The 72089-nt window shown below is 39.9% G+C and overlaps 2 protein-coding genes across 2 annotated transcripts; one reads left to right on the forward strand and one right to left on the reverse strand.

Annotated features, from left to right (window-relative positions):
• Nucleotides 1-22295: 22295 nt before the first annotated feature.
• On the reverse strand, nucleotides 22296-29516 carry LOC306998335 (uncharacterized protein). The gene is made up of 6 exons (XM_079612300.1): nucleotides 29320-29516; nucleotides 28129-28223; nucleotides 27549-27948; nucleotides 25813-26795; nucleotides 23890-24201; nucleotides 22296-22962 (listed from the first exon to the last, which is right to left on the reverse strand). Exons 2-6 carry the CDS (start codon nucleotides 28220-28222, stop codon nucleotides 22856-22858), a joined length of 1896 nt encoding a protein of 631 aa, XP_079468426.1. The 5' UTR covers nucleotide 28223; nucleotides 29320-29516; the 3' UTR covers nucleotides 22296-22855.
• Nucleotides 29517-30191: 675 nt separating this feature from the next.
• LOC306998570 (uncharacterized protein) lies at nucleotides 30192-39802 on the forward strand. The gene is made up of 4 exons (XM_079612759.1): nucleotides 30192-30662; nucleotides 30738-30792; nucleotides 31128-31277; nucleotides 36579-39802. The coding sequence occupies exons 1-4, from the start codon at nucleotides 30576-30578 to the stop codon at nucleotides 39092-39094; spliced, it is 2808 nt and encodes a 935-aa protein (XP_079468885.1). The 5' UTR covers nucleotides 30192-30575; the 3' UTR covers nucleotides 39095-39802.
• Nucleotides 39803-72089: the final 32287 nt, after the last annotated feature.

The raw sequence follows: 72089 nt of genomic DNA on the forward strand, positions 1-72089 counted from the left end.
GGTCTAGATCTCTACATATGTTAGTATTCTTTTAAGTGAAGTAACAGAACATCATTTGAATTTACCAAAGAACGTTGTGTGTCTCTGTTTGACAGCCTATCCTCCAGGGCCCGGTTCCCCAAAACGTTCTTATCGCTTAGTTCTTAACCTATTCCTTAACCTCTCTCTTAACGTTATGGCATGATTCCCGACACGTTCGTACGCTAAGTATATCTTCTGTATAGCTTCCTAAGGGACACTTCGGGGAACACACTTAGAAACATAAACCACTTGGTAAGATACTGTATATCTTTCGAGTCTTCTTAGCGCGCTAAGAGTGAGCGTTATCGGGGAACCGGGCCCAGATCTTTTATGCCTGTCATGCTCCTTAATGGAAACTGAAACTCCTCATTTACAACTTCAGCTGCATTCTCTCTTCGCATAATGGCCAGAAGGAGGAGCGTATTCTGCCTGACTTGACCCTTTATCTCTTCCAGCATCTGGTAGAGCCGGCGTTCTCTTTCTGAATCAGACAAACATACGATGCAACATTATAACTACACAGAATTGAACGTATAAAGAGAGAGCCTGCATCTCTTCTTTTGTTGTCTTTATCATAACATAACTTTTCCAGCCTTTTGTTGAATCCATCCCAGCTTTTTTTTTAGACGTGTTGCTGGCATTAAATTCAAGATGTGCTTACATTTCCCATATAATAGTAAAATTTGACATTTTCAACATTTGATATGTTGTTTATGTCCTTTTTTCAGCAAAATATGGAATTTTTGTGAATTTTTTGGAATTTGAATTTATTTATTTTTTTGTGGTTGTAAATCAAAGCACATTGATATTAAGGTTAATTGTTAAAAGCAGGGCTTAAAAGGTTTATCATTTGAAAATAGTACAACTTAGCCAGGCGAAGTTGGTTTTATTCTCCTTTTTGGTTACATACATTTTATTTTGTTCCTTGAACAGTTTCTAATCCATGTTAGAGACTAAAAACTAAAAAGGTAATTACTAAAAACTCCTGTAAAAAAAAATATATATATTGTAAAAGGTTTGGAATAATTCTACGTACCATCTTGTCTTGGTTCAGGGACTGTCACAGCAGGTGCTGATGGTGCAAATGGTGGTATGGCTGGCAAGTTCAGGCTTTTGGCTCCATTACTGCAGAATGTTTTTTTGGGGGGGTCTTTACATTTCTCTGCATAAGGAACAGTAAGAAACAGAATCAGTACAATGTACAATACATTGCCAAACATCTCAACATTTACTTCCATCCAGAGTTTCGCTGCGATCTTGTTATACAACAGGTGTCACGACTGGTAGCAAGGATGATGGAGACGAACGTGGAATTAATCCTTTCTTTAATAAAGTTGAGTCAGGATACAACGGAACAGGTGAGACAGCATGTGAAACACAAACAATACCGGACACTGAACAGATAACAGACAGGAACTCAAATACACAGTGATGATGACTACAAATGACAGGCAGCTGTGAGGAAGTGATCAGTGTCCATGGAAACAGATTGGTGGCGGGAAACAGACAAGGAACCACAGGTGAAGACAGGTGACACAGATGATGAGGACGAAGACTGTGACATAACGCCCCCCTTCAATTAGGCGCGACCTCGCGCCGTAGAACTACAAAGGGGTGGGGGGGTGGGCGCCCTGGAGGCTGATGAAGGGGTGGCCGATCTGGAGCAGGAAGCCTCCAGGGCGGAGCAGGACGTGCAGGTGGCCAGGGCGGAGCAGGATGTGGGCGTGGCCATGGCGGAGCAGTCGGACCCTCAGGCGTCCAGGGCGGAGCTGGCTGTGGGCGTGACCACGGCGGAGCAGTAGGACCTTCAGGCGGCCATGGTGGTGAGGACCCTTCGAGTGGCCACGGCGGAGACGACCCTTCGGGCGGCCACGGTGGTGAGGACCCTTCGAGTGGCCACGGCGGAGACGACCCTTCGGGCGGCCACGGTGGTGAGGACCCTTCGGGCGGCCACGGCGGTGAGGACCCTTCGGGCGGCCATGGCGGTGAGGACCCTTCGGGCGGCCATGGCGGTGAGGACCCTTCGGGCGGCCATGGCGGTGAGGACCCTTCGGGCGGCCATGGCGGTGAGGACCCTTCGGGCGGCCATGGCGGTGAGGACCCTTCGGGCGGCCATGGCGGTGAGGACCCTTCGGGCGGCCATGGCGGTGAGGACCCTTCGGGCGGCCATGGCGACCGTGTCGGAAGGGCCTCCACGATCCCCTCAGAGGACTTATTGCCCCCCCCCAAAATTTTCTTGGGGAGGTCAGCACTGGACTGGACCCGCGGCGAAGAGGACTCTGAGCTGACCGGGGCCAGCGGCGAAGGCGGTCCTGGGCTGGACGGGACCAGCGGCGAAGGCTCTGGGCTGGACGGGACCAGCGGCGAAGGCCCTGGGCTGGACGGGACCAGCGGTGCAGGAAGCTCTGGGCTGGACGGGACCAGCGGTGCAGGAAGCTCTGGGCTGGACGGGACCAGCGGTGCAGGAAGCTCAGGGCTGGACGGAACCAGCGGTGCAGGAAGCTCTGGGCTGGACGGGACCAGCGGTGCAGGAAGCTCAGGGCTGGACGGAACCAGCGGTGCAGGAAGCTCTGGGCTGGACGGGACCAGCGGTGCAGGAAGCTCAGGGCTGGACGGGACCAGCGGTGCAGGAAGCTCTGGGCTGGACGGGACCAGCGGTGCAGGAAGCTCTGGGCTGGACGGGACCAGCGGTGCAGGAAGCTCTGGGCTGGACGGGACCAGCGGTGCAGGAAGCTCAGGGCTGGACGGGACCAGCGGTGCAGGAAGCTCTGTGCTGGGCAGCGATGAGGGCTCTGTGCTGGGCAGCGACGAGGGCTCTGTGCTGGGCAGCGACGAGGGCTCTGTGCTGGGCAGCGACGAGGGCTCTGTGCTGGGCAGCGACGAGGGCTCTGTGCTGGGCAGCGACGAGGGCTCTGTGCTGGGCAGCGACGAGGGCTCTGTGCTGGGCAGCGACGAGGGCTCTGTGCTGGGCAGCGACGAGGGCTCTGGCGCAGGGTCAGCGGGCTCAAGATCTGGCTGGACGCGAAGATCTGGCTGGACGCGAAGATCTGGCTGGATGTCTCCCACAGTGAGTGAGGAACCACACACCCACAACGTACGGTCAATGAATTTGACGAGAGGTAGGTCGAGATCCTCCTGCAGCAGTATCTGGGCGAGTGGATCGTCTAACCCGCTCCAGAACTGCTGTTGAAGGAAGTCCTCATCCCATCTCCCATCCTGGTGAAGGTGCAGGAAAACTGCAGCAAATTCCTCCAGACTACTACCATTCTGGTCGAACATAAAAGCCTCCATAGCGTCCTCCTCCATTACCTTTTTTGGGTCCGGTATTCTGTCACGACTGGTAGCAAGGATGATGGAGACGAACGTGGAATTAATCCTTTCTTTAATAAAGTTGAGTCAGGATACAACGGAACAGGTGAGACAGCATGTGAAACACAAACAATACCGGACACTGAACAGATAACAGACAGGAACTCAAATACACAGTGATGATGACTACAAATGACAGGCAGCTGTGAGGAAGTGATCAGTGTCCATGGAAACAGATTGGTGGCGGGAAACAGACAAGGAACCACAGGTGAAGACAGGTGACACAGATGATGAGGACGAAGACTGTGACAACAGGAAAGTGACCAATGTTCAAAAGTTCCTTTTAACATATCGTCCCCTTGGAATTAAATGTTGTTTACTACATCTCAATTTTGACAGAAATGTCAGATATAACCTTGTACTGTAATTTCCCCCAACTATTAGCCGCAGTTTATACATTTATTGTGCTAAATTTCTTCAGGTTAATACACGAGAGCAGGTAATATGGTATTAATGTTTTTTTTTACTTGCATAAAACACTCTCCTGTGGCTTATACACAGAAAATTACTTTAATTAATTCTAGGGGGACCATATTCCCAAGTCTTGGATTTAAGGAATCTGTGGTGACCAGATAGGTTGGGAAATGCTGCAATGACCACTCTATGTTTTCGTCTGTACCTGTGTGGAGCCAGCTTGTTGAGGCCTGCACTGGAGGTCTTCCTGAGGCTGTATCAGATGTAAATCTATTTACATATTTTGATGATGGTCTGTTGGACACATTAAGTGTAATAATTTTTTTTAAAGCGCAGTGCAAATAAGTAGTAGGCTATAAAAGGAGAACAGAGGAAACATACATTCTTTTCCGTACACTTTCCTCATCTGTAGACTCCAAACTGTTGCCATTACAAAACTTCACCAGCTTTCTTCTGGCTTTTTCATAGGAATCTAAACATAGAAACAAACAACATCACTAAGCCTATTATCTGAACATTTGAAAAGAACTGCTTGGCATAACTCACAAGGAGCATCTTTTAATTTTTTAATAGTTATTTCTCTATATTTCTCAATAATTATTATTAATTAATTAATTCCTCAAAGACTTACCATACTCAGCCACCCATTCAGTCATATATTCGTCCCATTCTTCATCAGGAGTTTCATTTTTTTCAACCGCTTTTCTACATTTTGTACCGTTATATGGAGGCCAAAAGGCAATTTTTTTGTCGATGCTCAGCCAGTCACTTGGTATCACCTCTGTCTCATTCTTTTCAGTAAAAACAACTATAGAATACATCTATAAAAAACAAAAAAACAATATATCTAGTGTTACAAACTATATACATTTTTTAAAGCTCTATTAATTACCCAGTGGAAATCTATCTAAACTAAAATATTGAGAATGCAGTATGCAGTAAAGGATATGCCACAAACCCATCCTTACACTGTAAAAGAAGGACTTTTGAAACAGTCCGTGTAAGAACAATAGTCAATGACTGCCCGGGTTATTTCATAAAGGATATATCAAGACTTGATGAATCAATGGGATAGGTGAAAAAAGATGACTTGTTTTGGAATTTAAGACAGACTAGACGCGATGCTTCCTTGTCTTTTAAATTGTTTTTCACTATATAAATATCTCCATTAAACAGAATATAGTTGTATCCCTCTGATAAACTAATTAAAGTTCCACCATTTACATATTTCTTATACTGTGTAAACTGCTGAGATTTCACATTGTATGTGTTACGTTTTGGGTGAGTAGTAAGCACGACACCGTATCTTCAATGACTCGTATTTATTTCCATCTTAATTTCACATGTGTTTGACCGTAACTTGACATGTCTAACTCTAAACATACTTCTTCTTCTTTCACCCACTCCTCCATCCTCTTATAACACAGCGTCTCTAGAGGTAGCATTAGGAATTACAGTATAGGACACAACAGTATGGAAAAGGCCCATTCTTATGTTCCTGGTAAAAACCATCCTTGCACACCCTTATTTTAGTTCTGACACTTGCTTTTCTGACAATCTCCTGATGATCTGTTGAAGGGGCTGGGTAGGGGTCCTTTAAATGTTTTTAATGTGTAGAGGAAGTTCTCAAATGGGAAAGCTGCAAAATTTTGCAGCACACCAAACTGCCTTGCATCATTGGCAAGATGTGTCAGCCCGTGTATGTTATACACAACGTAATTACCATAAACAGATTGAAAATGCTCGACAAATGTGATCAGTAACTTTTCAGCTATATCATAATTGTGGTTTAGAACACTCGGCAGATGGTCTTTCAGTGCTACTGGACCAGTGTACAGGAGAAAAGTTCTGAACTCTGTTGCTTTCCACCTATCTACCTCAAGGGATCTCCCTTTCCATGCAAACTCGCTGGGGAGTCTCATGGCAAAGGACATAAGCACTGCAGAAATTAGGCCTATCTGATGAGCACCTAAACGAGTTGGAAGTGGTCCCCTCATCCAAAACCCTATCAACTTTCTCACAACACCAAGAAAAACCTTGCAAACTAAATTTTCAATTGTTATATCTACACATTTGCCAATTACATCCACACCCTCTAATTTAAGCTTTCCATATTCATTCACAAATGATTCTAGGAACAGATTGACATTCTCTGTTTTTTTAGATCCAAGATATAAAGCGATGACGAATGGTCTTCCTCTACCAAGCCTAGAATGGGCCAGAACTGCTTATTGCTGCTTTTGAACAAAGGTAGTCCATCAATATCCACTTGTAAATTAATGGCCTTTGGGAGATGGTCTATCTGGTTTAACACATCCCTAATGCCTTTCTCAACTCCAAAATAATGCATGGTGCCACCAGCAATCTGCTGGACCTCATAATTACTTGGAGTGCCTAAAAGAGTGCGGGCATCTTTTGGGAGATATGGATGATATTTTCTCAGGATGCCCAACAGCCCATTTACCGGTAGACGGCATTGTGGTATTTGACTGTCTATTGCCCAACCTCTGAGCTCTTCCCCAAGACACTCTGCAGACTGCAACAAATTTGTCATCACTTGAGTCAGTTTCTGTCAGAGCATTTGACCAAAATCCATCAATCACGTTATCGTCAACATTAATAATAATTTTGTCCCTGATATTATCGATCTTATAAGTGAAGAAGTTCATAAAGTCATTACTGCTGTGTTGCTTGGAAACTTCTGGGCTTGAAGCTTTCTTTTTCGTTAGTTTAGCCACTGTTTCAAATAAATACCTAGGATTATGTTTATTTTCTTCTAATAGGGTTGAAAAATAAGCAGATCTAGCAGCTTTTAAAGCCTCTCTGTAAGCAATCGAGCTCTCCTTCCATGAAATCCGAAATACCTCTAGTTTTGTTTTCTTCCAGTTGCGCTCCATTTTTCTGGCTGCTCTCTTAAGGGCCTGAGTGTGCTCGTTGTGCCACGGCGCTGGACTATGTTCTTTAATCTTCTTTAAGCGCAGCGGAGCAACTGTGTCTAAAGTGCTGGAAAAGAGAGAGTTAAAAGTTTCTGTTGCAATATCAAGTTCTTCTAAGCTATCCGGGATGCTGAGATGATGAAACTGATCAGGAAGATTATTGATAAAGCAATCTTTAGTGGCAGAAGTGATCGGTCTAACATATTTATAACACGGAGTCGGCTTTGCAGCCTTGGCTAAATGTAATTTACATGAGACTAGATGATGATCTGAGATGTCATCGCTCTGCTGCAGTATTTCAACGGCATCAACATCTATTCCATGTGATAGTGATAGATCTAGAGCAGGGATGTAGTGGAGGCTAAGCGCACGTAAACGCCGTTTGCGCACCTCCCAAAATTCGGAAATAGCGTTTACCCACCTCTAAAATGCGTTTATCCACCTCTAAATAGCCTATAGTTCCTAAGCCATTTTAAATTAAGCTTGTCGTTTTAGTTTCATAGGTTGTTCAACCTAAGACAAAGTCTTTCATATTACGCTGCATTACTGTCAGTAGCCGCGTTTCCATTACCCTTCAAATTGCGCAAATTGAGAATTGAAAATACGCACAATGGAAACACGTCAATTTCGCAAAAACTCTCGTTTATCGCAAAAAAAGTTTTTTCCAGGCAATTCGAAAAAGGAATATTTCGCAAAACTGCAATGGAAACAGTTTATGCACATTTACAGTCACCTGACTTGGAAGACGCGGTGTGTTTGGGGACCGTGTACGCAAACATAAATAGAAATAATTATCATCATTATTATAACATTTACTAGGCTACATAATTAGAAGACGCTTTTATCCAAAAAAGGAACAAAGCAATTCGTCAAATGTCATTCATAATACGGGTTAGACAATAATAATACAGGGCTAAGATCACAAACACAAGATTTTGACGCATATCCAAGGGTTTGTGGAGCGGAGTGTGGAACGCGCATTGCATGGCACAGAGGCAGGGGCGCGAACACTTCCTATCCACAGTGAAACAATTTAAAATATCAAAACAATCAGACGCGCATGATCTTCGTGAACTGGAGCGCGAGAACTGAAACAAAATATAGCCTAGCTTGAAATGTCCACTTTAAAACGAACAAATTCGAATCGAAAGCTAATACATTCTGATTATGTAATTCTCAATTCAATTCTCTCTAAAGGCGCATCCGCTTAACAGCGGAGATGGAGATGTGTTTTTAGCCGAGACTGATTTAGATAATTAATAAACAATTAAAATACCTCGTTATTTTTTCAGACACATTTATTATCATTAAGCCTATCACCTTTCTGTAGGCTGTGGTTCCAGAGACATAGGCCTATATATGGCTCTTCTCATTCAGCACTGCGGGAAAAAAATAATTTCCAGGTTCTAATTTTGTCTTAGAAAAATAGTAAAATCAACAAAAAAAAATCCATATTAATTTGTGAATATTTTAAATGTTTAATAATGTTACGATGCAGCAAGGACGAAGCTGAGAGAGAATCCACATGCACGCACTACTTTATTTAACAAACAACAGAACACTCAGGAAAGGAACAAGAAACAGCTACAAGCTACAGCAAACAACGACCAAGATAAACAAGATAACAAGGGGGCGTGGCTAATCAGAAACACATGGGAACAATGATCAGACAATTAACAAGACACATGGCAAACAGGGAATCACATGACAGACAACAAGGAACAAAACCCACACCGTGACATAGCCCCTCCCATATGGGCAGCTCCTGACGCCCATAAGGGACAAAAAACAAAACATGAAAGTTCAGGTGGGCGGTGAAGCGGAGGCGGACTCGGGGGAGGGATGGAGGGCCAGGCCCGTGGAGCGGAAGAGGGCCTGGAGATTGAGGCTGGACAGACGGCCAGGGCGGAGCAGGACCCTCGGGCGGCCACGGCGGCGAAGACCCCTCGGGCGGCCACGGCGGCGAAGACCCCTCGGGCGGCCACGGCGGCGAAGACCCCTCGGGCGGCCACGGCGGCGAAGACCCCTCGGGCGGCCACGGCGGCGAAGACCCCTCGGGCGGCCACGGCGGCGAAGACCCCTCGGGCGGCCACGGCGGCGAAGACCCCTCGGGCGGCCACGGCGGCGAAGACCCCTCGGGCGGCCACGGCGGCGAAGACCCCTCGGGCGGCCACGGCGGCGAAGACCCCTCGGGCGGCCACGGCGGCGAAGACCCCTCGGGCGGCCACGGCGGCGAAGACCCCTCGGGCGGCCACGGCGGCGAAGACCCCTCGGGCGGCCACGGCGGCGAAGACCCCTCGGGCGGCCACGGCGGCGAAGACCCCTCGGGCGGCCACGGCGGCGAAGACCCCTCGGGCGGCCACGGCGGCGAAGACCCCTCGGGCGGCCACGGCGGCGAAGATCCCTCGGGCGGCCACGGCGGCGAAGACCCCTCGGGCGGCCACGGCGGCGAAGACCCCTCGGGCGGCGACAGACACCGGCTCAGGAACAGCGACAGACACCGGCTCAGGAACAGCGACAGACACCGGCTCAGGAACAGCGACAGACACCGGCTCAGGAACAGCGACAGACACCGGCTCAGGAACAGCGACAGACACCGGCTCAGGAACAGCGACAGACACCGGCTTAGGAACAGACGTTGGCTCCGGCTCGGCGGCGGCCATCTTGTGCGCAGACACTGGCTCGGCGGCGGCCATCTTGTGCGCAGACACTGGCTCGGCGGGCATGACACTTTCAGTATCAGGCTCGGCGGGCATGACGCTTTCAGTATCAGACTCGGCTGGACTGGCGTGAAGGGCAGGCTCTAGTTGGGCAGACGTGACTTGAACGGCCTCTGGGTGGGCAGACGTGACTTGGAGCATCTCAGGCTGGACGGGAATCATCTCTGTCAGGGCTGACGTGGAGCTCAGGCTCGGCAGGGCTGACGTGGAGCTCAGGCTCGGCAGGGCTGACGTGGAGCTCAGGCTCGGCAGGGCTGACGTGGAGCTCAGGCTCGGCAGGGCTGACGTGGAGCTCAGGCTCGGCAGGGCTGACGTGGAGCTCAGGCTCGGCAGGGCTGACGTGGAGCTCAGGCTCGGCAGGGCTGACGTGGAGCTCAGGCTCGGCAGGGCTGACGTGGAGCTCAGGCTCGGCAGGGCTGACGTGGAGCTCAGGCTCGGCAGGGCTGACGTGGAGCTCAGGCTCGGCAGGGCTGACGTGGAGCTCAGGCTCGGCAGGGCTGACGTGGAGCTCAGGCTCGGCAGGGCTGACGTGGAGCTCAGGCTTAGGAACAGACGCGGTCTCAGGAACAGAAAAAAGCTCAGAAAGCGTGGAGGCGGCCATCTTTGCCATAGACGATCTCTCAGATGACGTGGCAGCGGCCATCCTAGGAAGGAGAATCAGGCGTGGCCGCCTTCTTGGCTGAAGACTCCCCAAAGCTGCTGCTGGATTCATCGTTTGGTCGGTCGTTCTGTTACGATGCAGCAAGGACGAAGCTGAGAGAGAATCCACATGCACGCACTACTTTATTTAACAAACAACAGAACACTCAGGAAAGGAACAAGAAACAGCTACAAGCTACAGAAAACAACGACCGACAACCATCAACTGAAACACAGAGGTATAAATACACAGACAAACAAGCTAAACAAGATAACAAGGGGGCGTGGCTAATCAGAAACACATGGGAACAATGATCAGACAATTAACAAGACACATGGCAAACAGGGAATCACATGACAGACAACAAGGAACAAAACCCACACCGTGACAAATAAAGGGGCAATAAGTCATAAACAAAAATTCATCTATATGTATTTTTTTGCGCAGCATTTGGTGTAGCCTACAGGTCAAATTAAAATTTTATTATTTAACTTTGCGCTTTAAAAATACAAGCGTTTTCGTTTTGCACAAGTGCGTTGCATTGAAAGCCCTCGATATAAGCCTCCCTCTCTATCTCTCTTAAATATTTTTGTTCTCTTTGTTTTGTCATTTAGTAAACTTTATAGATTTCAACCTTATTATTCCTTCTTGAGTCTCTTTAACAAGAACTTAGATTACTGTATGAATTGAATAGTGATTGTGTGACCTATGATGAGGGAACAACCAGTGATACCCTTGTAGTACCATCAAATGATAGCCTATAGCGATGTCATCAGGATACACATACACCGGTAGGCAGTGGCCACCTTACCGGGTGACCACGTCGTGGTCCACCAGAATTTATAGTTTACCCACCTCTTTTTTTACCACTACACCTCTGATCTAGAGTATGATTATGGCAATGAGTCAGTCCTGGCACATGTTGTCTAACTCCAATTGAGTTTACAATGTCTTTAAATGCCAATCCCAATGCATATTTTTCATTATCTATGTGTATATTAAAATCACCAACAATTAGTACTTTATCTGCAGCCAATACTAATTCAGATAGAAAGTCCGCAAATTCTATGATAAAGTCAGTATGGTGCCCTGGTGGCCTGTATACAGTAGCCAGCAGAATTTTCAAACGTGATTTATCGTTTACACTATATATTTTTAAATTAAGCACCAGCACTTCAAAGAATTATATTTAAAGCTAGATTTCTTAGTGGTTTTGAAAATATTACTATAACAGCAACACCTCCTCCTTTGCGTTTCAGACGAGGTTCATGTTTATAACCGTAATCTTGTGGGGTTGACTCATTTAAAGCAATGTAATCGTTTGGTTTTAGCCAGGTTTCTGTTAAACACAGCACATCTAGGTTATAATCTGTAATCATATCATTAACTATTAGCGCTTTTGAAGTAAGAGATTGAATATTCAGCAACCCAAGCTTTATCATTTGCTCATCCGTATTATATCTGTTTTTTATTTGTTGAACATCAATAAAATTTGTAACTTTAGATGGGTTTGAACGTTTTTTGGATTTCCAAATTCGGGGAACAGACACAGTCTCTATATGATGATATCTAGGTGAAAGAGAACATCAATTAATGGATCACTTAAGGATGACTTGCTTGTGAATGAATTGGGGTTTGTAAAACCCATTGAATCAGATTGACTGAATCTAGTAAATCATTCTGTGAGACCCTGTGCCCTGTGAATTGAAGCATTATTATCAGTCTGGAAGACACATCTGTAGGCCAGTATTGTTTCGGGTGAAACTTTAAGCATAGAGTAAGTTCTTGTTCTTTTCAATGCTTGTAATTTATCAAGTTATTTAATTACTCAAATGTTTACAATCCTTGGCTTGAAATACTTTTTTTTATTTATAATAATATTTTAGTTTAGTGTTGTTCAGTCATGGCATATTTTGTTTAATTTATTAAAAAAATGTAAGTTTATAAATAAGAGTTTATTCAGTCATGACTTATTGCTTCTTTTTTTTTAGGTTTGTAATTTAATTTAATTTATTACTTGCTAAAAAAAATTGAAACACAATTTTAAATAAGTATAAAGAATGTCATTGTTTAACTTTATTAATAAAAATAGTGTGTTGTTCAGTTAGCATGTTTTTGTGTTTTGCTTTGGTACCGAGAACCATGGTTCCCTTTCGTAGTCACTACGAGTTACGTCAGTGACGACGAATGGGGTTTCGCTTAGAAAGCCTCTCATCTTCTCATCTCTCATGAGAAATAAAACGAGACAATGGCAAGGAAATGCCATGGGTCTGCGGAATTTGTATAGCGCAACTCCACCCCACCTCGTGGGTATATAAGGAAGTACGCTGGCAACATGCAGATATGTTTTCGCTTCGGAGCCAAATGTATCACTTCAATCCTGTGAAAAGGCGTGTTGGTAAAAGGCTTCCGGCACAAGAATGATGGCCCAGCCACAATAGCACTTCAGTGCAAGGGTTCTTTTTTTTTAGTCCAAATCGTCCCAAAGTGTAAAAAATACAGATAAATAAATATAAATATATAAATATTAAAAAAAAGAAATTATATATATATATTTACACTGAGCTCTTGGCTGAATTTCCTTCTACTAAAAAGGATTTCAATAGTCTCCGATTGCACCTCAAATTGCACTCCTTAACTTCCACACTTCCCTCCTCTGTGTGAGAGAGCTGCCCTTTATATTTTATTATCATTAATTCATCTTTGTCTCTAGGATATGTACCAAAAACCTTTAAGATAGCTATGATTAAACCGCTTGTTAATAAAACGCAACTTGATCCTACAAAACTAGTCAATTACAGGCCGATCTCGAATCTGCCTTTTCTGTCAAAGATATTAGAAAAAGCAGTATCCTCACAACTGTGTTCCTTTCTTGAAAGAAATGATATCTGCGAGGATTTTCAGTCCGGATTTAGACCGTACCATAGTACCGAGACAGCTCTCGTTAGAGTCACAAATGATTTGCTCTTATCATCCGATCGTGGTTGTATCTCTCTCTTAGTATTACTTGATCTTAGTGCTGCATTTGACACCATTGGGCATGGTTTAAATCATACTTATCTGACCGTTATCAGTTTGTAGCAGTAAATGAAGAGGTGTCTTATCAATCACAAGTTCAGTATGGCGTACCACAAGGCTCAGTACTAGGACCGCTGCTGTTCACTCTGTACATGCTACCATTAGGAGATATCATTAGGAAACATGGAATTAGCTTTCACTGTTATGCTGACGATACTCAGCTGTATATTTCTTCAAAACGTAACGAAACCTACCAATTCACAAATTTAACGGAACGCATAGCTGATATAAAAATTGGATGACTAGTAATTTCCTACTACTAAATTCTGAAAAAACAGAGATTCTAATTATTGGACAAAAAACTTCCACACGTAATAACCTAGAGTACTGTCTAACACTTGATGGCTGCTCTGTTAAGTCTTCGTCGTCGGTTAGGAACCTGGGTGTGCTCTTTGATACCAATCTTTCATTTGAAAGTCATGTGTCTAGTATCTGTAAAACCGCATTTTTCCATCTTAAAAATATATCTAAATTACGGCATATGCTCTCATTGACGAATGCGGAACAATTAGTTAATGCGTCCATGACCTCAAAGCTAGATTATTGTAATGCTCTATTGGATGGTTGCCCTGCTTGCTTAACAAACAAACTACAGCTAGTTCAAAACGCAGCAGCTCGAGTTCTTACTAGAACCAGGAAGTATGACCATATTAGCCCCGTTCTGTCAACACTGCATTGGCTGCCTATTAAACATCGTATAAATTTTAAAATATTGCTGATTACTTACAAAGCACTAAATGGTTTAGCTCCGCAGTACTTGAGCGAACTCTTAACGCATTATAGTCCTTCACGTCTACTGCGATCTCAAAATTCCGGCCAGTTAATAATACCTAGAATATCAAAATCGACTGCTGGCGGTAGATCCTTTTCCTATTTAGCACCAAAAGCAGACACACTCTGTCAGTTTAAAGCTAGATTAAAGACACATCTCTCTGGCCTAGCATTCACATAATGCATTATAGACTTCTATAACTCAATGTTAGGCTGCATAGATTAGGTCAGCCGGATCTGGGAACACTTCCCTTAAATCCTGATGTACTCGTTACATCATAAGAAGAATGGCATCTACGCTAATTTTAGTGTCTTTGTTTATCCCAAGGTTTTCCCGCAGCCTGCCGGATCCAGGCCGTATCCAGATCTGACGAAGGACCTTCGCCTGGACCCGATGACAACACAGTGCTGAAGTGCCAACTAGTCTCTCCCTATGGAGGATCCCTTTACCACTCTACAGAGAAAGCATTGTTGAAAATTTGCGTATCTCCCCCGTAGTGATAAAATATAGTTCTGTATCAAATTTATAGGCAGGACAAGTAGTTTGTTTAGGCTTGGTTTGTAAAGAATTACAAACATGCGCACATATATTAAAACGCACATAACTATAGAATTAATTCTTGATGCGCACGTGAGCGCCATCAGTGTTTATCACAGGTTCGTGTTTAAAGTCTGTGTAGAGAGAACGGTGTCGTCTTAGCGGCCCCTAATTTAATAACAAATTATCCTTTCGACGGAAGTGAATCAATCAAAACTAACTTTAGCTGGAAAGTAACATTATTCAAGAACCGCTATAAAGCCAAAACAATCTGTTATCTTAAATTATACATTTATCTCTGTAAAGCAGCTTTGAAACAATCTACATTGTTAAAAGCGCTGTATAAATGAAGATGACTTGACGTGGGCTGGATGGGAGGAGGACTGGTGGTGGACTGGATGGGAAGAGGACTGGTGGTGGGGTGTATGGGAGGAGGACTGGTGGTGGATTGGATGGGAAGAGGACTGGTGGTGGACTGGATGGGAAGAGGACTGGTGGTGGACTGGATGGGAAGAGGACTGGTGTTCGACTGGATTGGAAGAGGACTGGTGGTGGGGTGTATGGGAGGAGGACTGGTGGTGGATTGGATGGGAAGAGGACTGGTGGTGGGGTGTATGGGAGGAGGACTGGTGGTGGGCTGGATGGGAAGAGGACTGGTGGTGGGGTGTATGGGAAGAGGACTGGTGGTGGGCTGGATGGGAGGAGGACTGGTGGTGGGCTGGATGGGAGGAGGACTGGTGGTGGGCTGGATGGGAGGAGGACTGGTGGTGGGCTGGATGGGAGGAGGACTGGTGGTGGGCTGCTGGTTAGTACAACCTCAATGGTACAAAAAGAGGAAATTATTCACCTCCTGTAAAAAGAACAAATGTCCCCTTTTTCTAGCAGTGACTGTACTCCATAAGGAAACGTCCAGTACATTTGTCGTTTGTATTCTTCTGTCTATAAATACTGCCCTATAGACTATGTTCTCTGTAGAACTGAGGCCCTGTCCACACGGAGACGCGTTTAGCTGTATACGTACAAATTTTGTGTCGTATAGGCGTTTCGTCCAGACGGATCCGGCGTTTTGAGAGACTGAAACCGCTATTTTTTGAAACCGGGTCCCAGAGTGGATAAATCTGAAAACGACACGCTTGCGTTTTCGTGTGTACAGCCAATCCGTATATTTTGTGAAACGATGATGTCATCACCCCACGTGTCGACTAGTCAGACACTGCTTAGTCACGTAACAGCAACAACAACTGCCGACTTCATGCTTGTATAATAATATAATATAATGCTGCAGAAGCTACTGAGCCTCTTTTATTCCTTTATTTATTATTTACTTGAATGTATTTTTATTGTATTTCTTTATATTTTTCTTATGCTATGGTGCTGGTCTGTTGTCTGATTAAGACATTTCATATTTTGTAGGGATGGGCATTTCAAACAAAAATAATATTCGACGATCACTGGGAATTATTTTATTATTATAGGCTATTCAAAAAACAGGGGTGCGTTTTTTGATAGCCTAATAATAAAATAATTCCCCACATGCTCGCTGGCAAAACAGCGTTCGCTCAAATTCCACTCCGACATTAAATTTCTCAGTAGCCTGTTGTAGCCATTAAATAAAATGTATTTAGTTTCATATTTATGTTTAAATAATATGTTGTTTTTTTTTCATCTGTGTTGATTTATGAAAGTGAACAGCATGATTAATCATAAGATGCGCAATATATCGGGAGACATAATTTTGACCACATTCATTTTTGTTTTATATAAAGCTGTTTTGTATAAAGCCTTTCTTTAAAGTGAATTTCGTTTTGTATAAATTCAATTGTATCTTAATTTTAATCAATTTTTCATCAACCTATTGCCTGAATTTAATAAATAAGAAGCAAATATAGCTGACAATATAATCATGACATGGACGCGCCGGCGCAATATAACTTGCATTGCTCGTGAACTGGAACTCGTCTCATAAATGAACCGAAACTCAGAAATTTAAAATGCTTGAAATGTCTACTTTTAAACAATTAAAATGTCTCCTTGCTATATTTGACTCATTCATTACTTTTGCCGGTTCTTTGTGGCAAGCTTTATGAGTCCGCTAACTAATTGAATATCGTGACTCATCCCTATTTTGTACCAGGCCATTTATGTTTGTTCATATTGTTTAATAAAGTTCTTGGTAAAAAAGAAAAGAAGAAGCTACTGTGCCTTATATTATTGTATAGCCTACAGCGCGCAAGGTTTATGCGCATGCTCAAAGTCTTCTTCTCCGTTTTTATTGTATCTCTATGACAGAATTACAGCGCCACATACTGGTCTGTGATGTATACTACATCGTTTTGAGTCGGTTTCAGTGGTTTCGTGTGTACGCAGATATTTTTGAGACGACGCCGTGTTTACGGAATTCTTTTTTAGAACGAGGTAAAAAAAACATCGGATAGGGAAAGCTCTGGCTTCGTGTGGATGTGGCCTCAGGCAAGGCTGATTTTGTACTCTGGTGCAAATTGTAGGATCTCATTACCTCATGTGATATAGAGATATGTGTTTATAGTTTTTTGAAGTCGAATTGAGCAATGCCTCTTGCTGTTGACTCTTTTGCTATGTATGGCAGACAATCAGTGAGCTATGTGAATCAGGGTATATTCTGGCAAACCGTTTGCCAATCACGTCTAGCAATCGGCAAAGCAAAATGTGGTACACCCCGTTTACCGACACGCGATGAATAACTCGCAAAGCACAATGTTTTTTTCTGTTTCCCCAGCACGGTATCATAGTATGGCATAAAGCAAGAGGGTTAAGAAGTAAGAGGCGGGGCACCAGTTAAAAACATTTCAAAGTAAAAGTTTGCAAACGGGCTAATATAGACCAGTTTTAGTCAAATAATGATTGTTTATTGCTGAATTGTTAGAACGCAATTATATCTGCAACATTAGAATATAGCTATTAATCAAATAAAGATTCCAACGATATAAGATAGTGGCATGACAACCCCATTCTTATAACTTAATAAAATATCGAATTTCTTATATTGTAAGTGGCCACTACAGCGTAATGCAATTGTAGCCTAATAAGCGTATACATTTACTTATGCCAACGTATTGTAAATGTCTAGGTCAAATAATACATTTATTTAATTATTTAAGAAATACTATTAATAAGGGCTGTATTGTCATAAACAATATTATTTCCAATTATTTCAGTCAAATGCTTTACCAAAGTATTGACGTAAAACGACCTCTAAGCGGCGTACTGGCGCTATCGCACGTCAAATGAATGCAATGTGACGCAAGCAAGGCGGTAATTTTTTCTAAAATTTTCGCGGTTTCTTGACTTTCTTCGCGGTCCTGACTCCTGCTGCAAGACGTGCAAGTTAAAGATGGCATCGGGAGCAACAACTTATACACTAAGAAGGCCATTTTGTCTGCAGTACTTCGAGAGGATGACATTACAGTGGACAACTTGGCGAGAATCTTTAAGGTTTGTTCTCGTTAAACTGTTTCAATCTTTGATATTAAAAGCCCCCCACCCCTTCATGGAATTCTCTGGGCTTAAATTTTTAGTTTGTCCAGTCCTTATAGACAGTAATATTTTTCGAATATGAGACCCTGCGTCCTCATATGAGGACATTACATGTTTGCCTCTTGACACATTGCGTTTACATGGACCCTTATACTCGGATTGAAGGCTCAATCGGATTGAAAAACCTTCATGTAAACACCCTAATTGATCCGATTGAGCTCGATCCGATTTAAATTTCGATCGGATTGAAAGGGGTGGTTTATTCCTTTTGTAATCCGATCAAGAGAACATGTAAACACTTACTCGGACTGAAAACCAAATCTGAAAGGAATGCGCATGTGCAATGACGTAGAAATGGCATATTACAGCTGATGCTCCAAAAACTATACAGAAGTGTGTGTATATATATTTATTAAATCCACTTAAAGTATGCAAACAGTTTATAAAATTGTCAACAAAAATGCAGTTTTTAAAACAAGCATGATATGTTATTACTCTTAATTATTTTTACATTTTTAATTATTTTGAGAAAATACATTTCAAATAATTCATGCTAAATAATAATTTGGCTTACCATAATTTGTGATCAACAACAGCTTGCAAAACGTAAGAAGGCCAGCCTTTACGGTTAACAAAATCTTTGTATCCATCTGAAGGTGGAAGGATGGGAATATGTGTTCCGTCTATAATTCCCATTATTTGAGGAATGTTGTGCATCTCCTGAAACCTCGTGGCGATCTCCAATGCTTCCTCCTCATTTGGCACCTGGATCAGCTGTTTTATCGGACCTCCCCATACAGAAGTCACATATATTGAAATATATTAATAATAAATATATTTTCATATATTTAAATGTCTTAAATCTAAATAGATTAAAATATATGTTATACTTATATGTAAACATATTTTTAAATATATATAAAAAATATATTTAAATATTTGATTTTGGCCCCTTTTTTATATTTTAAAATAAAGAAGCTAAATAAATCTAAAATTCTCGGGACAGCAGCATGTGTCCAAATTCTAATCTTAACCGTTATATTTCATCAGATACGATCTGTAAACAGGGCTTTAAGTGTAAAATACCGAACTTGTCCTTTAAAACATCAATCATGAATTGATTCAAACATCAATCAAGCAAAATAAAGCCTGTGGTAAACAACTTGACGATACTTCGACGTTTTGTTCTACAACCTAAATTGCACACAACTATACTGAAAACATGAATTTAGTTGAAGCTATATTAACTTTTGAAATCATGAGTTTTTAATAAGTATCTAGATGTTTGGGTGTGAATATGTGTGCAGTGTACATTGTAGAACAAAACGTTAAGTATCTTCAAGTTGTTTACCCCGAGTGTTATTTTACTCAAAAATGTATCATATAAAAAAAGTCATTATAGAACTGTTTATTTTTTCTTGTTTTGGAACCTCAGTTCTGCCAACTTGGAATTAATGGCCTGGCCCAACTGTCCAACAGTTGCCTTTTCGTGACGTTTTATGACAGCATCTGCAAAACAATACAAGAAGTCAGTGGTTATGGTTAAAGGGTTAGTTTACCTACAAATGCAAACTCTGTCATTATTTAGTCATCCTCATGTCATTCCAAATCCGTAAGACATTCCGTTCACACAAATTAAGATCTTTTTAAAGAAATCTGAGGCCCCGTTTACACGATGGGAAAACGCTGATATTTCTCTGCGTTTTGGCCTGTCATTTACACGAAAACGCCGTTTTTATCCCAGAAAACGATTATTTCTAAAAACTCCGGCCAAAGTGGAGATTTCTGAAAACGCCGGTTATATGTTGTCGTGTCAACTGGGAGAAACGGGGTTTTAGGTTCTCTCTTGTCGATTCTGAGGATTCTGATTGGCTTGCATGGCTTTATCCTTCTCCCTACACTGCCGCCCATAGGTTTGGCATAGTTATGATGGCGCTCGACGGCGTATTTATGCGGGTTGTGTGCACGATGTTATTATTGAAAACGGAGGGGGGGGAAATATTCGTTTCTCTAAATACCTGGCTATGTGTAAATGTGGCCTGAGAGCTATCTCTCCCTCCATTGACATTCTTTGCAACTACCACTTTCAAGCACCAGAAAGGTAGTAAAGACAAGTCAAGTGTTTTATTTGTGAAAAATTTTTTTATTACTTTATTTACAAAATATTAATCTCCACTAGAGCAGCAAGGGTAGACGTTGCGTGAACGTGCGTTGGAGATTATTTATATGTAAATAAAGTGGCAAATTATGTGTTTTTTTTTCACAAAGCACTGATGTCTTTACTACCTTTCTGGGGCTTGAAAGTGAGTTATTAATGACAGAACAGGGTTTCAGCAGGTATCTTCAAATTAAATCTAATGCTTTAATGCCTTTTTTTATGCCATACATGACGCATGACTAGCCACAGACATTTGCTGTCAAATGATATAAAAAATTAACTCGATTAATCACAAATTTCTCCTCCCTCCGGACAGCACGCCAAATACGCATTAAACTTTACCCCCTCAAATTATATGTAAGTGTGAACTCGTGAAACATTGTTAGAAAAGATTTCTATTTTGAATAAATGCTGTTCTTTTTAACTTTTTATTCATTAATGAATCCTGAAAAAAGTATCACAGGTTATAAAAGAAAATATTAAGAAGCACAACAGTTTCCAACATTGAAAAATACCTGAGAATCAAATCAGGATATTAGAGTGATTTCTGAAGGATGTGACACAGAAGACTGGAGTAATGATGCTGAAAATTCAGCTTTGATCACAGGAATAAATTCAATTCAATTCAAGTTTATTTGTATAGCGCTTTTCACAATACATATTGTTTCAAAGCAGCTTTACAGAAAATGCATTTCAGAAATATACATACAAAAATACAGTTAGTTAATCATAAATTTAGGGCATAACATATCGCCGGCGTTGGGTCGTCTCTTCACAGGCGTCGAGTCGTCTCATCACAATCACAGGCGTTGGGGCATCTGAAGTCTCCATGAGAGGCTGGATACTAACTGGAGCTGACAAACTCTATTTGAGTTATGACAGGCGTCCCGAGATAACAACAAAAAAGGCAGATGGGAAATAATTAGCGTAGCTGCTGTTCATAATATGAATGCATTTGATCTGATTTAACTGTAGTATAAAAGGTACAATGCATTATGTGAATGCTTGGCTAAAGAGATGCGTCTTTAATCTAGTTTTAAACTGGGAGAGCGAGTCTGAGCCTCGGACAGTATCAGGAAGGCTATTCCAGAGTTTAGGAGCTAGATGTGAAAACGCCCTCCCTCCTTTAGTGGACTTAGTTATCCTAGGTACGACCAGAAGCCTCGAATTTAGCGATCTTAAAGAGCGCGATGGATTGTAGGGCGATAGAACACCACTAGTGTTGGCTGCATTATCTGATGGTACTGGGTATTGTCAAGGGGGTAATCCATCCGCCGGAAACTGAAGCCTCCGCGGGAGCCGCCATTGTAGCAGAACTTCACCTGCTGTTAGCATTCCATTGACTCCCATTCATTTTTGCGTCACTTTGACAGCGAATAACTTCCCATAGGAAAAATGTGTTGCTCATCTGTTGTTCAATCTCATCTCTTGAGATCAATTTGAGCTTCTCATATTCATATCATTCTGTGATCATTTGTTTCTGAGTTACTTCTCCTAAGGGTCCCTTAGGAGCAAGACATAAGCTAAAAAGAGACAAGACACCAGTAAGACAAAAGGAGGTTAAATTGAGAAAACCATTTGAGCAATACTTGAGAAGTGGGATAAACAGCGGAGATCTCATAATTGTATACCCCTGATCTCAATTATGTCTTGGTTATTTGAAGGAGAATTAAAGAGAATAACATGAGATGAATCCGAGACTTTTATGAGACAAATCTGAGAATTATGAGCCTTAAAAGAGATCTTATTATTGTGTGTCCAACGTCTCTTCCATCTCTTGATTATTTCTCTTTAATGTCTTACTGTAGCTATATATGAGAATGATATCTGAGATATATTTGAGAAATACAAGAACAAATTGAGAATGCAATTTAAAGATGAATTATCTTTATTAATTAGAAATAACTAAAAACAATACTCAATATTGAAAAGCTGAAAACTGTATTTGTGTAACACCAGTACAACACTTCAAGACAAAGCAGCAAGTGGAACCTGGGATACGTGGAACAACAATGTTAGGCTCACACATGAAAAGTATGGTGGCCTGGAGGTGCAAACCAACATGAAAACTCAGCTCACTCCTCAGGTGTAGGTGCTCGAGTGTGGGGACATCACTAGTACAGTACAACACTTCCAGATTGTAAAAATAAAACACTGACTAGGACGTGGAACAATAATGTTTGGCTCACACACACATGAAAAGTACGGTGGCCTGGAGGTGCAAACTAACATTACAAAATCTGAAACACTTTTACAGAGCTTGAGACCAATTTAAATTTTAGAAAACATTTTTACACATCATAAAACAAATGACATTACCATAACACATCTACAAGTCCCGAAACAAATGTAAATTTCAGAAAACAAATTACCAAGAACACACTTTTACAAACACCAAGACAAATTTACAAATATCAACAACCAGAAAGGGAATGTACCAACTCCGAGGTTGAACCAGAGGTGAATGGGAGCAGCCAATATGAGTTGTTGTCGTTGATGGTGTTCATTCTGACCCGATCAGTGCCGTTGCCGGCAGTAGACTACCGTATGTGAATTTGCCATGGTCATTACCGGTCTGGCGGTCCCGTTGCCTACTACTACTAACTATATTACCATGAAAATGAATAAGAAAAATAAAAGAAGGGGTAGAGCGAGAGAGATAGCGGTCCACATAGGACAGGCTATATCAGTGGCCTACTACTTGGAGCCTGCTCTGGCCCTACATTTGTTCACAAAGGCTTTCTTGAGCTTGGCCTCCTCAATTGGTTCCCAGTCCGGTAGAGTTGCACATCTCAGGACATAAGCTGTAAGACAAGAGCATTAAAATCTGTCATGAGTAATTTGACAAAAAATTTTTACCACATAGACCATATACAACTGCACTTCAGGTTAAAAGGAAATAACACCGTGAGACATCCATTTCAGTTCAGAGAATTGCAAATCAGCAAGTAAGATTTTTTTGGCCAATCATGAATATAAATAAAACAACAGTGTTATCCTTAAAGGTGCTATAAAGTGATACTGGATAAAACTTCATTTCTGGTTTTAAACTTCTATTCTGACAGTTTAGTCAGACAACTCTGAAATTAGAACAAAATTTATAAGCATTGCAAGCTGAAGCACAGCATCCTTGAGCATGGATGCAGCAGATTTGGCATCAGGCTCTGACTCAGTAATTTGTTCCCTGAATGATCTGCTTTGCAAGACTTTACAGGGAATGAAGCAGACCCCCTGCATGGAATCATGAAGACAGAGCTCAAAGGTGGATGCTGGGGAGGAGGTGGGTTTGCAAAACCTAATTTAACAAATCCAGGATAACTGAAAAAGCGAGGCTTGACCAAGTCTAGTATGTGCATCTTGGCTTGGGCACAACTTTAAATAGTAATAGTGCTTAACTGAACATCAATTATGTACCTATTGTATTTTAATACAGGCTGATAACAATAAGATAAAACTACTGCTGAGCGAACAGAAAAGGCCCCAGGATTAATAAATCCTGGCTGTTAGCCTGGTCTGGAGCAGGCTAGCTGCACAGAATAAATCTCCATGGTAACTAAGGTGCCTCTGCTTTTGTGCAAACAAGTCAAGACTAAATTCATCCAGGATAACTGGAACTGGATAACTGTTTCACAGACTTTGCATCAATCGTTGCTACACTGTCATGATTGGATAAAATCATTCCCACTATCGTGGCCTAAAAACACACAGAGCCTAATTTTGAAAAAACTTACTTAGGATTCCGTCAACTTTTTTACGGTCAAGGATCTGCTTTCCTTCCTTTCCTGAGGGGTTGTTGCCAGGGCGACCAAAGGGCACAGCATTTTGACACTCCTCAACAGTGAAGAAATTATCAAAAAGTGCATGAAACAGACGCATGCAATTTGGTTTTGATGCGTGATTCATGGCAGCCAGGCGGAATGATGAGATGAATAGGCCGCTCCCAGGAAACAGCTCCTGCTGGCCTGATGGTGAAGCTGGGCTGCCACAACATCTCTCTCCAATTAAGTTGCAGAGAGTCTGAAGCTCTCTGACCTGGCCTGGATCTGAAAGGGAAAAAATAGTATAAACAATACAGGAGTGAGAAAATACCAAGCTACTCTTTAAAATGGTTAAAGAGCTTTAATGGCAGGCAAGTTTATTTTTGAACATAATTAAAACATGCCTAGATAACCTTGCATAGGCTACAACACCACAAGAAAAAATAATATTTAGAGAGACACTTTGGAATATGTCTGTGGGAGGTATATAGAATGAACACTTGAGGGATCATTAATAAAACCAAGGCTTGACAAAAACCATAATAAAAAAAAAAAATCTTAATTCTTGTCACAAGTAAACATTTCCATTTCATTTTTTTTTCTTGTCATTTTTTGTCAAGCCTTGATTATATTGATTACAGCTGATGTCCTGTGTTAATTCTAAACATCTATCTTCCAATGATGTATACCTGAGTATTCCCCTTTTCCACAGCTGATGGTTATTGCACTTATGGGACCAATAGATGCATATACAGTAGCTTGTTCGTGTGGTGTCATGTCTTTCTACATTGCCTGAAGAATGCCTATGTAAGGCCAAACATATAGGCATGTTTTAATATGTCCCAAGACTTAAGTAGCCCACCATTAACTAGTGTGTCCCCTACAAAGGCTTTACTTGGGTGGCCCGCCCAAGAAGATGAAACAAGAACTCAAAACTAATACTGCTGCACTTAATTTATATTAATATTGAGGGAAAAGGAGTGAAAATGGATTTTACTTAATTGTACCAGTTCAGATTAATTTGATCACCTTTAGCCCATTTACACACTTTCATTAAACTATCACAATAATAATTAATATAATGAATTGTTGTGCTGTTAAATTATGTTCATACTATAATATATTATTTCCTTTTTTCTAGGATAGTTCAAACAGTGTTATGTGTTCAAGGACCTATCACTAATATAGGGATCTTCGCCCGTGATGTCACAACGCGCTCTGGTTGGCAGAAGAAAAGTACTGGCCGCTTGCTGCGCAGCGCAAACACAGAAGAAAAATGGTTGTATCGTGCTGTGTGATCGGCTGTGTTAACAGGTTCGATAAGAGTTAACCCCAAGAGCTTCTACCGCGTACCTAAACAGCCTGAATCAAGAAGAAAGCTTCGGATTTCTGCAATTAGGCGTCTAACTAGAACCCAGTGGAAAACAATGGGAGCCAGCAGACCACGATCGCGTCTGCTACCTACATTTTGCCTTAAAAATGAAAACAAATTTTGTAAATAAATGTTACTAGTAGGTTCTATAGCATTGATGGATTAATTAATTAATGAATAATTACAAAATACCTCGGAAGACGTGTCAAAGTCAAAGTGTTTGTTTACATAACTTTTTGTGTGCAAGCTAGTGTGACTGAGCAATGGAAGTATAATAACATTGACATACCCTTATACATTAAGGCCAAATTATTGTATTTTCATTCATAAATTTTTACGTATACGTTAACCAATGTTATATATCAGAGGTAAGATTGACTGCTTGCTACGACGTGTTTTGGTTCTTTCTGCCAACCAGTTCACGCCCACGCCCATATCGTGATGTCACATTTGACTCCGGCGAACATCCCTATAGGTACAGAACAATTACATCACGAATGAATTAGCAATTAGAAATGACTTGCCTATTCTCGAGATGACTTCATCGATCCTTCTCTTTTCCTGTAGGATTCTTTCAAACTCCCCCTTACAATCCTGACATGGTGTCCATGCATTTTCTTGCGGGCTGGCTGCATGGCCTCCACCAGGTGATGGACCAGAGGTGTTGAGGTTGTACGGTGATGGGCTGGGTGTATGGCCTCCACCAGGTGGACCAGAGGTGTTGAGGTTGTACGGTGATGGGCTGGGTGTATGGCCTCCACCAGGTGGACCAGAGGTGTTGAGGTCATACAGTGATGGGCTGGGTGTATGGCCTCCACCAGGTGATGGACCAGAGGTGTTGAGGTTGTACGGTGATGGGCTGGGTGTATGGCCTCCACCAGGTGATGGACCAGAGGTGTTGAGGTCATACAGTGATGAGCTGGGTGTATGGCCTCTGTAGGGTGATGGACCAATGGTGTTGAGGCTGTACACTGATGAGCTGGCTGCATGGCCTCCACCAGGTGGACCAGAGGTGTTGAGGTTGTACGGTGATGGGCTGGGTGTATGGCCTCCACCAGGTGATGGACTAGAGGTGTTGAGATCATACAGTGATGAGCTGGGTGTATGGCCTCTGTAGGGTGATGGACCAATGGTGTTGAGGCTGTACACTGATGAGCTGGCTGCATGGCCTCCACCAGGTGATGGACCAGAGGTGTTGAGGTTGTACGCTGATGAGCTGGCTGCATGGCCTCCACCAGGTGATGGACCAGAGGTGTTGAGGCTGTACGCTGATGAGCTGGCTGCATGGCCTCCACCAGGTGATGGACCAGAGGTGTTGAGGCTGTACGCTGATGAGCTGGCTGCATGGCCTCCACCAGGTGATGGACCAGCGGTGTTGAGGTTGTACGGTGATGGGCTGGGTGTATGGCCTCCACCAGGTGGACCAGAGGTGTTGAGGTCATACAGTGATGGGCTGGGTGTATGGCCTCTGTAGGGTGATGGACCAATGGTCCCCCCTTTGGCAGAGCTATAATAAAATGACATGGAACCAGAAATGACATTTCTGTAAACTCAAATTGCCCAGAAGAGATTTGACCAATAACTACAAAGAACTGACTGGCATAGACATAAATGAAGAGTAGATGCTGCCTTGACAACTGGGGCTGTCTACTCTTTTTATGTATATGATGGCCAATACCAATAATGAAAATTAATGTACTATGACCAAAATCTGCCATATTTATAATCATTTTATACTTTAAAAACATAAAACATTTCAATACTGGAAATAGCTGATCAACAAGATCACAATATGTTGTGACATGTGAGCTTGTAAAAAGATGAACATAAACGATTCTGATCATTAAGCAAAAATAATAGCAAATAATTTTCATCAGGGCCCACCAGTCACTCACATACTATTTACTGAAATACAGTAATGGGCTCTACGCACAGCTCCACTACTTCCTGAATTTAAGGCAGCTCCTTTGTTTCCTGTCTTACATTGGACAAACTGATTAATCCACTTGTCAGTTAAAAATCCACACATGGATTAATCAGTTTGTCCAATAATGTAAGGCAGGGGAAAAAAAGAGCTGCCTTAAGTTCAGGAAGTAGTGCAGCTGTGCATAGAGCCTATTCTATTATCATAGATTGATCTATGATAGATCCTAATGCTGTTTTTTTTTGGTTTTGAACTTTGCCAAATCTGATCGGATAATGATAAAAAGTTTTGAACTCATGGGACCAGGCGATTATGTAATAATTATGACAAACCTACCCATAGAGTGGTGGTCCAGCTGTGTTGCGGCCTGTTGCATGTCCCCCGTCAGGTGATGGATTCAGCGATGGGATTTTCTCGCCATGCTCAGACAGTGGGCTCCTATCTATTATAATGGTGTCAGTCCCTGACGTTATGTCTGATGGCTCATCGCCTTTTAAAATATTTAAAAAGGACTCCTGTGGAGTTGGGTGGCCTTTTGGCAGCTTAGCCTGATCTTCCCCTGAAATATATTCAACAGTGGCCTTATAAAATTTACCATCTGACCACTTTGCTAAAACAGGGTCTCCTGATCTAAGATCTTGCAGCTGCACAGGAGCCTCATCTCTTGCCAAAATGTCAGATACTTTAAAGATTTTGCCGGTATAACCGTCTTCCCATCTGACAAATGCAACACACCCTGAGAGAGAGAGAGAGAGAGAGAGAGAGAGGGAGAGAGGGAGAGAGAGAGGGAATATGTTTAATTTCTATTTCTATTTGGCCACAACAATTTCGACTGTTTTTTTTTAGACATTATGTGGACAATAATGTTATGATTATTACCCCCGTATGTAACAGAAACTATTACGTTAATACTTACCAGATTGCTCATTTGGGGGAGGGGAGCTCAGGTCCTTCATTTTCTGAGTGGGAACCCGTAGCCTCTTTTTTGCCAGCACTTTGTTTTTCTCCATCCTGTTAATGAATAATTTTAGATCATTAACGCTAAGTATAATATAAATAGACAATATTTTAACCTAATTCACCTTATATCTTTGAGGCAAGAATGGTATCAAAATGAGCAAAAATCAAATCAAATTATTTTCCTAATTGATTGTTAGTTTTATAACCTATAAAACCACCAAGATTAAAATAATTTAAATATCATGAACCATGATAGCATCCCTATTCTTGGGTGAGCTTTTGCAGAAAATCTGCTCACAACATACGAACTCATGACACAATATTTATGAACTTGCAGATCTGAAATTTCAGAGATATTTAGCTAGTGTAGAGCAAAAATAGGAGGGCGAGTCCAGTCAACCAAGTCCAATTTAAATTTAATTAAATCGTGACCTTTATTTATTTTTTAAATCAAAAGTCAAATCAAATCATGGTTTTCAAGAATTGCCACACCCTAGAATGTCACAGTCAAAGAAAATGAATAAAATAAATGAACATCTGGTAACATGTAGGCTAATCAAAATTTCAAATAGATATTTCACAAGTGTAACGTTACTGCTCGCAGACTGGGCGAAACGGAATTCCACACTGAGTTATTGGCAGCCACCACAGGTGGATCTTAATTAGCTAGGGCGAGTTCATGTTACGCTCGGGACTGGAGCGAATGGAACGAAACAGAATGGTATTGCATACTGGGTTTTGAGCGTTGCGGCCCGTTCCATAAGCTCCAGTCCCGAGCGTAACATGAACCCGCCCTAGCAAATTAAGATCTAACTTACCGCCGCAGCTGCCACCAACTCAGCGTGCGACACCATCATGTTTCTCCCAGTCCGGTCATTAATATGAGCTCAGCTTCCCCAATTAAGATCCACCGATCGCCAGTTCTCAAACTGTTTTCATTTCAAGGACTCCCAGTTTGATATGCAACGTAGAACCTAACATTAGCCGCTAGCTAACGTTAACATTAGCTAACTTAGCCAACCATCCCATTTTCGACGGGCTGAATACAGTTCGAAGTTTCTTTGTCATTTACTTGTTGGACAGACACCTAATTACCTAGTCCCCACCTTCCATTATTATGATAATGTCAAAAGAATTTAATTCTTACCTCTTCGGCGTGGCAGGGGCAAAAGCCAACAGGCGCAGCAGCAGTGACCAACGCACGTCTCTCAGAGCCGTTATCTCTCACCCCAGCGAAATTACGAATTGGCGCCAAGACCCGCCCTCCAATCTTCTTCTTCTTCTTCTATTTTTATCTGGCGGTTGACAACTTGTTGTATTACCGCCACCGATGGACTGGAGTATACCCACAGATAATATTTCCTTTATACTATTAAATTCTTTTTAAAAGCCCTGTATTCTTTAAAAAAAAAATTAAAAAATTAATTTGTTCAGGTCATATACCCTGACCAATCCGCTATCCTAACCTTAACCACTCGAGGTGAAAAGTCGAATCAATCGTGAGCCATGCAATGAGCTGCTTCGCAGGCCGGGTCTTGACGCTACCGGTCACGTCTCCCGCGCGTGCAACGTTCAGCTTCTTCTTCTTCTTTTTTCGGCGGTTACTGCACTGCCCGCTGTGGAGTGTGGGGCAGAAATGGCGCGAGTTTGGAAGAAACAGCAAAGCTCTCTGTAAAGGATAACGACTAACGGTAAGTTATAGTAGTGGTAATAGTAATAACGTACACTTTTATCACACATGAGGTAGGATTCTTGGAGTAACGTCACCGCATTGCGAATGCCACATTCAAGGGGCTAACGTTACCACTAGCTATGCTAACGTTACACCTAGCTAATAGGCCTACTGTAAATGTTTGTCTACAGAACTCTAGTCTGGCTATCACCAGACCAAGTTCAAGAATAAAATTCAAGTTCAAGCAAGGTTTACCCTGACTAGCAGAACTCTATTCTTTATTAAAATAATTACAACTCGCCAACTTATATATATCTATGGTTACAAATCTCCTAGACTTCAGACTCTTCAGAAATGTCAAAACATACGAGAAATACACGTGTGTATTTGTGGAATTATTTGGCACAAAACAGTGACATTGAAACTCTGGTATTCATTCAGTGGTGATCATAAGCCTAGCTGTATTTGTTCTTGATCATGTATATTTCACGCTGCTACATAATTAATAGATTATTTATAAAAATATTAGGAGGTATAATTTACATGAGTTAGTAATACAAATAACTTGCATTATAATTACATGCATTATGTATTACTAAAGAGCTTATTAGATGTAAACCTCTGTTACTGAATAAACGCTTCATCAGAATATAGAGTTTTACTTTTACAAAAAGTTCCACTGTATATTCCATCAACTGGGGTCTGTATTTATATAGTATTGGAGTGTCAAAATGACCAGACGAAAACCTGGAAAACGATGGAGAAGGACTGGTAATGAAGAAGACCCAAATAAACGTCCAAGACGGGCTGCACAATTGGTGAGTAGCCTGGCATAGTCGTGTTGCAAATTGGCTGCAGATAGGATATTTAATGCCTTATTTTCCTCCCTGCAGTCATCCCTCCCTGCAGCCACCAGTGTTCATGTGGAGACTGATCAGCAATATTTAGGTAACTTATGAAATGTGTTGGTTGGTGTGTGTTTAATGTTCAAAAAGCCACACCCAGTCCCATGTGCAGAGGAGAGAGAGATCCTGAACAGAATTAGTTCTGATTAAGAATCACAGACCCTGTAAATAGATAGTAGATAGAATGCAGTCTACAGTTGGTCAAACCAAGCATGGCAAAATAGCTTTCTCTTATTCTTCTCTTTTTCTTTTTTTTTATCTTTTGAGTTTCTTACAAGAAGGGAGAAATCTGAAAATTTTAATTTAAGCAAAATGAGACTCTAATATTGATCTAGAAAAAAGGTGTGAACCACTGATGTGTCCTCTTGTCTGTGTCAGGAGGTAGTAGCAGCGGAACACAGCAGGGGGGGGTGCCTCCTGGAGGAACCCAAAACGCTGTACTTCAAGGGGAACACGCCCAACATCCTGGTGTCCATGCAGGATGTACCGCACTCACACTCGGACATCAAGTCTCTCACCACCTGCCAGGTACACACACCCTGTCTGTCTGTCTGTCTGTAATGATGTACAGTATATTTTGTCACTGAGCTGGGGTCTCATTTATAAAGCATGCGTACGCACAAAAAAGGCCTTGAAACAGGCGTACGCCACTTTCGACGCATAAGTTGTGAATTTATAAAAACAAACTTGACGGGATAATTTGCGCACCTGCACGCAAACTCTGACCCATGCGTACGAACGTTTTGGAGACGGCGCAGTTTGGCGACACCGATGGTGAGCTGGAGTTAGTAATGGGCGATATAAACAATATGCGATATAAACGATACAAAACTGGCCTACGATAGAGATTTTATTTCTATTGCGATAATGCATGTTGATGACGCAATCTACCCGCGGAATTTAGAGCCACGAGCTGCAACCGGCTGAAACGCATCATATTCGTCGTCATCTTGAGTAAACATGGCTGAAAGCGAAACGGAGGAGCTGGTGAAAAAGGTGCATCATCCATTATTTGGACTTGGTTTGGATTTAAGCCGTCCGACGAGCAGCAGCAAACTATACAGAGTGTGTGGGGCAACAGTTCGGTAACACACACGACTAATCTGTTCTACCACCTCAAAACAAAACATGTCACTGAATACCAGCGCGTATTCACAAAATAGTGGTGTAAACACAACATCTCTGTGTGTGCCGGATTTTAAGATTCGTTGTTGTTGCTTTTTAACTGAGAAGACATCAGTTTTTCTGCTCTTTGCATCTTTTGTGTCCTTTAAAAAAAATAGCCAAACTACATTTGGAGTGCCTTCTGCACTGTTTTGCACGTTTTACTGTCTATGGCACTACTGTAAACAAACTTTTATACTTAAAGCATTTTCTTTACTTGACGTATACAGGTGAAACGCGAAAAATTAGAATATCATGCAAAAGTAAAAGGTGAAACTAATATATTATTTTAGACTCATTACATGCAAAGTGAGATATTACAAGGCTTTATTTGTTATAATTTTGATGATTATGGGTTACATACGGTGGCCGAGAGAGCTCAACGCGCTGCAACTGAAGAAAACACATGCCAATAGAAAAAAACACCAGCAAATTAAGAAAACATCTTCATCAGTTTCACAACACACGTGTGCTCCAAATACTCACAACACAACCAAATACAGAAACGTGCTGCAAATAGAACAGAACACAACGGAAATGTTTCCGGGGAACCCAATAAGTGACGGACCCGGCTGGGACGTGCTTGGTGCTTAATACTGCTTAAAGCTACTTTCATTTTATTTATTTATTTATTTATTTTTTGCAAAACATAGAGAGGACACGTTTATGACATACAACTTTGTATACAATATACAAAACGTATTTACAATATGTTCAATGTTATAAGAATACTAATCAGATAAGAACAATGAGCTGAAGACTCAAATAAATAAATCAATAAAAAGATAGAGAAAAATAACATGAGGGAAAGATATTAATCTATACATCAGTTAACTTACATTGTACACATTTTGTCATGTTACGTTAAAATAAGTTTCATAAGAAATGTTAGAATGCAGGGTCCAAATATAACGCATATTTTAAAAACTGTTGTATAAAATCTATATTTATTTGCAACAGTTATGTTAACAGCAATAAAACTATATTTCTGGTAAGAACAGCTATTATGAAAATAATGAGGAAATTACGTTGTCTTTCGTTTATCATCAAGTCCGTTCCAAGCGGCTACATAACGGCACACAAGTGCCCTGCTCCCTCCAAAGTCCCCACTTCAAGGGCTCTGCCGTCTGCCCTTCTAAGGGCGTAGGGCATAGGGATGCTCACGAGCAATAAGCATGTCCCAGCCGGGTCCGTCACTTATTGGGTTCCCCGGAAACATTTCCGTTGTGTTCTGTTCTATTTGCAGCGCGTTTCTGTATTTGGTTGTGTTGTGAGTATTTGGAGCACACGTATGTTGTGAAACTGATGAAGATGTTTTCTTGATTTGCGGGTGTTTTTTTCTATTTGCATGAGTTTTTTTCTATTTGCATGCGTTTTTTTCTATTTGCATGTGTTTTTTTCTATTTGCATGCGTTTTTTTCTATTTGCATGTGTTTTTTTCTATTTGCATGTGTTTTTTTCTATTTGCATGTGTTTTTTTCTATTTGCATGAGTTTTTTTCTATTTGCATGCGTTTTTTTCTATTTGCATGTGTTTTCTTCCGTTGCAGCGCGTTGAGCTCTCTCGGCCACCGTACTTACAGCTTATTAAAACCTTTTCACAATATTCTAATTTTGAATTTGGGGTTTTTATAAGCTGCTAGCCATAATATTTAAACATTAGTTTCTTTAAACAAACATTAATATTAATATTTAAAGTCTCTGCAGCTAGTGTACTTGAATTTTATTTATCTGCAACATTATGTTGTATAATTACAGTTTTGCACAATAAATGTTCTCAAAACTACACCGTTTCTTTCTTTCTTTAAAACATAGTTTGACTTTCCTTAGGGTCTGTGTAACCTGTTCTGAAATGGTTTTATTGTAATTTATATATCGTGATATATATCGTTATCGCAAGAGGCTGCAATGTATATCGCAATATGGATTTTAGGCCATATCGCCCATCCCTAGCTGGAGTTATGTCTTTTTGGTCACTTTTAGGCAGAAAATCAAAGAAAATTATACAGCTACAGAAAGATAATAATTTCACTCACCAAGCATATCACTTGAAGCAAATATCCATCCATTCTTAAATGTCCGCGTCAGCGAGCGCGTTGGGCCGTTTAGTGAAACTGACGCATAATATAGCCTGACGTAAAACCGTAAATCTTTATTATGAGTAGTAATCATACATAGGCTACAGTGCATGTTCACAATAACAGTTTAAATAAATAAATTAATAATTTACTAAACTATATGTTTTACTTCTAATATTAAACATTTAGATTGAATATGCCATTCTCATTGGAGTTAAACACTTAAAATAGGCCTACATGAAATCATTACATCGCCAGACAAGTTCATTTGATCTTGGTCTGTAGAGAGAGAAATAATCTGCGAACATAGATTGAAAAGCACATAATCTTAGAATAATTTCTTAAAGGGCACCTATTATGACATTTAAAATGTTCCTAATGTTGTTTAGGGAGTCCCCAACAACAGTTTTACATGCATGCAATGACAAAAAACACTTTTGTTGTCGTATAATATGCATTTATTTTTACCTGATTTGCTCACCGACTCCCAAATGATTCGTTCAACGACTCGTTTTTCAAACCCCTCCTTTGCGCGACGCTAATCTGCCTTGATTGGTCAGATGACCCAGCAGTGTTTACAGAGATAATACTTATTTTTAACACGGAGTACAATGATGCTTTTCAATTTTGTTATAATAATGATATAGTCCACTGCTTTAGTTTGTAGTAAAAAAACTAAAAATAAGATAAAGAATTTAATGTTAGCGACCATAGCCCAGAGTTCATATTGTAAAAGCACAATCAGTCTTTGTTTGCGTTAGCCCGATGCATAAACATAACGTTTAAAAAAAAAAAAAAAAAAAAATGCAGTTACGTTACTAGTACGAGGTATTATTCTATTCTTTAAGACAACTCCGAAAACAACGACAAACACTTCACATCTCAATACAATTGTCATTGAAGACCTAGAAGCTAAACGGTGCTTACACAACTAACAAAATAATTATTAAGCATGCTACATAAAATATAAAAGCAAAAATTATTAATAACACTTACAGGTTGTGATACGGAGGAGGAAGCTGATGCAAATACACTTGGAACTGAACCTTCCTTCAATATCAGTCGGCTCGCGAATCCAAGTTTGATTGCATTTAAGTTGGTAAAGCAATCGTCTTCAAAACGGCGCGAGCAAAGCACAAGGCTCGGACTATACTTCTGTGGTATAGTTATATGAATTGTAGCCACTTAGTCTTCAAATGCTCCTCCTTGGGCAGATGAAAAAAGTTGGCTTTTGAGTCGCACTTCAGAACACAGCGTCTCGTTGCCATGATGTTTTCACGTTAGTTTTCCCTGGCCTTGGAGCGCAATAAGTGGGCGTATCGCATTCAAATAACTTGACAAGTTGACGTCATCTAGTCAGAGAAAAAGCTTCGGTCTTCTAACGATTCATAAAAATGACTCAGAGTCGACTCTTACTTTTGAAAGACAATAACTTTATATACGGTGCACTTTCATATTTCAAACTTTGCAGGTTGTTTTTGTTCACTTAGATCTATGTTACACACTACATGAAAGGTAAATTTCAAAATTCCATAATAGGTGCCCTTTAATGCGCATGTGAACGCCATCAGAGTTTATCACAGGTTCGCATTAAAGTCTGTGTAGAGAGAACGGTGTCGTCTTAGCGGCCCCTAATTTAATAACTAATGAACGTTGCGACGGAAGTGAATTAATCACAACTAACTTTAGCTAGAAAAAGCTAGATAAATAGCTAGATAATACCAAGTATTATCCATTTGTCTCTGTAAAGCTGCTTTGAAACAGCCTACACTGTTAAAAGCGCTATATAAATGAAGATGACTTGACAAAAATTTTAATATTCAATAAATAGAAATATTTGTTGTCGATGCAATGCTTTTGAACACTTTTCTTCTGGCATCTTTAATGTTTTAACTATAATTGCTTATCATGATAGCTGAATATTAAATGAATAGATGAATAATTGTCTGAGAAAATAGCTTAGTGCAAATAATGCACAACATGGTCTAAATCTGTTTCAATTAAAAATAAGATTTAGCCCGTGGAAAAGATTGATAAAAATAAATGTATTTTACACTATTTCATTTATTTATTTAAAAAAAAAGGCAAACTAAACTATTTTTATTAATGTGACGTGACGCACATCCATATTTCATATTGACTAATGTCTTGTTGGCTACCTACCGGTAAACATGTTAGATGATCACGTGAATGAATAATCATATGCAAATGTTATGCAGATGAAGATATGCATAGTAAAACTAGGCATTGTAAGCTCCTTATATGGTTATTTCGGGGAGGAGACGCATGTGCGCACAATCTTCCGCTGACTGGGATTTATAAAGTGAATGTTGCGCAGGTTCTGGCGTACGCACGGTTTTATAAGTCTGAATATTTTTTTGCGCATGCCATTTTTGGCTTTCGGGCGCACGTACACTTTTAGTAAGGATCCTACGCACAGTTTTATAAATGAGACCCCAGATCCTGCTAAAATATGACACAATAATCTGAGTGTAAGAAAGTGATATACAGGTTGAGACGATATAGGTTTTGGGTTGTGACAAGATGTTTTTTGACCCTTAATTATTTTTATTCTATTTTATTACCAGCACAAGGTAGCGTGGCACAAGAGAGTATTTCAACTGTTAACTCTATCGAAGACAATGAAGAACCATCTTCCAGATCAGCCTTCAGAGATCCTCCTGATGACCTAACAACTGAACTACATGGCAATGCTGAGTATGATCCATCTCAATTATTTGAGGAAGCTCTCCCTGATGTGGAGGATTGGACATATGATGATGGACATTTGTTCAATGAGGGATTTGAAGAGGGTTTGAGTGAGGACTGTGCAGAAGAGTCAAATTTCAAGGACACAACACACAAACCATTATATGACAATGCATCAATAACTGTTGCAGAGAGCCTTCTGATCATCATGGCTTACGTAAACTGTCATAAAGTAACTGATAAGGCCCTTAGTGATTTGCTTAAAATGTTTAAGTTGGTTTGTCCTGATAGTCTGAATACAGACTGCTTAAACAGTGTACAGAAGTTAAAAGACTTTTTTTTCTCACATGCTGCATCATCTCCTATTGTATTGCATAAATATTGCAGTACTTGTTTTGGGTCATTAGAAGGTGAACAATTACAATGTCTATCTTGTGGGACCAGTGTGTCAGAAGAAAGATCCTCATCCTTCATAGAGGTTCCAATTGATGCCCAAATAAGGTCATTGTTTCTCAAGGCAGGTTTTCAGGAGAAACTTAACTTTAGATTAAGCAGGAAGAAGACAGATCCTAACAACATTGAAGATATATATGATGGAGAAATTTACAAACAGCTTGTAGATGGGAGTGGTCCTCTTAGTGACCCTAAAAACATCTCACTTACTTGGAACACAGATGGGGTACCTATTTTCAAATCGTCCAAGTTTTCAGTGTGGCCTTTTTATTGTATCATCAATGAACTGAGTTTCATGGAACGCACAAAAAGAGAGAATATGATATTTGCTGGACTTTGGTATGGGGACTCAAAACCATCCATGGTTACATTCCTTAGACCACTAGGTGACACACTGAGTAAACTTGCAGATGATGGAATTCTTGTGCAACCTGCAGAGTTGACATCTGAACCTTTTGTGTGTAAAGTGCTCACCATTGCTGGAACATGCGACTTACCTGCTAAAGCATTAGTCCTTAATTCAGTGCAATACAATGGGAAATTTGGATGTCATAAATGTGAGCAGCCAGGAGAGACTGTAAAGACAGGGGAAAGGGGACATGTTCATGCATTTCCATACCAACATAGAGATCCAAAAGGCCCACTGCGCACAAATGAAAAGTTTGCTCTTGATATGAAAATCTCAAATGAGACCAAAACCACCGTTAAAGGAGTGAAGGGTCCCTGTTGGCTTAGCAAACTTAAATGTTATAACCTTATCAAAGGCACTGCCATAGATTACATGCACTCAGTCCTTCTTGGAGTAATGCGCCTTCTGATGGTTCTGTGGTTTTCTTCAGAGTTTTCTCGTCAGCCCTTCAGCATGGCAAAAAATGCAAAGGAAATTGACAGGCGATTTCAGGATATCTCTCCTCCATCCTCCACTCGATATCCTCGATTAGTGACATCTCACAGAATGTTTTTTAAAGCATCAGAATATCGGGATATTTTGATCTTCTATGGACCTGTTGTTTTCCGTGGAATTCTTGCAACACTGTACTACAAGCACTTCCTTCTACTAAGTGAAGCCATTTTCATTTTGTTGATGGAATCCATATCAGTTGAACAGATTGATCATGCAGAGAAACTACTGTGGAACTTTTGTTCCCAAATGGCTAATCTATATGGTGAGCGGTACGAAACTGCAAATGTACACCTTCTTGTGCACCTAGCAGACAGTGTGAAGGCCCTTGGTCCATTATGGACTCATTCGTGTTTCCATTTTGAGGACAAGAATGGCTATTTGTTAAGGCTCATACATGGCACTCAAAATATACCTATGCAGATGGTCCATGCAGTCAAACTTGTGCAGTCTATTCCTGTTATTTCACAAACCATAAAACCAGGGAATGCCATAGCTGAATTTTACACACGGATGACTAAAGATGATAGTTTCTGTCAGGAAAACAATGATTTGTCTAGGACCAAACTATATGGAGCATCTAGTGAACTTCAACTGGACACAGTTCAACTCTCTACATTGGAAAGACATACTGGTCATTGTATCAGTTCTAAAACAGTAAGGATATTTCACAGGGCACAAGTTAAGAGAAATTATCTCACCTCAAAACACTATGGGAAAGGCAATAGAAGAAACAATTTTACAGTCGTTTTTTCTAGTGATGGACAAAGAAAGTATGGACAGATTGAGTTCTTCTTTACCTCAGAACATTCATATGCCAAATGGGCCCTTGTTCATGAATTCAAAGTTGCTGGTTTTTCTTTGCTGCATGATAGTGTAACAAATGGTACATGCAGTCATGTTGTTCCCCTATTGGAAACCTCTGTTAATACAGTAGTTTCCTTGGATCATATATTGGGTAAAGTTGTTTTCTTAGACTTGACATCTACGCCTGGCATTGTTTTTGCAGCTAATTTCCCAAACACACTTGAAAAGTTTTAACCCCTTAATAATATTGGGTTTATACTGGATGCAACAGTGGGTCATGGTCAGGGTGTGTGGTGGCAAGATGAATTGCCTCTATTGTATTATCAGGGTGCTTGAATTAATTGAATTAAAACAGCATGTGCTCTATTATGTGTTACACTTTTACTGCTCTATACAATAGAGCTTTGCTGTGAATTCTGTCAGCACAATGTCAACATTTAGAAAGTTCACAAAGGTGTCTTTTGAGCACATCATGGCTTATGTTTTGATGGGTTACGTTTTGGAACTCAAAATTGTAATTAATGAATTGTATGGCTTGTGTCAGAAATGTATTAATTAAATTTATTATTATGTAAACCATCTATTTGCCTGAATTGACTTCTTTTCTTAAATTTTGCGTGAGATAAACTGAGATATGATTGAGCTATAATATTAAATAATGTCTCATATTGAGACTAATTTGAGAGCTTGCACTGTTCTTTTTGCTGAAACACTAGAAAGAGACAACTGTAAGAGAATCTGAGAACTCAAATAGTGAGCAGTACGAGACATATTTCTCACTGAGATATAACTGAGATCAAATTGAGACATATTTGAAAGCAGCACAGTATGTCTCATTTTTCTCTTAGTTGAGATCAGGAAAAGAGACAGCTGTGAGAGAATTTAGAGAACTTGCACTGTGCTCAATGTGAGACTTAATTCTCAGGAGAGACATTTGAGAAGAATGAGAAAACCACTTTGGTCTCAATTAGTGCTCATTTATATCTAGGAGATGTAAATGTGACATAAAGGAGATCTCATCTTCAATTTTGCTTTGCTATGGGTTTACATCTGAGGCGTCCAAAGACTCCATTTGTCCATTATTTATTTCCAAAGAAACACGACAATGTATAAAAGGCTCCATTACTTTGTATCTTACGCTACAACTTCGTAGAAGCCGTTTTTGTAAAAAATAGGCAACCGATTGCGTCATACCCACGCGACTCTCTGTCGCACTGTAGAGAAATTACCTTATAGACCGGTGGAGAAGCTCGCAAGCAATCGGGGGAATGTGGAGACATAAAGTCAAGGGAGAAGCCCATAGAGATTCATAAAGTTGCTCATGCTGCTAGCTCATTGACAACTAATAATCACGCTCTCTGTCTCTGCGAGATTCGGAAGGGAATGATTCAGATTTCTCTCGGCACAGCTACTAGAAGACCCACGTCACATCTACGTCGTCAAGCTCAGTTTGAGTCTGCGCAGTTCGCCTGGCGATCAGGAAGTGAGTGCTTCAAATGGGCTTCACTTTTCTCCGTTGAAATCTATGGGGTCGCTGTGTCCATCTTATATACTGTCTATGGGTATTGTCCAGGTGCTGTTACCATGTTTTTAAGCTCTTCAATAGACTGTTGAATAACACGAAGGGACTCTTCCATGTTTCCCATTTCTAAAATGCAAAAACAACAAGATACTTCACATTAAGGGGACGAGTAAGGAATTTGCAAAAGAAATATAAAATATTCCAAAAATGTTAGATCTTAAGAGACGTAAATAAATAAGGCACATATTGTGCAGATCTTACTCTCTACAACAAATTCTCGTAGCTCCGATATGTCCTCCCGTATGTCCTTGTTTGGTTGTGGCAAGTCTTTTTTCTGCATCTGGATCTTCTCCATAAGTGCTCTCTGCTGTGAGACTTTCATTGTCTTCATCTTGGTGTATAAACAATAAATAAATGTCTGAATAACATGCATCTCACAAAAAAAAAAAAAAAAAAAAAAAATGAAATGGCCTCTGCATGGACAATAAGGAAATAATATGAAAATAATAAGAGCCATAAAAGTTCTAGTTAATAATAATAATTCAGCAATGTTTTTGCAAAAAATATCAATTTTAACATCTTTAATATATGTATCACTGTTTCAAATAACATCATTGTTGTTTGAGCTGTGTGCGCTGAAGCTGAAGAGGTGAATTAACACCCGTAAACTAAAGAGCTTTGGTAGATGACAACCACGTCCAAGTGATCTGAGGATGCGCGCTTCCTGGTGTGTGACGTGTGCGCGCGTTCTGGCTTAGTCTGCACAAGCGCCGGAAGTGATCTCTCACACACCAGGAAGCACACGCACACTCAGATCACTTGGACGTTGTGTACAAGAGGCAAAAACGATATAAATACTGTTAGTTTTCTCACACAAACCGCTCGTTTCGTGTCTTAGGCCATCAATGTGCACTTACGATGGGGAATTGTGTAATTTGGACTCTGTGCATGCTCTTTGAGACAGTGACCATAGACCTGCATGATATGACTGTCAGATAAGAACGGTTTGACCTAAAAATATCAAAATTGAAACTACTGCGGAAACAAAGACACCTACATCTTGGATGCCCTTGAGGTAAGCTAAAACATAAAATTTAATTTCAAAGTGAACTATCCCTTGAACAAGCCAATTGTCATAATGGAACTGCCAGCACTTTACAAATGTAACCCTTTTGTTGCATTTTTTATAGCACTTCTACCTGCTACATTACTACTACAGTGGTACATTAGCTGCTACTAGCATAACACACACCTCAGAAGTGCATGAAGCCAGAGGCACTTCCTGCTGTAAAGACATTACCCGTATCAAAACATACTGGTGGCTCTATAGGCCGCTCTTTATAGGCCGCTCTGTCTTTTCTGTCTCTGCTGTTGTCTCTTAATCAAAATGTGAAATGCCCCATGAAGCTGTTCTTATTAGATCAGTTTGAGTGTTTGTCTTGCACCCAATCAGGGAGAGGCATAATAATATATCTGCGAATCTTTAGCACTGAGCCCCATGTACATTAGAGTTGTGAAACCATGTTTCACTAGCCTGATACTCAGACCCCAATAGCAGCTGAGGGTTAAAACTTACCAGTTCTGCTCCCTCATTAACGTCCTCCAGGCGATCCTCTAAAGCATTGAGCTCTTCTTCAGTGTTTGCAGGATTTAATTCATATGCTGTTCCAGCAGAGGTGGCAACGTGAATTCTATCCTTGATATCAACAAGGAGCTGAAGAACTCTCTTCTGAAATTCTAGCCAAAAAAGAAGCGACGATTATTATTTTTATAATGTAGCGAGTACGCTCTACACCACAAAATCAGTTTTCATTTGCCCCCCAAAAAAATAACCAAGAATATTTGTGATATTTCTAAAATTCTATTAAAAATATATCTATACACTTAAAATAAGACACCTTAAAAGTAACTTGTATTTACTAGACAATTTTCACGAACAAATTTTCACATAAAATAAATAGAAAAATCTGCTAGTGGAGCAATTTTTTTGCTTGTAAAAAAAAATAAAAATAAAAAAAAAATAAGAAAAAACACATACATGCGTTACCATGTGCTCATGTGAAAAAGCAGGTTAGTTTGAAGAATCAGCAAAGTGTCATATTAAACTGTTGAGTCTGATTCAACTAAAACTTTGGGGACAGCTAGGGACACTGGAAGACTCCTAATTATTCGTCAGCAAAATTAAGAGAATAATTTCACTTTTTTCAGACATCGGTAAGTCTTCCCTCCTCAATTTGTTTGACCCTGAGGACCCCCCATGCTGTCTCTGAGAAAGGGATCTGGACAGACTCTCTTGGCCAGGCCTAGGGCTGAATGATCTGGTTTAAAAAAAAAAAAATTCTACAGCAGTTATTGCAAATTAAGTATAATTCTAAGTAGTGAGATTCATCATTTTGTGTCGCAATTTCTATTTTTACAACAAAATTAATAATATGAACATATGACATTTGTTGAGGTCTGTGCCAAACGTTTTCTTACATCTGGACGATGTGTAGTTCAGACTGCAGCTTTACAGTGCTTCATTTATAGTGAAAATATTGTACTTTTGATCATATTTAAATTAAATACCTCCGTCCAGTGGAAGAACCTGAGGAACGCCCACGCCGTCTCTGAGAAAGGAATCTGGACAGACTCTCTTGGCCAGGCCTAGGGCTGAATGATCTGGTAAAAAAAATAAAAAATAATCAGAAATTGCTACAGCAGGTATTGCAAATGAAGTATAATTCTAAGTAGTGGGAATTATTTTGTGTCACAATTTTATTTTTACTGGGTCAGTACATCAAACATTCTTACATTTGGAAGTGCTAAAGCACTCAGTGCATCTGGTTCATCCAGTTTAATTGTGATGTCCATACCAAATAAAATCGAATAAGCACACATGCACACACACACACACTCCCTAGCACACAACGGCGGTTCGCAGTTAAACTAGTCTGCCCGTACACACACAGACGGTTGGTTGGTGGTTAACATTAAACTAGCACACAACGGCGGTTCGCAGTTAAACTATTCTGCCCGTACACACACACATGCGCACAGACGGTTGGTTGGTGGTTAACATTAAACTAGCACACAACGGCGGATCGGGGTTAAATGTTAGTCTGCCCGTACACAGAACGGCGGTTCGCCACTTCGTGGTCAAACTATTCTGCCTGTTCACACACACACACGGTTGGTGGTTAACGTTAATCTAGCACACAACGGCGGTTTGCGGTTAAACTATTAATTCGTTACATTTATATAGCGCCTTTCTGGACACTCAAAGCGCTTTACATAGAAGGGGGGAATCTCCTCAACCACCACCAATGTGCAGCATCCACCTGGATGATGCGACGGCAGCCATATTGCGCCAGAACGCCCACCACACACCAGCTTACTGGTGGAGAGGAGACAGTGATGAAGCCAATAAGTATATATAGGAAGTATATATATCGTAAAATAATCTGATCAGATATTCCTGCCGTGTGTGGTGTGTTAAGACTGCTCTCGTCTGCTCGGAAGGACATCTGGACCGCTCCGATCTCAAATCGGGGATATCCAACATGTTGGATTTATTTGGCCCGATTTCTTCTCGTGTGTGGTGTCCCCCGAGGACAAACGAGCACGCAGCCTGTGGACTGTGGCGTGTAGCCAATCAGAAAATAATTTGCATGCCTCAACAAGAAGAACATAATAAAATAAAAAATAGATATACATTATAAAAATTCCATAGGATTACAATGCAATTTATACTTTAGGTCAGCACCATTCATTATATTTTATTATTTATATTATGTTAAAATGTTAAAGGAGGATTAATTACTTTAATTGCTTTACTATTTTTAGATTTTGACATCACATACATACATTTTAATTTCAAGCACCATAAAAAGAGAGCTTTACCTTGCATTTATGAATGTGAAATTTACATAGAAATAAAATAAAATTTATAATAAAACCAAACTCTTTTAAAGAGCGATGCTTTAATACAAAAAAACCAAATCACATGTTTGTAAGATAAAGAAAATGTTTTTAAAATATTATCAGCAATGAAAATCTTCACATTATTCCAAAAATACTGGGTATTGGCAAGACCAAAAATTCACAGAAAGAGCATTTTAAATCAATGTCAATTTTAAATTTGTGTAGGAATACCTTGATAAACTATGAGGAGGAATTTTTGAGGTAATGACCAAACTTGAGTCCAATTTACATTATTAAAGAAATTGTTCCAGTAGAAATTATCTCACTTAAATGCATGGATCTAATTTTAAAATTGTTAGGCTTTAACCCAGAGAAACAGATATTGCCTACAGAGGTATGTTCAGGTCTAGGAGGACAGACAGAGAGTGTGGAGGATACACTGCTTTTGAACAGCATCTGTACACCTGCAGGTATTGCCTTAAAGCACCTTAGAATTATTTTAGTTCAGTTCTAACCCTAACCTAAACCCTTATCCTACTGAGTCTGCAAATGTATAAATTCCCTCATTATTAAATAACTGATTCACTAACAACCCATTACTAAACCAATTATGAAAAAAAATAGACTTCTTTCAGAGAAAGCACTTTTAACACGACTCAACAAACGTTTAATTCAGAGTTGATCTTTCAACGTTGTATCATTATTCATGTATCAGTATTTTTACTGATTTGACGTACAACTCAAAAATTTATTTTTATTTCTATGTTGAATCCGTAGTGAGTCAACAACACCACTTCAACCATTTAGTGTTCAACGTTGTTTTGACGTTGAATTAATGTTACTTAACAAACGTTTAATTCAGAGTTGATCTTTCAACGTTGTATCATTATTCATGCATCAACACTTTTTCAACAGTTAATTGATCAGCATTGTTTGGATATTGGAACAACGTTATTTTTCTACTGATATATTTCAACAAAATGTTTAAATGTCATGGTTGTAAAAAAAAAAGTTGATTTGACGTACAACTCAAAATTGTATTTATATTTCTATGTTGAATCCATAGTGAGTCAACAACACCATTTCAACCATTTGGTGTTCAACGTTGTTTTGACGTTGAATTAATGTTTTTTCATAAACTGACATTATTTCAACCACATTTAAACGTTTAAGGTCACTCGAATGCCAGCTGGGTAGCTTTACTATATAATGTAAAGAGCAAATTATGTAAATTAACAATTAAGAAAAAGTCCAGATGCAAAAATATAAAAAGTATTTGAATGAGAAGTGTGTTGTCCCTAAACGCACAGAGAGTAGATGGAAACGGTAAGTCACATGAAGTTTTGTTCAACATCATCTGTGACAATGTGACACTATTCATGCCTCATGTATTTTCATGACATGAGGCATTAAATATATTGTACACATATTTATACATGCAACATGTAGATCAACTGTTATGCTTGAATTTTTATGCATGTTGAAAATATATTTTCAAAATATATTTCAATATATTTAACAGTTTCACACATATATGTGAATATATTGCATTTCTGTATGGGTCTCACCATGCCTTTGCAGAACATGTAGATACATTTCTTCACTGTGCTTTTATGGACGCCAAATTGATTGGAGATGACACGGTATTCCGCACAGCTACCGAGTTTAAACAGTACGATTGCGACTCGCATTGTCAATGGTATTGGTGCTCTCACCGTAATTTCATTGGGTGCCATGTACCCCTCTACCTTTGAACATAGGGTCATAAATGACCGTCGTGTCATCCTAAAATTTTCCTTCCACTCCACGTTTTAAATTTTAAATATTAAGATAAATATTTGTGTCCAAATATTTATCTTAACCGTTCTATTTCATCAGATACGATCTGTAAACAGGGCTTTAAGTGTAAAATACCGAACTTGACCTTTAACTTGTTAACTATATAAATTCTAAGAATAATATATAGCCTGAGTTTAAAAATCAAAACCCAGTAATCATGTAGGACTGGAAAACTAACCAACTTTTTTGTTGGTTAAAAGTATGGATTAAATAAAATATGCTTATTGTGTTGTAGGCCTATTTTGATATTGTTCTGTTCCCTTGATTACTCTGTTGGTATCCCACTCAAGTGTTTACTTGATAAATGATAAAGGAGTTTTCATTTTCCCAGCTTCATCAGGATTTTTTAGTTTTATGGATCTCCTGAACGGCGGGGGTACCTTCCAGGTGATGGGTGATGAAATGTGCGGGGCATTACCAAGCCCAGTCACAACCCCATTTCACCCACACCCTGGACAGAATAGACCTAGATTCAGTTTTTCGAGATCAGCCACTGCTACAGCTACTCGCACTCCTGCCCCTAGTCCAAAAATGTACCAAAGGTAAGTTGCTACCTATTTGGTAGATGACGGTTGGTCAGCTTTTTTAAATATAATAAAAACAGACTGGATTATTATAATTTTTTTAGGTTTTCATTCCATGTTTTCACAAAAATCAAAAAAAAAAAAAAAAAATTAATGAAACCACAATATGGCAGTTACTAACATTTTTCATTTAATACTTTGTGCAACCTATGTTTGACAAGATAACATCTCTGAGTCGTCTATAACCTGTAATAATACTACAGTAAATATGTATTAATACAAAACAACAGGACACAGAAGAAGCTACAAAACCAGAAACTAAAATAAATATAGCTGCAAGCAGCAATCACCGGGGCCAAGCGCAAGACGACAAGACATGCCAAAGTGGCTGGGAGTGTGAGACCAACTGCAGCAAGGAGCAATTGAAGACATTTAAAGATTAATTTTGGCAAAATTATATGATTATCACTTTCGACCAATAGGTGGCGCAGTTACGAAATTGATGTGATGTGGTCAGAGTGAAGTGACAATGACACATACAAAGTTTGGAGTCAATATGTCAAGGCATTGCAGATATAAAGCCTGAATAGTCATTTTGGCATCATGCCTCAACTTTGCCACTGCGGTATACGAAAATGGTTTAGTCTATCAACACGAAATCCATAAATTTTACTCGGCACGGCCTGGAGATGACACGATCCGATTTTGGTGAAAATCGGACGTTCGGTCTAGGAGGAGTTCGAAAAAGTAAGTTTTAAAAGAAAATAAAGATGGCGGACAGGAAGTTTGACTGACTATGGCATAATTGGTATCTATGTTTTCAGCATAACCCAAGGAATTTATTGAGATCAGTGTCATTACTATAGGCAAATTTATTCAAAAGTTATTAGCATTTTTGGAAATTTCATTATAACTTTTGACCAAAAGGTGGTGCTGTCTCATAATCTTTTGAGTACCTTTAGGGCCTTGTACTGATGACCCATACTGAGTTTCGTAATGTTACAGCAATGCATTCATTAAGTATAGCATTTTACATCACAAAACTGTATTAAAGTCAATGGGAATTTCATGTTTTGTTCTATTATAGCGCCACCAAGAGGCTCAATCCCACCATTTGTTTTATGTGTCCTCACAGTAAGCCCATACATATGTGTGTCAATTTTGGTGAAAATATCTCAATCACATTTATTTTTATGTTGACTGTGGAGTAAGATTTTAAATAATTGCACACACTTACCATTAAAGGTATAGTGGAAGATTTTATTTTTGGTCCTCCTAGTTGTCAATCATTCTGGTGATATGGTCAGCAGCCATATCACCCTGTAGCCCAAGACTGGTTGCCCACTGAAGCTAAGCGGGGCTGAGCCTGGTTAGTACCTGGATGGGAGACCTCCTGGGAAAAACCAGGTTGCTGCTGGTAGAGGTGTTAGTGAGGCCAGCAGGGGGCGCTCACCCTGTGGTCTGTGTGGGTCCTAACACCCCAGTGTAGTGACGGGGACACTATACTGCCAAAAGAGCGCCGTCCTTCGGATGAGACGTTAAACCGAGGTCCTGACTCTCTGTGGTCATTAAAAATCCCAGGATGTCCTTCGAAAAAGAGTAGGGGTGTAACCCCGGCATCCTGGCCAAATTTGCCCCTTGGCCGCTGTCCATCATGGCCTCCTAATCATCCTCCTATATATACTAATTGGCTTCATCACTCTGTCTCCTCTCCACCAGTAAGCTGGTGTGTGGTGGGCGTTCTGGCGCAATATGGCTGCCGTCGCATCATCCAAGTGGATGCTGCACATTGGTGGTGGTTGAGGAGATTCTCCCCCTTCTATGTAAAGCGCTTTGAGGTCTCAGATAAAGCGCTATATAAATGTAACGAATTATTATTATTATTATATGTTTACGTAAGGCCGCCGTACGTGCTCGTAAAATTAGCAGTTTTTAATCAATTCAATTAGCAAATTTTACTAGCAGTAAAATTACTGCTAGTAAAAGTTAATGTAAGCTATAATTAGCGATGCTAGCCCTGGCACAAGTCACGCACCGTGCAGACACGATAAACATCTCAATTTGTCTAAAGTAGCCTTATGACCAAATGGTAAAAGGTATCACGCTGAAATGTTATAAAACCTTGTGTGTTCATTTCTGATAATTCCAATGTGTGAATAGTGGAAAAAGTGCAAATCTTCTTTTTTAAAGTAGGCTTGTATGAGCCGTGCCGACAGCAACTTGTAAACAGAGCGTGCACGAGGAGAACTAGGCTCATGCATGCTCTCTCACGTTTAATAGGCGTTCCCTCTCGGGAGCAGGTAGAGTGTTGTGCATGTGCATTTTTTCAAAAAGTGAAGAGGGCGGTTCTTTTCTAAATTTCGGGAAAATCTTCCACAATACCTTTAATTAACAGTTCATAGAGAGCCTTCATCCTCTCAAGGCATTTTTCAGAATGGTCTGACAGCTGCCATTTTGGCTGGAGGACTTGTGCGGACCAGGTTTTCTGCTTCTTCGTTTTCTTTTCAATAAAGACTGTGGCCTTGTACCCCAATGTGTTTAACTTTTCGACCTGAAAATAAAGATATATATTATATAATATATACAGAAATATAAGCGTTTATAAATGTCTGAAACATTGTGGGCTGTAATTATGTAAATAATAACTACAGACGTTAAACACATGCCTCATGCCTCATCAATAACACCAAGACAGATGCCTCATCAATAACATGAGAGGTGGTTTGATTTTTGTTTTTCAACCACGTCTCCTTTCTGGCCTCAAATTTCAGATTTTTTGCCAGTCTTTGCTTTCTTGGCTGTACTGACTGGCAATATTTGCTGGTCTTGGTGGCCACACTAATAGCTGCTTTGCAGCTCACGCAGGTTGTTGTTGTTGACCCTCGTGACATCTTAAAATTAGAATATAAAACAATCAACATTTAATAACCAAAGTGACAAAGGAACTGCATTATTTAAGTGTTACATTACAAACGTTTGTAATTTGGCCTACTTCAGCATTATCAGTAGTGTCATACATCAACACTTCATGTGTGTTTCATATTTTCAAACGCGATACAGCACTAGATATCGTTAATATCGATATAGTTTATTTTGCGTTTAAATGACTATACATTTCTGCCCTTGAGCCGCCAATTTGTTTTTATGATCTATGTGTCAGCTGTTGCAGTGCATTGTGGGATTTGTAGTATGAGTGAGTGGTGGGAGTGCGATTTACAATGGGCCATTAATAATAGACGTATGAAATTATCGGGCCATGGAAAAAATATCGATATATGACTTTTAGTCCACAGCCCTACTACAGATTCTATGCAACAATAACCAATACTCCATAGTTTCATATAGCTCCAAGTTGATTTATGTTTTCATCTAGGTATTGTATTGTATTTTTTGTATGTGTATGATTTTACCACTTGTCTTACTGTAGCTCCTATCTCATTTTGATTCTGCGTTTGTGAAAACATATATCTACCCAATATATCAAATATCACACACTGTCTAATAAATAATTATATTATTATTATTATACATTTTATTTATAGGCGCCTTTCTTGACACTCAAGGTCACCTTACATCATCATCAACAACAATAACAAAATTTTAAAAACAATGAGATACAATACAATTAAAAGAGAGTGCAGTTGTGGCCAAAGGGAATAAGCTATTCTAAACAGATGAGTTTTGAGTTTGGATTTGAAAAGTGAGAGAGAATCAATATTACGGAGGTCCGGTGGAAGCGAAATCCAGAGCTGAGGAGCAGAGAAACTGAAAGCTCTACTCCCCATAGTAACAAGGCGGACACGGGGAACGGTGAAATGAATAAAAGAAGAGGATCTAAGAGTACGCGTGTGTGTGGGTATATGGAGGAGATCAAAAATATATGAAGGGGCCAGATTATGAATGACTTTAAAAGTAAGGAGAAGTATTTTGTAGTTGATACTATAAATAATAGGGAGCCAATGCAGCTGTTGTAAGATAGGAGTGATGTGATGAATAGAAGGGGTGCGAGTAATGATACGAGCAGCTGAGTTTTGGACCAGTTGAAGTTTATGAAGAGTTTTATGTGGGAGGCCAAACAAAAGGAAATTACAAATATATATATATATACATATATATATATATATATATATATATATATAAATAAATATAGCTGCAAGCAGCGATTACGGGCCCAAGCCGGTGGCACCGCCACCCTGGTGCCTTTAGTTACACTAAAGGCACCGGGCTGGCGCTGCCCCCGGCTTGGGCCCTCCATCGCTGCTTGCAGCTATATTTATTTATATATATATATATATATATATATATATATATATATATATATATATATATATATGTATATATATATATATATATATAAGCCGCCACCCCGTTGCCTTTCGGGTTCCTGTGCACGACGGGCAATAATGTAACCCGCTTTGACTGTCGAGAGGGCAATATAGCCCTATGTATCACTCGATTTTATTAAACCAAATGTTTCTGTGTGAAATGTTTCACACACAGAATGGCTGGGGGAACTCTGTCAGACAGAGGCAGAGAGAGACAAAACCACATTCAAACCAAAATATCTGACTCCCTGTTGGTCGGAGCTAATGACTGTAAATCAGAAAGTTGTCCGGCTCGATGTGCACAATATACATACCAAGTTTTGTGACTGTAGGTAAAACTAACCCCCCCACTTTTGTCAAAAGTAACACACTTCCTGCTGCCAGTTGGTGGCGCTATAACTTTGACTCACATTAGTTACATCCATGTGATCGCTCTCTTACAACAAACACGCTACTGAAGTTTCATCAAGATCAATTAATGTATGAAGACGTTATAACACATCGTGTTTCTCTTTTCTCGCCATAATTTCGTTTCCTCGCCACGGCCAAACTGTTCGAGATATCAAAAATCCGTCAGCAATTTAGTATCCTCAATGTCTTGACGTCATGCTGACCGAGTTTGGTTGCGATTGGATGAATTTTCTAGAAAGAGTGTTTCAAATTCCAGGGGCATGCGTTTTCATACCACCCACAATAGCCGACTTCCTGTTGGGCTGGCGTAAAACTTAGAGCACGAAAGTTGTTCGGCCCGATGAGATCTAAATGTGTACCGAGTTTCATATTATTACATGCAAGCGTGTTTGATATACGGACAAGTGTTTGAATCCCATTCCAGGGGGCGCTGTCGAGCCCCCCTGCCACGCCCGGGTACCAGCTTCAGCCGCGGGTTCTGACCTATGTGCAAAATTTCAAGAGTTTTCGAGCACGTTAAGGGCCCCAAAAGTGCCCGAGATTTTGCACACAGCAGAGAAAGGGTTAAACTAAACTAGCCCCCCTCCTCACACACACACACATACACAGATCCCCCCCTCCCCTCCCCACCCCACACAGACAGACACACACACACAGAATGCCAGAGAGACAGAGAGAGACACAATTCACATTCAAACCACAATATCTGACTTTCTGTTGGTCGGAGCTAATGACTGTAAATTAGAAAGTTGTTCGGCTTGATAAGATCAAAACACACGCTGAGTTTTGTAACTGTAGGTAAAACTATAACTAAGTTATAACACACTTTATGCATCCTTTTTTAATCATAAATTCGTTTCCTCGCCACGGCCAAACCGTTCGAGATATCAAAAATCCGTCCGCAATTTAGCATCCTCCATGTCTTGACTTCATGCACACCGAGTTTCGTGGTCATCGGATGAATTCTCTGGGAGAAGTGTTTCAAATGCCAGAACATGCGTTTCCATACAGCCCATAATAGCCGACTTCCTGTTGGACTGGCGTAAAACTTAGAGCACGAAAGTTGTTCGGCCCGATGAGATCTATATGTGTACCGAGTTTCATATTATTACATGCAAGCGTGTTTGATATATGGACATGTTTTTGAATCCCATTCCAGGGGGCGCTGCCGAGCCCCCCTGCCACGCCCGGGTCCCAGCTTCAGTCCGGCTCTAATGGCCGCGGGTTCTGACATTTGTGCAAAGTTTCAAGAGTTTTTGAGCACGTTAAGGCCCCCAAAAGTGCCCAAAAGGTAGTAAAATAATAATAATAATAAAGAAGAAGAATAATAAATAAATATAGCTGCAAGCAGCGATTACGGGCCCAAGCCGGTGGCACCGCCACCCCGGTGCCTTTAGTGGCACTAAAGGCACTGAGGTGGCGGTGCCACCGGCTTGGGCCCTCCATCGCTGCTTGCAGCTATATTTATTTATATATATATATATATATATATATATATATATATATATATATATATATATATATATATATAAAAAAAAAACCGCCACCCCGGTGCCTTTAGGGTTCCTGTGCATTACGGGCAATAACGTAACTCCGCTTTGACTGTCGAGAAGAAGTCTGCTTTAGAGCTTGCATCAGTGTGGGATCTGCAAAAGTACACATCGAGGGCACATATCAACCACAAAGTATGCGTGAGCACCCTTCTGAAACCTAAAATGAAAAATTAGACACCCTACAGTCTCATGGACTTAACGGACACATGAAATCAGCAGCCATTGTAAGTACACAAGACCAAAAATTCATATGAAGTGTGGTATATATATTCATTGAAATTACTGTACTTTAAAACACTTGTTTAAAAGAAAAAACACATGTATACATAGTATAAAACAAGATGGCACAATATACCTATTTTTAATAGAGTCTTTCTGCCCCCCTCCCCACACACACAGAGACAGGGGGGCTGTCTGTGTGTGTGCCCTCCCTCCCCTCCCCACACAGACACACACGGGGGGGGGGGGGGGGGGTGTCAGACAGACAGACAGACACACGCACACACACACACAGAATGGCAGGGGGAACTCTGTCGGAGAGAGACAAAACCACATTCAAACCAAAATATCTGACTTCCTGTTGGTCGGAGCTAATGACTGTAAATGAGAAAGTTGTCCGGCTCGATGTGCACAAAATACAGACCGAGTTTTGTGACTGTAGGTAAAAATAACCCCCCCCACTTTAGTCAAAAGCATCTTGAAAGTAACACACTTCCTGCTGCCAGTTGGTGGCGCTATAACTTTGACTCACATTGGTTACATCCATGTGATCGCCCTCTTACAACAAACACACTGCTGAAGTTTCATCAAGATCAGTTAATGTATGAAGACGTTATAACACATCGTGTTTCTCTTTTCTCGCCATAAATTCGTTTCCTCGCCACGGCCAAACCGTTCGAGATATAAAAAATCCGTCCGCAATTTAGCATCCTCCATGTCTTGACTTCATGTTGACTGAGTTTGGTGGCGATCGAAAGAATTTTTTAGGATGAGTATATAAAATTCCGGGGGGATTCATTTTTTAAACAACCCATAATAGCCGACTTCCTGTTGGACTGGCGTAAAACTTAGAGCACGAAAGTTGTTCGGCCCGATTAAATCTATATGTGTACCGAGTTTCATATTATTACATGCAAACGTGTTTGATATATGGACCAAGTTTTCGGACCACGTTCAAGGGGGCGCTGTTGAGCTCCCCTGCCACGCCCGGGTACCAGCTTCAGGCCGGCCCTGACGGCCGCAGGTTCTGACCTGTGTGCAAAGTTTCAAGAGTTTTCGAGCACGTTAAGGGCCCCAAAAGTGCCCGAGAAGTCCCACACAGCAGAGAAAGGGTTAAAATAAAGCCCCCCTCCTCTCTCACACACACAGACACTGAGAGAGACTGGCAAAATTCCCATCAAATCACATTCAAACCAAAATATCTGACTTCCTGTTAGTCGGAGCTAATGACTGTAAATTAGAAAGTTGTCCGGCTCGGGGAGATAAATATAAATACCGATTTTTGTTACTGTAGGTAAAACTAATACCTCATTTTTGACTAAAGGTGGCGCTACTGAGCCCCTTACCACGCCCGTTTCTGAAACTTTGCACAAGTGTACTAGGCAATAAATGTAAAGTGTCTGTCGAGTTTCATGCAATTTCAAGTATGCTAAGAGTCTCAAAAACTTTAAAAAAGAATATTAAAGTTTGATGCGTTGCCATGGCAACAGTATTTAAGATATCAATAATCCTTGCACAGGTCTACATCTGTCGTGTGTTTACATTATACAGATGAAGTTTGAAGCAAATCGGTAAAAATAAGAGGGTGATTTCAAAGCATTTTGAAAGTGACACACTTCCTGCTGCCAGTTGGTGGCGCTATAACTTTGACTCACAATAGTCACATCCATGTGATCGGCCTCTTACAACGAACACACTGCTGAAGTTTCATCAAGATCAATTAATGTATGAGGATGTTATAACACACTTCCTGTTTCCAATATTCGCCATAAATTTGTTTCCTCGCCACGGCCAAACCGTTCGAGATATCAAAAATCCCCTCGCAATTTAGCATCCTCCATGTCTTGGCTTCATGCTGACCGAGTTTCGTGGTCATCCGATGAATTCTCTAGGAGAAGTGTTTCAAATGCCAGAACATGCGTTTCCATACAACCCATAATAGCCGACTTCCTGTTGGACTGGCGTAAAACTTAGAGCACGAAAGTTGTTCGGCCCGATGAGATCTATATGTGTACCGAGTTTCATATTATTACATGCAAGCGTGTTTGATATATGGACATGTTTTTGAATCCCATTCCAGGGGGCGCTGGCGAGCCCCCCTGCCACGCCCGGGTACCAGCTTCAGTCGGGCTCTGATGGCCGCGAGTTCTGACATTTGTGCAAAGTTTCAAGAGTTTTTGAGCACGTTAAGGCCCCCAAAAGTGCCCAAAAGGTAGTAAAATAATAATAATAATAAAGAAGAAGAAGAAGAATAATAAATAATAATCCGGAGGAAAACAATAGGGCCTTCGCCTTTTCAAGGCTTGGGCCCTAATAATCCTAAGAAAAACAATAGGGCCTTCGCCTTTTCAAGGCTTGGGCCCTAAATATATATATATATATATAAAAGCCGCCACCCCGTTGCCTTTCGGGTTCCTGTGCACGACGGGCAATAACGTAACCCCGCTTTGACTGTCGAGAAGAAGTCTGCTTTAGAGCTTGTATCAGTGTGAGTCTTTCTGCTCCCCTCCAAACACACACAGAAAAGGGGGGGGCTGTCTGTGTGTGTGCCCTGACCTGTGTGCAAAGTTTCAAGAGTTTTCGAGCACGTTAAGGGCCCCAAAAGTGCCCGAGAAGTCCCACACAGCAGAGAAAGGGTTAAACTAAACTAGCCCCCCTCCTCACACACACACATACACAGATCCCCCCCTCCCCTCCCCTCCCCACCCCACACAGACAGACACACACACACAGAATGGCAGAGAGACAGAGAGAGACACAATTCACATTCAAACCACAATATCTGACTTTCTGTTGGTCGGAGCTAATGACTGTAAATTAGAAAGTTGTTCGGCTTGATAAGATCAATATACACGCTGAGTTTTGTAACTGTAGGTAAAACAATAACTAAGTTATAACACACTTTATGCATCCTTTTTTAATCATAAATTCGTTTCCTCGCCACGGCCAAACCGTTCGCGATATCAAAAATCCGTCCGCAATTTAGCCTCCTCCATGTCTTGACTTCATGCACACCGAGTTTCGTGGTCATCGGATGAATTCTCTAGGAGAAGTGTTTCAAATGCCAGAACATGCCTTTCCATACAGCCCATAATAGCCGACTTCCTGTTGGACTGGCGTAAAACTTAGAGCACGAAAGTTGTTCGGCCCGATGAGATCTATATGTGTACCGAGTTTCATATTATTACATGCAAGCGTGTTTGATATATGGACATGTTTTTGAATCCCATTCCAGGGGGCGCTGCCGAGCCCCCCTGCCACGCCCGGGTACCAGCTTCAGTCGGGCCCTGATGGCCGCGGGTTCTGACATTTGTGCAAAGTTTCAAGAGTTTTTGAGCACGTTAAGGGCCCCAAAAGTGCCCGAGAAGTCCCACACAGCAGAGAAAGGGTTAAAATAAAGCCCCCCTTCTCTCTCACACACACAGACACTGAGAGAGACTGGCAAAATTCCCATCAAATCACATTCAAACCAAAATATCTGACTTCCTGTTGGTCGGAGCTAATGACTGTCAATTAGAAAGTTGTCCGGATTGGGGAGATAAATATAGATACCGATTTTTGTTACTGTAGGTAAAACTAATACCCCATTTTTGACTAAAGGTGGCGCTACTGAGCCCCTTACCACGCCCGTTTCTGAAACTGTGCACAAGTGTACTAGGCAATAAATGTAAAGTGTCTGTCGAGTTTCATGCAATTTGAAGTATGCTAAGAGTCTCAAAAACTTTAAAAAAGAATATTAAAGTTTGATGCGTTGCCATGGCGACAGTATTAAAGATATCAATAATCCTTTCACAGGTCTACATCTGCCGTGTGTTTACATTATACAGATGAAGTTTGAAGCAAATCGGGTAAAAATAAGAGGGTGATTTCAAAGCATTTTGAAAGTGACACACTTCCTGCTGCCAGTTGGTGGCGCTATAACTTTGACTCACAATAGTCACATCCATGTGATCGGCCTCTTACAGCGAACACACTGCTGAAGTTTCATCAAGATCAGTTAATGTATGAGGATGTTATAACACACTTCCTGTTTCCAATATTCGCCATAAATTTGTTTCCTCGCCACGGCCAAACCGTTCGAGATATCAAAAATCCCCTCGCAATTTATCATCCTCCATGTCTTGACTTCATGCACACCGAGTTTCGTGGTCATCCGATGAATTCTCTAGGACAAGTGTTTCAAATGCCAGAACATGCGTTTCCATACAACCCATAGTAACCGACTTCCTGTTGGACTGGCGTAAAACTTAGAGCACGAAAGTTGTTCGGCCCGATGAGATCTATACGTGTACCGAGTTTCATATTATTACATGCAAGCGTGTTTGAGATATGGACATGTTTTTGAATCCCATTCCAGGGGGCGCTGGCGAGCCCCCCTGCCACGCCCGGGTCCCAGCTTCAGTCGGGCCCTGATGGCCGCGGGTTCTGACATTTGTGCAAAGTTTCAAGAGTTTTTGAGCATGTTAAGGCCCCCAAAAGTGCCCAAAAGGTAGTAAAATAATAATAATAATAATAATAATAATAAAGAAGAAGAAGAAGAATAATAATCCTTAGAAAAACAATAGGGCCTTCGCCTTTTCAAGGCTTGGGCCCTAATAATCTAAACGGGAGGTGACTAAGCTGTGAACAAGAATGGCAGTGGAGTGAGGCGTGAGGAAAGGACGCAAACGGTTGATATTATGAAGATGATAATTAGCAGACCGGGTAACATTGTTAACATGAGATGTAAAAGACAGGGTGCTATCAAAGATGACACCCAAACTCTTAACCTGAGGGGAGGGGGAAATGAAGGAGCTATCAATGAGAATAGAAAAATTATGGAGTTTGTTTAATGTTGATTTTGTACCTATAAGAAGCAATTCTGTTTTATTGCTATTTAATTTAAGGAAATTTGATGTGAACCAGGATTTTATGTCAAGAAGGCAGTTAATAAGGGAAGATGGTGGAAGTGTGGAATTAGGTTTAGTTGAAAGATAAAGCTGGGTGTCATCTGCGTAGCAATGGAAATTAATCTGATGTTTACGGAAGATGTAACCAAGGGGAAGAAGATAAATAATAAACAGTAAGGGCCCCAGAACAGAGCCCTGAGGCACACCTGTTATGACAGGGAAAGAATGAGAGGTGAATGATTTTAACTGAATAAACTGAGTGCGGCCTGAAAGATATGAATGAAACCAGTTAAGAGGTGTGTTAGTAATTCCAATAGAGGAGAGTCTGTCCAAAAGGATGGTGTGTGAAATAGTATCGAAGGCCGCACTCAAATCAAGCAGAAGAAGAATGGATAGTAAGCCAGAGTCAGCCGCTAGAAGAAGGTTGTTAGTGATTTCAAGTAATGCTGTTTCCGTGTTATGATAAGGACGGAAACCAGACTGGAACTGTTCATATAGATTATTGTAAGAAAGATGAGTATGGAGTTGAGCAGCAACTATTTTTTCCAAAATTTTGGAGATGAATGGAAGATTTGAAATAGGCCGGATATTATTATAGTCGTTATACTGCATGTATATGATCTATGCTAAGAAAAGACAAAAATGTTTGTTTAATATCACTATTTTAACTAAAACAGGAGACCAGCGCGCCAACTGCTCTGCTCACGTGACGCAAAGCGGACTGTCCTCATATCCATAGTAAAGGCTAATGTTGCTACTTCCGCTATCCAAAATGTGAAAAAACCCACACATTTATTTTTCTTAACTGAAGGCGTAATTATTAAAACCGTCATATTTGACATCAATCTACTGTAGTGCTGCATTATAAAACACAAATAATCTTTAAGACAAGAGATATTTAATTTTCCACTTAACCCTTTAAGTGTCACGCCCCTTTTTTTGAATATACATGAAAATGCACTTTCCGAACTTAAATGCTTGTAACTCAAGAATGCTTTGGAATATGGATGTAAGATTGGTCTTGTTTTAAAGAAGAAAATTAGCAGATTTTTGTAGAAGTTAAATAAATTAAGAAAGTGTAACAGAAAAAAAGTTATAGAAGTTTGAGTTTAGGAAAATATTAAAATAAAAACAATAATTATTCATATTTTATATAAAATATATTTTTTCAAAACCCTGGTGACTCTAAAACTGCACAAAAATCAAAGCCAAAAATCTGAACAAGTTGTGTTTTAAATTTTAGGTTGATATCTCAAAAAATGAGCTTTCAGTAAGATTTTGTTTGGGCGCAGTACCACACTTTTTCACTAGTTGACATTACTGCCCATATAAGGGCGCCTCCATTTCCATATATGGTTTTTCTTTATTTCTAAAACATTTTCAGACCTTTTTTTTCTAAAATAATTGAACAAATGCTATCTTTTGAACTCTTGGCATGAAAACAAACTGAGGTTTCTACCATTTTTTTCATAATTTTTCATATTCATCACTATTTCAAAATAAAGGACTGAACACCTTAGGAGTATGAAAATATTATTGTTGCAAATTGATAAATTACAGCTCCTCTGTAATTTATTTTGAAAATCAGTCACCAAATATGAAAACTAGAGATTGTAAGCTTTCAAATGATATATAGTTTGTCAATATTAGTTTAGGTTTAGTATAGGATATTACTATTTTAAATATGTAATGAATTTGGGCCCACCGGTGGGCCGGTGACACTTAAGGAGTTAATGTCCGCCATTTTTGTTTTCCCGACAGGAACCTCGAGACTCACATGATTGAGACACAAAACATAGGCAAAAATGTAACAACCACACAGTTTGCAAAAGAAGTGACATTTCCCCTCCAGCACTATCTTTGTAACATCGGGGTTGACAGCTGTTATACCTACCTTATGCGACTGCAGTCCTAGATTCTTTTGTCCCAACTTCACAGGTGTGTGTTGATCCGCATGGTGAGCACATGCATTACCAATGTCTTCAGTGTGTCATACTCTTGGGGAAAAGCCACCCAAAAAGCGCTCAACATCTTTCAGCACCACGGAGAGCAGACTTCATGTCACCAGCGGCCTGGATGTCAATCAGTTTGCTGTGATTGGCCGCCTCGTCCAGCGGCAATCACCTTCCCCACGTTAGCAGTTGACAGACTCATGAATATGAAGCCTAAAATATAATTTTCGCCCTAGTGGCTTGCTATCGTACAGGTGATATGAGTAAGTTAACACTGACAAAGGCTAAAAAATAACATACATTTCAAAGGCAAAATGATATATGAAATAATAATATATTACTTATAGGATACAATATTCATTTTAATTTTACAAGAGCGTCTGCCGAGAAAAGTTCTGACAAGTGTAGTTGATGACCCCTGCCTTAGAATATAGGCCTAATACTTACTACAGACTTACTTGAAAGGAACAACTCACACAATGGGATAAAACAGGAAACTGACTTAAATGAAAACTATTCATGAATCAAACAAAAGAGACATGACTATAGTTGAAACAACAGTTCACTTTACTGGGTGAAATTAATAAAGTAGGCTTTCTAGAGCTAAGAGACTATGCCCTGTTCAAAATAAAAACTATATATCTTCAGATAGTGGTGTGTGTGTGTGTGTGTGTGTGTGTGTGTGTGTGTGTGTGTGTGTGTGTGTGTGTGTGTGTGTGTGTGTGTGTGTGTGTGTGTGTGTGTGTGTGTGTGAGTGAGTGAGTGAGTGAGTGAGTGTTAATATACTAACATGTGGAAACATAAGCTGGAATAGCACACTGTTGGAGAGAGTAACAATACAATAGGCTATGTACACTACAGTACACTGTTAGACCTTACCGGGTTTTTTTACAGTAAAATACTGGCAACACTGTTGCCAGTAATTTACTGTTAATTGTACAGTTCTTTACTGTAATATACAGTTTGTTACTGTAAAATGCAATAAATTAAAACTCGAGTTAAAACTAATTTCATGCACTTGCAGAAACCGATTGCCTTAAATTGACCAACTGTCATTAAATGTATTAACTAACATGTGTAATGCATTAATAATGTCAGAAAAGAGTTAAGAACTTTCATTAGAAACCACTAAAAAACTTAAGTACAAAAAAAGATTTCCACTTGACCAGCAATTACACAGTCACCGCCTGTTAAATAAAGCAACATGCAGCATATCATCAATGTTTCTAGATATTCTGCTGGACTGAAGCACAGGCTCTACTCTTCAGCACAACGGTGACCCAAAAAACTACATTTTACAGTAAACTACTGGCAACAGTGTTGCCAGTATAAACCTGTTATATAACTTACAGTTTATTACTGTTTAAATACTCTTCGTGGGTGTGTCTTTTTATCTTACACTGTTAACCCTTTCAACCCCACAGGAAAATCCACACTACAAAGAGTAAAAAGTAACATTGACGCAGTGTTGCAGTGAGATAATGAAGTGAATATGTAAGTGATTGTTGAGCATTAGTGATGAACACCTGCTGTTAACAAGCAGAATCACTGAAGGAAAGAGGAACACAAGAACAGAAAATAGAGAAACACAAGAACTACAACTGACTTCCAGCCATTACACATTATTACACATATTATTAACCAGTTTGACTTTATTTCTGTCATACATCTACAGAAGTAGTTATTGAGATGTTTAATTGAAAATGTTTGATTTGAAGTTACCATTATAGAGATCAGTGTTTGCTTTAGTTAGGTTGCTGATGCCAACACATTAGTTTTTCTCTTGCTACCTGAGCTGTGTTTTTGCAAGTCACACTTGTGCACACACACAATTTGTGAATGTTTGCGGTTAGATTTACTATCATGACAAAATCAAGATATAGGCATTCACTAAGGAGTTAATTCTCACTCATTCAAAATTTAATTGTTAATTAAAAGTGTTACGTTACCACCACTGTAAAACAACAGCAACAATGACTAATTTATTTTTAACACATGCATAACCAAAAAGAAAAGAGCTACGCAGTCTTGTAGAAACACAGAGATATCACAAATTAGAACATGCATCTCAACAATGGTGGGAATATATATTTTTTAAATTATTAAGCATGCAGCAGAGCATGCTGGGAGTTTTATACTATCCTGGTACCCAGCATGCATTGTGAGATTAAACTTTTGATCGTCACCATTGTTGAGATTCATACGCTGATTGTTGATGTCTGTATGTGCCTGAGTTAAGCAGGAGTTACTACAATTTTAATGCACTATATTATTACAAAATTCTTCTATTGACCTGATTTAAGAAATATTGCTGGATTTCATGTTGTAGATAACCAGATATATGGTATTAAATCCATAAATTCAAAGCTTACATAAAAAAAAAGCATTATGACATCATCACAAATCCATTAACAATTGATCAACTTCCCCTTGACCTTTTCTTGCTGTAGCAAATGAGCTTTATAAACTCACTGTTACAACAGCCAGAGAGAGATGAATGGACAAAGTTTTAGAGTCAAGGTACAAGAGACCAACTAAAGCAAATACTGATCTCCATCATGGTGACAACAAACTTTATTATTAACTAAATCCCTGTTCATTCTCAACAATAACTTGAAATAAATAATGTTAAACTGGTTTCACACTCAGTGTGGCTGGAAGTCAGTTGTAGTTCTTGTGTTTCTCTTTTTTCTGTTCTTGTTTCTCTGTCCTTCAGTGATTCTGCTTATCAGGTGTTCATCAGTGTCTCAATTCACTCACTTCTTTTCATTCAAGTGGACTAGTGAACTAGTGTAGGGAATAGTGAATGAGGGTATAGGGTGTGATTTGGAAAACAGCCTCTGAGTGTCGACTTTGAGCACTGTTAATTCACAGTATATTCCTGTAGGTATATTCCTGTATATTACTGTTTTAATGGAAAATGGTATGATATTGTAAGAATTTGGGCTTTTTCTACAGTAAGGGGTAACAGTGTAGGTACAGTATATTCAAACTATACACAACTACAGTGAAGCTATGTAAGGATGCACAATAGATTTCGACCAAAAATGTAATGCAAATAAAAAAAAAGACCAAGGTAATTTGTCATGTTTGACAGTTGTGAATCACCAGTGATTGGGTTGGGGCAGAGGGTGGGGACTAATGGGCTAACATAATGGGTTTTTAGTTTCAGAGGAATTTGCAGTACATGCTCTAAACACAAAGAAATCTTACAACAGCAGTAAAATAGTCTCAGGTTTCACATACAAGTTATTACAGCACTGAGGTTTGGGTTCAACACACTGTGAAGACATCTTCTTAGAGTCATACACATACACATCATCTTCCTAATAACTACTCTCCCAGTTCCTCATCAGTTGTATTTGTATTTGTATTTATTTGTTCTGCACAAATATCACATGGATACAGTACAAGGAGGGGAACGAAACCCAGTTGGGTTTATACAGAGTTCCACTCCACTTACATGAATAAACAAAAAAGGCACCGCAGACCAATAAGCTGAATAATAAAAAGAGGGGAAAAACATTTTAGAAACATGATTATCCTAATGGAAGTAACTTAAAGTTACAGAAGTTGCAGGGTAATGGTAAAGGAGGATCAAAAGTAAAAAGCAGTATATTAAGTATACTGCAGGGGACTAAACAAAACAAAAACAAAAAAAAGAACTGTCATTGTAAAATCAAAAGGTCTTTCAACTGTTTTTAAAAGACAAGCAAAGAAGACATAGATCTTAGGGACAAACTCAATTTACTCCATAATTGAGGACCCCTAAAGCTGAGGTCAGTTTTATGACCTGAAGTTCTAGAGAACGGTAAGACAAGATTTATTTCTCTATGCCTTGTTTGATGGATATGAATATCTGAAATAAAAGTAAAAAAGTGTTGTAATGTTGGTGGAAAATCTTCTCTCTTATAAATAAACTTATGAATAAATATGCATGATAAATAAATATTGACTTTCTCAATTGACAAAATCTTGAATCTGTGAAATAGAGGTGCAGAAGGAGCATATTTAGAAGAGTAGGAAATCATACGCAAGAACTTCTTCTGAATTTTAGAAATTTTTGCGAGATTAGTGGGAAAAGTAGCACCCCAGACAATATTGCAATAATTCATAAAGGGAAATACAAAGCTGTAGTAAAGTGTTAAATGAGCAGATGAGTGAATTGAAGGTAAAACAATTCTTAGAATATTTAACATTTTAGAGGATCTTGTACAGACTAGATCAACATGTTTGGACCAAGTTACACTTTCGTCAATCAGGACACCAAGACATTTTGTTGAAGCCACTTGAATAACTGGAGCTCCATCAATTTCTATACGAGCATGTTCTTTGGGGTAGAATTTATTAATATTGTGAAATATCATAAAATTAAATTTTTTGACATTGAGCGTTAGCTTGTTAGTGGGAAACCAATTTGATACTATTTTTAACTCGTCATTAACATGTTGGATCAAGGTGACAAAATCCTTGTGTACTGCAATGAGATTGGTGTCATCTGCAAATAATATGGGTAGGAAATGATCACAGCAAATGAATAAATCATTAATATAAATTTAAAACAATAGAGGACCCAAAATAGATCCTTGAGGAACCCCAAATGAAATTTTAGAAGTTTTAGAAAAGAAACCATTGAGATAAACAAGGCAGTACCCTCCACTCCATATCTATTAAGCTTAGAAATCAAAATATCATGTGAAACAGTGTCAAAAGCCTTACTTAAATCGAGAAAAACACTGAGAGCAAATTTTTTATTGTCAAGGCCATTTGATATATAATTTACAAGCTGTATTAATGCATGTTCTGTTGAATATTTTTTTCAAAACCCATATTGGTGTTTGTAAATAATGTTATTAACAATTAAATGTTTATTTAATCGTTCATAGACGAGTTTCTCAAATATTTTAGAAATACAGGGCAGAATGGATATGGGACGATAATTGCTAAACACCTTTGTATCACCTGCTTTAAAAATGGGAATAACTTTTGCAATTTTAAGAGCTTGGGGAATAATTCCAGATTGAAATGATAAAGAGATTACATAAGTAAGAGGTTGAATAATATGATCAATCGTCTCCTTAAGGAGGATACTCTTAATGCCATCATGGCCAGGGGCTGAGTTCTTTAAAGAAAAAATAATATCTTGGACCTCCTGCGTAGTTGGGGGATCAAGATTGGGGAGGGAAGAGTACCGCCCATTTATTTGGCTACATGGATCATAATCAGTCTTCTGGATATTGTGTGCTAGATCAGAGCCAATTTTGGTAAAAAAATTATTGAAGCCATCAGCTATATCAATGGGGTCTGACAGACACCTATCATAGTCCCTCATCTCTGTGGGTGCAGATGCAGCCTTCCTATTATGGCACAGTAGGCCTACCTGATTTATAATGTTCCAGGTTGATTTAATGTCATTAGAGACTCGATTAAACTGGTCGGCATAAAACTTCTTTTTTGTCGCCTTAATTAAGCTTGTGAATTGGTTCCTATTTTTTTTGTATGTTTCTAGGTTATGAGGAGTAGGCTTGGTGACAGACTTACGATACAACCGGTTTTTCTTTCTAGATAGTTTCCTCAATTCACCAGTAAACCAGGGTTTATTTCTAGCTACTTTGGATTTCACGGCTATCAGAGGAAAACTGGATTCCAAAGCAGAATTAAAGAGAGTAAAAAATAAATCATAGGCTTTAATAGCATCCTGCAACAACATGACCTCATCCCATATGATAGAGCTGATGGCTGATTTAAATTTTCCAATATTTTTGAGGGTGAAATTTCGATGTTTTACATGCTCATTATTATTAGTACAAGCTCCAAAAACAGAATGTATCATTTGAAAGACTGGAAGATGGTCAGACACGTCGCACCATAACAGCCCTGATGACACTTTATAGTCACACGAGTTGAACAAAATATTATCTATAAGAGAGGCTGAGTGTATGGTAACCCTGGTAGGTTTTGTAATTAAAGGGTAGAAATGTACAGAGTAAAGGGTGTTAAGAAAATCATGTGTAGCAGTGTGATCAGCATGTAAGATATTCAAATTGAAGTCGCTGTGTAGCAGACAGAGCTTATGTTCCTTTGAAATAATATCTAAGGTTGAATCAAGTGCATCAATGAAAGTATTTATATCTGAAGCAGGTGGTCTATAAATGCATCCAATCACAATTAGGGGTGTGACGGTTAGTATATAACCGTGAGACCGAAGGTTATAGTTAAACACCGTCATTAGAACTCTATAACCGCCAAAACCGTGTTATTAAAATATTTTTTACAAACATAAAAAAACAAACAAAAAAAATTAATTTTTTAGATAGGATCATAATATGCGCAATACATCGGGAGACATGGTTTTTACCACTTAATGAAGTTTTGTTTTGTAAATCGTCAGAAATGATTTTTACCACTTCATATAAATTTTGCTTTGTAAGCCTTTCCTTAAAGCGAATTTCGTTTTGTACAAATTGTACCTTAATTTTAATAAATGTTTCATCAACCAATTGCATGTATTTAATAATATAGCAGACAATATAATAACCGTGACATGGAGGAGCCGGCGCGCCGCGTTCACTTGCATTGCGTTGTGAACTAGAGCGCATCTCATCGTAAATGAATGAAACTATGCCTATGCCTCATGCATTAGCATTAAATATCTTTGCTACATCCTTTCTAGACGGGTGCGGCTTTGAGAAATCTTGGAGATCTCCCTAATAAACGGAGGTCTGAAATATCTGCCCCTTTACCGATCAGAGATCGGCTGACACGGAGTTAACCCGCTATCTCCAAGAAGAACCAATTGACTCTACGGCTAATCCACTAGCATGGTGGGGAGACACACGCTATCCGCTCTTAGCAAAATGTCATGTGCTACAAAATGTTTGTGCTACAAGCACAGCATCAGAGCGAGTTTTTAGCACTGCGGGTAGCTACCCCTGTCAGATAGTCACTAAAACCGAGTAAAGTGAACATGTTGATGTTCCTGTCACGGAACTTTGAAGTCGAAAAAGATTAGGAATTTAAAATGTCATTGCACTTTTTTTGTTTCCTGTATTTAGTTAGTTTAATTAAGGTATTATCACAACAATCGTTGTCCGACTTTTTTTTTCTTTGTTAAAGGTATGTAGATTTTATCATTTGTAATTTAGGCCTACTCATTCATTTTTATGCAGCTCTTATATAATTTAAGCAGCCTACGTTTTTAAAAGGATTTGTTTAGTGTGTGTGATTTATTTAAAACAAAGCATGTTCATTGCTTTTTTTTTTTTAAAGAATTTAAAAAAAAAAACGACGGTTATGTTACTTTTTTTTTTAAAAGGATTTTTAAAAAAAAACGACGGTTATGTTACGAACCGTCACATTTGACTCACATCATAACCGTCATCACCAATTCTGAAACCGGCACACCCCTAATCACAATGCTTTTCCCTTTAAATAAATAACATGAAGGAATTTCAACAAATAGCGATTCTACTAATGTTGGGTTGAAGTCGTTACTTAAATCCTTTCTGAGAATATAATTAAATGAATCAGACACGTAAAGAGAGACTCCTCCTCCTCTTTTAATTTCTCTACAAGAGTGGATAGCATTATAGTGTGATAGATTATAGAGGTGTGATGTGTCATTATGGAGCCATGTTTCCGTAAATGCTAAAGCTGAGAAGGAGTGTGACAAGGTAGATAAGAAGGTTTTAGGCCACATTTACACATAGCCGGGTATTTAGAGAAACGAATATTTCTCCCCCTCCGTTTTCAATAATAACATCGTGCACACAACCCGCATAAATACGCCGTCGAGCGCCTTTATAACTATGCTAAACCTATGGGCGGCAGTGTAGGGAGAAGGATAAAGCCATGCAAGCCAATCAGAATCCTCAGAATCGACATGAGAGAACCTAAAACCCCGTTTCTCCCAGTTGACACGACAACATATAACCGGCGTTTTCAGAAATCTCCACTTTGGCCGGAGTTTTTAGAAATGATCGTTTTCTGGGATAAAAACGGCGTTTTCGTGTAAATGACAGGCCAAAACGCAGAGAAATATCTGCGTTTTCCCATCGTGTAAACGGGGCCTTAAAGTGATCGAAGTTTTCTCTGAAACTACGTGCATTCACATGAATCGTGGAGAACGAGGTTTGATCAGAATGTGAAGGAGACAAGCAAGGCAAGAAATTAAACTGCTGTTCGGTATAATATTCACATGACAAATTAACAGAGTTCAGATAATTGTTATTGGAGTCAGGATTAAAGAAGGTTTCATAAATTCCAGAATTGTTGTCCATGTTCAACTCAAATGGGATCAGAGTCCGTGAATCTATTGCAGGTTCTGCGTGTTTCCAGTCACTTGTTATAAAACGAGAGTCAATTGATGTCATAAGGAAATAATAAGATAGTACCTTGTAAGAACGACATCATACCAAAAAGACTCACGTTCCACCAACACATCAGGGTCAATCCTTTCACTCGAGAAACCCGAGCAATCCATCGGCAGCAGTGGAAACAAAAGTTCTTGAGACTGAAATGATTCATTTATATTCATCCAGCTGATTTGATTCCCGTATCGCCAAAATCTTCACATCCTCTGGTCGTAATCCATTCGTCTTAATCCACACTTTGCAGTTCCGGGTCCATGTCGACTGAATCTTTCCATTTTTACGTAATAATCTAGCGTCCTTAGCAATATCGGCATTCTTCTTAGTGAGATGTTCGTTGAGGTAAACTTTCGTGCCCTTCAATTTCACCCCCTGTCTCAACAGCGCAACTTTGTGTTTGTGGTTCACAAAGCGCACAATGATGGCAGGAGGCCCAGAGATCGTAGAATGACGCTTCTTAGGCAGCAAGTGACAGGCAGAAAAGTTTTCACTCTGAACTTCAATATCTTTGCTCACCAAGAATGAAACAACCTGCTGTTCCAGAGATTGGGTCTCTGTCTCCAGTGCACCAACATCGCGGACTTCTGCCACTGGATCCGCCACCCTCGCATAGGTACGGTGTTTCGTTTCCAAACCAGTTATAATGATGTTGTTCATTCTCGTGTGCTGTTCAAGATCGACGATTCGTTCCTCCAACATAGCAATTTTCTCATCTTTCTTCATCAGTAGCATCTTAAGCGACTGAATATCAGCTGACAGTTTCTCATTCAATGCCGTCAAGTTTTCCTGTTTAGTTACGTTTCTCAGCGTTAAGCTGATCAGTTCCAATTGTTCCTCCACTCTTTTCATCTGTGCAATCGTGGGGCCCCCCATACTTGCTTAGGTTGTTTTCAAAAGTGTAATTAGTATGAAAGATTAATGTGGTGAAATACCAACAAAGGCAGAGCTCCATTCAACAGCTGAGCTGCGTGCCGCCATTTTCATTTGATTTCGAGGTTGAGGACGTATTCTCTAAGTCTTCCTCTTCAGAGAAGTCATCTAAGGACAATGTTTGCAGTCCAAGAATACTTTTGTATGTTGTGCGTGCCGTAGCCAGTTGTGCTTCAACTTCACACAATCTTCTTTTCAGCACACAGAGTAGTCCCTCATGTCCTTTCTCCATTAAGCCCTCTGTACTGCCTGAGAATGTGACATTAAAATATAAAGAAATGAGCCAATGGTTACCAGAGAAGCAAATTGAAGAAAAAGACTAATTATTTATTGTCCTTACATTTCCCATTGGTGTCTTCAGTGAGCTGAAAGGTAAACTCTTCAATCAGTCCAGCAACACTCCTCATGTACTCCATGTGCTGCTTGACTTCGCAAACCACAATAACTTCTTCTTCTTTCAGTCTAGCCAGCAGCATTACCTTGTCAAAAACAGTAAGTAACTGTTTCGAAGGTTGGCTTCAGACCGTGGTCATGACGAAGAAAGGGGTCTGTCAAGAAATATGTGTTGTACTTTGGGGATTGTAAGAACAAGTCCTAACAATGAATCGGTTATTTAAAAGGTGATCCAAACAAGATAACTTAAGTGATGAGTCCACTCACTCGCCCTAAGTGTTTTGTACGACACTCGAGCATGCTGATTAAAGCTTGTCTCGACATCCCTGGGGCAGTGATTTTTAGATCCTCATACGTGGTGAACAAGTCCACCATGTACAAGGTCTCAAAATTGACAGTGGCTGGCCAGTAACCACTTTCAGTAATCACTTATGGTCACTGGCAAAGTTTTTCTGCAGGAGCAGTTTACTGATGGAAGGAAGAGGTTGTATCTTCTTGAAATTTCAGAGAAAAACAATTATCTCTTGTTCACAAGAAACAAAAAACACAATATGAAGAAATGAAAAACAAAATGTTACCATTCATTTCAATTAAAATAACTGGCTTTCCCTTGGAAAAGCTTGTTTGTTCAGTGAAGCAGTCGCAGCAGGGAGGAACGATAGGTAACATGCAATCTAAAAAACAGAATTAGTTTACATATTAGAATAAATGAAACCAAAAACTCAACAGTGTGGGTGTTGTTTCTATCAAACAAAACTTCATCCAGTATGTTTGTTGGAGTAAACCAGGGTTTGTGTAAAATGTAAAACGTAAAATGTAAAACAGCCTATATAACCTGAGACTTAAAAACTACCTTTTTCATGATAGGAGAATTTCCCTCCCAATTTCCCTCCAGACCATGGATGCTCTGTTATGAAACACCAGGGCCTCATGTGTGGAAAGGTCACAGGCTGTGCAGTAGAGTGATCGTGGTAAACAGTCCCTACACATCACTACTGCAGCCTTGTGTCCACAATGATGGCAAACCCCCTCCTTGGGCTTCTCAGATGACAACATATTGTTCACCATGAAGGGCCTCATTACTGTCCAATTCTCCAGAGGGGAAGTTTGCCTGTTCCTCCAGTGTGAGGGGAGAGGTTGTTCAGCATCACTTCCCAAGAGGTCTTGGACATCTTGAATGAGGGAGTCTGAAAATGAAAAGGGAAGAAGGCAATGGTAAATCTTGGCAATTACCACATAACAAATTAGGAAACAAGTATTATGGGGGAAAAACCCAACATTTTTGTTGGTCACAGTGTCTTCAGTTGTGCTGGTAGACGGAGCACAGGAGGGTGTAACGCTTGCTGAAGAAACTGCAAAAATATGAATATCCATTTAGAACTTGCTCAATGAATAATGAATGCAACTACTAATGAAAAAACAAACAAAAAACAAACCAGTAGCTGAATCTCGCTTTCGTTTCTCCCCAGCTCTACATCTTTTTGGCAGAGGTTGACCATCTTTGTCCTCATCAAGTCAAACACACAGCTTTGTGGATTGTTTTGACCCTCCTTTAGTGTGTCCATGCTGATCCACCTAAATAAACAATTGAGCCATAGAATAAACCACCACCCACTAAAGTTATCGCCACCTACAAACATCACATTAAAAAACCAATGTTATAATATTACATTGTAAAAATTTAGTCTAACAGTTGTGGTCCTGTACTGTACTGACAGATCTAGAAAACCCTTTCTACATTTAAAAAAATAAAAGAAAGTGAAACCTTTTGACAGCATATTTAATTAAACTCTCACTCGCTCTAACGTGTGAACTCAGCTCAGCACTATAGCTTCCATTTGAATAAAGACATTGAACCAGGTACTGTATAGTTGCACTTTGTTTGGAGTGTTTTCAGTTTTGAACCTTCTGCTATACCTCAGAGTCTATTATGGTCTTAGACCTTGTAATTAGCATGCTTTTTCCACCACTGAGATAATGTTATTTACCTTGGACTCATCCAGAACCGCATCAACCAGAAATATGGCATCTTCGGGGTCAAGGTGATTCATTTGTTCAGCTTGGTCAAGTTATTTTTCCACGCTTCCTTTTCCTCCTTTCCTAAACACAGCGGACCGATCGTAACTCGTCACTTTGTCAACATTAGTTTCTCCCGCTGCCACGGAATAATGTGTTGATCAGCAAATCAACCTCAGACACAACGCATGTAGTGGGCGGTGGTTTGATCCGTCAAATGGAGCAAAATCGCAAGGGAGAGTCTTACAGTACAGTATATGTGAAATCTGGGGCCACAGCTATGCTAAGCGATAGCAGCGTCCATAGCAACCAAAACGTTTCAGTTTCACATTATTCTGGCGAGATCTAAAAAATATTCGCAACAACGAGCAAGCAAGTGATTAT

Source organism: Phoxinus phoxinus (assembly GCF_949152265.1).
Source record: "Phoxinus phoxinus genome assembly, chromosome: 5".
Classification (NCBI taxonomy): Eukaryota; Metazoa; Chordata; class Actinopteri; order Cypriniformes; family Leuciscidae; genus Phoxinus; species Phoxinus phoxinus.

Bases quoted from the DNA above. Each gene is read 5' to 3' on its own strand.
- LOC306998570 (XM_079612759.1), top strand. From the start codon at position 30,576: ATGACCAGACGAAAACCTGGAAAACGATGGAGAAGGACTGGTAATGAA. The intron at 30,663-30,737 runs GTGAGTAGCCTG...TCCTCCCTGCAG, and splicing joins CAAGACGGGCTGCACAATTG to TCATCCCTCCCTGCAGCCAC. The intron at 31,278-36,578 runs GTACACACACCC...TTTTATTACCAG, and splicing joins AGTCTCTCACCACCTGCCAG to CACAAGGTAGCGTGGCACAA.
- LOC306998335 (XM_079612300.1), bottom strand. From the start codon at position 28,222: ATGGAGAAAAACAAAGTGCTGGCAAAAAAGAGGCTACGGGTTCCCACT. The intron at 27,949-28,128 runs GTAAGTATTAAC...TCTCTCTCTCAG, and splicing joins TCCCCCAAATGAGCAATCTG to GGTGTGTTGCATTTGTCAGA. The intron at 22,963-23,889 runs GTAAGTTTTTTC...CTTGTCTTACAG, and splicing joins AAAAGTTGACGGAATCCTAA to CTTATGTCCTGAGATGTGCA.